Source organism: Castanea sativa, chromosome 5, assembly GCF_040712315.1.
Source record: "Castanea sativa cultivar Marrone di Chiusa Pesio chromosome 5, ASM4071231v1".
In the NCBI taxonomy this organism is placed as follows: domain Eukaryota; kingdom Viridiplantae; phylum Streptophyta; class Magnoliopsida; order Fagales; family Fagaceae; genus Castanea; species Castanea sativa.
Window position 1 is genome coordinate 49973228 of NC_134017.1, and position 72089 is coordinate 50045316.

Consider the following 72089-nt stretch of genomic DNA (forward strand, 5'->3'; position numbering starts at 1 on the left):
AAACTGTAGGTCTCGATACCTCCTCGACAGAAGCTCGATCTGTCGAGATTCATTAAAGCTCGACAGATGTCCCGATCGATCGGGCTTATGGGTTTCAGATTATAGCCAGCAACGTTTTTACTCTAAAAGGCTATTTGTCTATGGGTTTGTATAATTCTTATTGGATTAGGAAAGCCCAAGGTTTGTGTAAACCTATTTGGAATAGGAAAGCCCATTAAGCTCCTATTTAAAGGAGGTGAAAAAAGAAAAACCTAACCCTAGAGAACTTCATAAGGTTTTCTTTTTGAAACCCTAGCCTCCTCCTACAGAAGAAAGAGTTTTTGTTGCGTTTCTTGTACACCTTTAGGTTCTGTAACCAAGCAAAGTCTCTTGCACCAACATTGAAGATCTTATTGGTCTTTCTATGTGAAGCTACTGCAAATCAACTACAACAATCAAAGGGTTGTTGCGGAGTTAATCACGTACTGGAATTCGTGCAAAGGAGTAAGCCGTGTACTGGGATCTGCGCATCAAATTGGTTAGTCACGTACTGGGAGCCATGCATCAAAAGGAGAGATTGTCACTACAGAACAAATCCAATTGGGTATTAGGGTAAGGGTTCAACTGTAGGTTGGTAAGGTACTTGAGATTCCTTTACTTGTAACCGTTTGTTGTGATAATAGTGGAATTTCAGGAGTGGTGACCTTAAAATCACCCAGTGGTGTTTTTGCCATGTAGATTTTCCCCATTCGTAAACAAATCACCGTGTATTTTATTTTCTGCTGCATACTTTAGTTTATTGGTAATTTGTTTGTGTTACCACGCGTTTGCATGTTAATTTGATTAATTAATAACTTGGCTAATTAATCAACTTAATTCATCACAAGGTGTCAATACGTTTTTGGCCTATCATATATTATATATATATATATGAGGACCAAATTGAAAATAGACCCTAAATATGAGGATAAAAAAATATTTTTTGCATTTTCAGGTTTTACTTGAAAAATAATTATAGTCCTTCTGGTGATTGTAGAATTCTTATTATTGGTTATCCTTTGTTCAATGTTGTTTCCATTTTGGGACACATACACAGTAGAATTAGCAATAACAACTTTATTGGAAGAATGCCTGACTTTTGTCAAAATTGGAAACAGCTTCAAAGATTGTATGTGTGACACCTCATAATTTTGATACCAATTTAATTATCACACGTAAATTATAAAGGAGGCCTACAATTAAATGGATTAAATTGATTTGGGCCTAAGATATTAAAAATGAGATATATGCTACGGGAAATAAAGCCCAAGTAAGGTGGCATAAGTAAAAATATGGGCCTTGATAACCCTAGCCTTTTACCCTTTTAAGTTACACGTGTATGCACATAAGAAAGTTCTTTTTGTTTCAGCCGCAACACACGATTGAGTTTTTTTTTTTTTCTCCTCTACGACTGTGCATTAGAATTTTTAGGTATGGCTGTCTTGCTCTAAATTTAAGAAGTTTGAATAGTCATAGCTAGAAATTGTTATGAACCTAGAGTATCTTTATACTAATAGAAAAGGGCTCTTATAATTGTATTATATTAGATAAGGATGGTCAATATGTCACAAGACTTTGAAATTGAATCAAATAGAGTAGTAGATTTGGACGTTGTCACCATGTTAAAGGGAAAAGGGTGCAGCCTCCTTTGTTGACCGAATCAACCATCACCCTTTTATTATTGTCCAAAACTAGTCCAATGGCATTAAAGGGGCAATAGACAACTAGATTGATAGTAAGCTAGTACGTGGCTTCCTATATTTGATTGAACATATATAATAATAATTTTGCTATGAAGATTTAAAGCTTCTAAAAGGAGTTTGGCTTCTCTAGCCGACCATGATGATTACAATGTTATAATAGGTATATATAGCCGTATGGTCCTCCATAGGCTTCAAGATTGATTTGTCAGAAGCATAATATGTGGCTTCTCTGATTAATACATTTAACTATTAGGTTGATCAGATAGGTTTATATATCATGTGACTTCTAAGGAATTGTAGAATATATAATGGCTAGACCTATAGTGAAATGTTAGAGTTTTATAAAGTTGCAGTACAATCATGCTTATTAATAGATAGTAAAAATAGGTGAAATAGAACAATTAGATTAAAGCTGAAAGTGAATTGGAGAGTTACGTAAATAAATGCAAAACTTTGGAAATATCAGTGTTGTCTAAGATTATATTGTCTAAGTATGAAAACAGATTTTAGTGGGAAATTCGTGTATTGATGGACCTATTTTTGGTGTTGCTAGACTCTAATTCTATTGATTCATTGTGACTCAAGGGTGATTGATTCCTTTTATTTTTGCAACTAAGAGGTAAGTGATGTTTGCTAATTTTGGGGGTTTTCCCAAACAGTGTTGATTAATTAAACTATTTTACATCAAAGGAATATGTTGTTATTCTATATATATATAAATTGATATTTTATAATTGCTTGATGTGCACATTAATTATTCATTTTATGAAAAACTTGTGGGACAACCTAAATTTATTTAAATGTGTATGTGTGAATATATCCTAATATTTTTTAGAATTATGAACGGATTATTTTTGTGAGCATCTTGAATGGATTATTTATGTGAGCATCTTGAATATGTTTTGAAAACCTATGGCAAGTCGTGATTAAAAGCTCAGTATTGTATTAGTCATTAGTAAGGGACAATCATACTGCAGCTAGTCCTTAGTAAGGGACGGTCCCAGAAAAGGGGACAGTGCACATTTGATAGCTCCTTAGCAAGGGAGTATACTATTGAGGATCCAAAAAGGAAGCTCCTTAGCAAGGAAGTGCACCTTTAGGTTCCAAATGAACCATCCTTAAGAAAGGGGATGAAAAGGAGATTCTAGTCTCAAAAAGGGGGACAGCACAACCTTGTCAACGGGGCGTAAACGTTGACCACGAGAAAAGCCTAGGAAATTGTTTATTTGATGGTATTGATATATGTGTTATGATGGCTCACAATATAAGGATATTTCTTTTATATGAAATATTTGATGATAAATATTGATGAGGTACTAGTTATGAATTTGTTGTAAGAATTATGTTTTGAAAGATTGTGTCCGCACCCCAATGTTAGTGAATTCCACTTATTGAGTTATCTCACCCCCCTTCCCCCTTTATTTCCCCTTACAGATACATTAGAGGGATTATTGGAGTAGAGATTACTGGGAGTCAACAGTTACGAAGTATTTTGTGGGACTGAAGATTTTATTATTATTTTTATGGTATTAAATATTGTAATGGAGAATTATTTTAAGGATGTTTTATTTTGGTGGATTAGAGCTCTGACATTTGTGATGAAATTTTAGGTTGCTAGTTTCTTTTATTTAATATTTTTATGGATTTTTCAGATTAAATAGACTTTTATTAGTTATGATTTTGGGGCGTTACAATTGAGATTGTGATGTCCTAACTTGATTGATTGTGTGATGTGTGTGGGTGTGTGATGAGTCCTACATCGGGTATTTACTGGGTAGATCTGAGCTTTATTAACAACTACAAGGAGCCTCAATTGTGATTAGTCCTTTTGAGGTATAGCGTAGATGTGGCTAGCGCTTTTCCTTGGGTCATTACATATGGTATCAGAGCTGGCCTGATAACCTCGTGTGGGCTCAGAGACACTAACCCACAAAGTGGGTCCTAATGAGGACATTAGGGATTTAAGTGGGGGAGATTGTGATGTTCCAATTTGATTGATTGTGTGATGTGTGTGGGTGTGTGATAAGTCCTACATCGGGTATTTACTGAGTAAATTTGAGCTTTATTAAAAACTACAAGGAGCCTCAATTGTGACTAGTCCTTTTGAGGTATAGCGCAGATGTGGCTAGCGCTTTTCCTTAGGTCATTACAGTAAAGCTTTCAGGTGTGATCTAAATCCATTTGAATTGTGCTGTTAACAGAGAGATCCAAGCTACTGGTTTTGAGGGGCCAATTCCTTCTAGCATTTCTATCTTGAGTAATTTAACAAAGCTGTGAGATCTGCCATTTAAGTCAACGTACAGTTCTTGAAAAAAGAGTCAACAGTTCATGAGCTGCATAATCTCTAGAATACGTTAATGTCATGTGATTTTTAAATTACTGTTTTTTTTTCTTTTTCTTTTTGGAGTTTCTCTAAAGATCACTAACATTTATTGATGGTGCAACTCTATGGAGAAGGATTAGTGACTTAGTGGGAGAGGGTTTAAAATTTCCAAACTTAAGTAGCATGAAAGGCATGAAAAGATTGTAAGTCATTCTTTTGTTGTAAATTGCTATGGATTGTAATTCTAACAAAATTTACAGCAGTTTTACTAACAAGAAGTTTATTTACATTGCAGGATGTTGAAGGGCCGTAATATCTCTAGACCAATTCCTACACATATATCAAACATGACACAATTTTTAACTTTGTAATCCTCCTGTTTTTTTTAAATAATTTATTTTATATATCCTTTTTCCTCGTAGTTTTTTTCTTCTCTAAATGGAAAATGAGTGTACTGTAGTCCCCGAATTATTGGATAGACAGCAGTCAATCATAAATGAAACCAAAATGAGAAATCCAGCAAATCATACTTCAATTTGTCTAATCAGGCATTCCTCTTTGGTAACTTCCTTCCGAAATGAACAAAAGAGTTTAGTTAAATATTTCATCTTGTACAAGACAATACATTAATTAGTTAACAATAAAATGGAAATTTCATTGGTGTTCTATTATGTCTGCTTGTATTTGATTTAGTGCTGCTTCTATGTAGATTGGTATTCAGTGCATATAAATTGTGGTGGGAAAGCAACCACAATTGTAAACATTAAGTATGAAGCAGATGTTGACCCAGCTGGTGCAGCGAAATATGTTCATGTGAGGAGAATTGGGGATTTAGTAGCTCTGAAAGATTTTGGGGTATTAACACTAGCGCAAATGACTGTATAGCAAATAATGTGTATCCAAACTCATAATGAATGAGTCTGAACTATACACAAGTGCACGTCTTTCTCCTCTTTCAATCACATACTATGCTTGCTGTTTAGCAAACGAACCTTATAAAGTGAAACTTCACTTTGCAAATATAGTAATCAGAGACAATAGATCTTTTTCCAATGCTGCAAGACGGAAATTGATATTCATGTTCATGCATTCTATCAAATTTATTTTTATCTCTATATTACTATAGAGGAGTTAAATGAATTAATTTGCTGCAGGAAAACTGGGTGCCTAAAAATTTTGATACTAAAAATTCTGCACAAGGGGTTGATAAAGAAGTTTTTGAGGAATTTGAAGCAAATGTAACGTAGAAAGTTTTGATGATTTGATTTTATTAGGTAGGGAAAGGAACAACAACTGCCCCAAAGAGAGGACTATATGGTCCCCTCATATCAGCTATCTCTATGGAACCTGGTAATTGTATTGGAGATTGAGAATCTTGTTTTAATCCAATTTCTTCCACGCTCAGATTAGATTGATGAACCATGGAATCATAGGAATTTAGTGGATGTAAACCTCCATATGTATCTGCATTTAGATAGAAGACTCAAGACGATGTTAAAGTGCATTTAGATGGAAGACAACAAAAGCTTTATCATCATCTTCATCATTTTATAACCTCCTATGCCAATTTGTCTTTGAACTATCTGTTTCTATCCTACTTTGGATTTTCTGTATGGTGCTAAATATATTTCAGAATGCAATCTTAAAATTGCTGCCCTTAGTAATCTTTATTTTCTGTAGATTTCAGTCTCCCTGATGATGGCAAGATGAAGATATCCATTGTGGTCGGGCCTGTACTGGTGGAAAGGCTGTTTGGGAGGGTGGATATCACAGGAAAATGGTAATCTGTGCAAATCTTTTGTGGAAATTAGAAAAGACAGCATTCATTATCTCCATCTGTAGTAGGAAGTTGGAACAATTTATAGAAAATAATTTTATTTTTCTTTATTTTTCCCTAGATGATCAGCATTCCAAATTACACCTTCAAAAGAAACTGCATGAATTTAGGGCTCATAGCATATGAACTTTTATTTGGGATAATGCATGATGGTTCAGGTCATTGAGTTCCAATTTTGATGATAATGAGCCCATTGAATCATGGAATATATATATATATATATATATATATATATATATATATTATCATTGCTTCTTCTTCTTTTTTAAAGTCTGCATAAAATAATTTTTTCAAATGAATAATGCATGGTTGACTTTATTTCATTGTAGTTGAGTGATGTCTAAAGATTTGCATAAACCAAGTTTCTGATATAGCAAAGATTATAAATTTTGAATGAATTCACTTTGAACTTGTGCTCAATGTCACATGAAATTTGGTTTGCTTGTTTAATATTTTTATTTTAGTTGCAAAATGATCTTGTGACAAGTGTCAGACAAAATGATCTTGTGACAGGTGTCACACTTATTTGTGCCCTTAATAACTTCAATGTTGCCAACAAGATTGGGGATGGTGGTTTTGGATCAGTTTACAAGGTATTCGATAGCTCTTTTTATATTCTAGAATGAATTATTTTTTGCATCCTTTCCTTTTATTCTCCTTACTGATCCTTGGCGTTAGGAGAGAGAGAGAGAGAGAGAGAGAGAGAGAGAGAGAGAGAGAGAGAGAGAGAGAAGATGAAATACATAGCTAAAGAATGCATTTTTTTTCTATTCTTGATGCAGGGTATTCTATTTGATGGTACTATAATTGCAATTAAGTAACTTTCATCAAAATCAAAGCAAGGAAGTCATGAATTTGTGAATGAAATAGGCATAGTATATGGTTTACAACATCCTAACCTTGTTAGATTGTATGGATGTTATATTGAAGGAAAACAATTTTTAAGACAGATGTGAATCATGTTAGGCACATATGTCAATATAGACTTGGCTAATCCTTTGACAAAATGCACTTTACTTGTAATTAGGTAGTTTTAGGATGTGTTTAATACTTCAAGGAACAAGGTTTCAAGTTCAAGTGTTAAAGCCATGCAAGTCTGTCCAAAAATCAAGTAAAGAAGTGCTGGATTTTAAAACTCGACAGCTAGCTTGACAGATAGAATCTATCTAGGTTTAAAAAGCAGCTTTATCCCATTGCTTGATAGTTGCTTGATAGATAAGCTATCTATCGAGATTTATGAAAATCAGATTTTCAATTCTGATATCACTCCAATCTGTGAGTACATGTTTAGGCTTTCTTTTCTCACAACCCTAAATATATATAAAGATTATTTTAAGGGCCGTCAAAGGTTGCACAGTTGTGCGAGTGTGAAGCAAAGTTTTGTTCATGCAAATTGTGACCGGAGACAGAATTTTCCCTAGTTCATCTTTCTCATGAAGAAGTTGTTGTGTTTGTACGCCGTTGGGTTTTGTGACCAAGGAGCTTCGTGATCTTCATTGTGTTGATGGAATGAAGAACTTTGCAGCTAATATCTTTCTCAGGTTGGTGATTAAGTCACGTACTGGGATCCGCGCATCTATTGGTTAGTCACGTACTAGGAGCCGTGCATTGAAAATGAGAGATTGTCACTACAAAACAAGTCCAATTGGGTATTGGGTTAAGGGTTCAACTGTAGGTTGGTATAAGGTACTGAGATTCATTTACTTGTAACTGCTTGTTTTGATAATAGTGGATTCTCAGGAGTGGTGACCTTAAATTCACCCGGTGGAGTTTTACCTTAGTAGTTTTCCCCATTCGTAAACAAATCACCTGTGTCAAATTTAATTTCAGCTGCTTTTAGTTATTTAGTGATTTGTTTGTGCTACCATGCATTTTGCATGTTAATTAGATTAATTAATTAACTTGGCTAAATAATCAATTAATTTATCACAATGGGTCAATATATTCTTGGCCTATCAAGTGGTATCAGAGCAGGCACACTCTGATTAGAGTAATATTTGTTGTGTGATCCATTGACCCCTGATGTCATGGATAGAGGATAGTCCCTTATTGTACTTCCTTTCTATGATGGCACTAACTATGCATACTGGAAATTATGCATGAGAACTTTCTTGCACCCTTTAGATGAGAAAGTGTGGAAAACTGTGGAGATAGGCTGGTACAAGCCGAAGGAAGCGCTAGCCAATTGGGATGATGCTAAGATCAAGGCAGCAAACTTCAACAATAGGCATTGAATGCTTTATTCAGTACGGTCACGAATGAGGAATTCAAGAAGATATCCTCTACAGAAACTGCGAAGGAAGCATGGACCATCCTTTAGACAACATATGAAGGAACCAAGGCTGTCAAGAATTCGAAACTTTAGAGGCTCATTACAAGCTTCGAAGAAATCAAAATGAAGGAGGATGAGTTATTTCATGAGTTCTATGCCAAGCTCATGGACATAGTGAACTCAGCCTTTAATCTTGGGGAAACCATTCCCAAAACCCAAGATTGTTAGAAAGGTTCTCAAATCTCTACTCGAGAGATTTCATGCCAAGATCATCGTAATTGAGGAATCAAAGGATATTGATAAAATTTATTTGGAAAAGCTGGTTGGCAATCTGCAGACCTATGAGTTGGGTTTGTCTAGGATCTAGAAACAAGAGCAAGAGCAATACTCAAAAGCCTAAACAAAAGAGGCAGCATCTCTTCCATCACTGTGGAGCAACTGGACATACTCGACCTAATTGTTATAAGTGGCTAGCAACTCAATAGAGCAACAATATGATCTCATTGGGAAACTAGAATAAGTTTCCATCCCCTCTTGCTCCTCTTGGAGATCTACTCAGAGCCCTCGTGTTCCTTTCGAACTTGAACGGTTGCAATTCTTCCCCCACTTTGCTGGTTTAAGGGTTTACTAAAAGGAAAGGTTCTTCCAAGGTGTGAAAGGAAAAAGGCTCAAAGTGATTTTGTCACCTCTCTCTCTCTCCCTCCCTCCCTCTATTTTTGCTTGCATTACTTGTGTGTTTTTGCTTTCTTGTTTTTGAGTCAGTCTAGTTTTATGCATTGATTTGTTTAACATGTTTTTGTTTGTTTGATTTTAATTTTTCTTTATTTTGTATTTCATTAAAAAAATAAAAATAAAAATAGAAAAAATAGAAAAATTAGAAAAATACAAAAAACAGTGTGTTCATGTACATTGGTACTTGTGTACCTTGAATGGCCATTGAAACAAAGTTTTCCAAACTTTGTATCTCTTGTAGTTTAGATGAGCATCTCTATGCACAACTAAGTAAGTGAGCTTTGTGGCTCATGTTTGTGATGAGTAAGATTAAGTAATCTTTTGTACTTAACACTCATATCACTCTTTTTGACGAGTAAGACTAGAAAATCCTAAGAGAAAGACATAAATAACCATCTCACCATTGTTGCTCGCCAATCATGAACTGACATATGCTTCGATATAGCAAAAGTGCAATGTCAAAAGCTAAACATAATTGGGTATTTCTTTTCTCTCTCTTATATGCCCATGCATGATATGCTTAAAAGAAAATATGCAAGGAAAATTAAAAGCAAAAAGATTCAAAATGTTTTATATATATATATATATATATATATATATATGATTGCAAGCATGTTTTCTAGGAGATGTGGGAGTTATAGGATGTGCCTCGAAGGTGATAGTCCCTATCAAGCAGTTATGATCGTGTGTGAATTAAATGGATTTGCTCATATCTCAAATCGTCATAACATGTAGACACTTATGCAATCTTGCAATGTTTTTTACACACAACACTCAATATTCTTTGCTACTTTTGATACATGTGCAGGTACAATGTGATTTGGCCATCACAAGGAATATATGTGTTAATGTATGCCCACTAAACTTCCTTGACTTGTTTTTTAAATATAAAATTAGTTAGACTTATTTAGTGTGTGTGTGTGTTTTGGATCTAAATGCATGACATTTTTCTTCTTGTGAGATGTTTTTGAGAGCTTAAAATGTTGTTTAGATCTTTGGTTGAGTAGTATGTTTGATTGCATTCATTTCTGTGTTTTTTTCTTCTTTGAAAAACTATTTTAAAGCAATCTCAATAGCTTCTCAATACCTCGACAGCTAGGCTATCTATCAAGCCTCTTAATCTTCCTTTCTCGACAGTTGCTATTGCAATTTCGATCCATCGAAGTTTTTAAGACTTTGTCTCGATAGCTGCTCGAGCATCTATTGAGAAAGTTTTCGTCTCCTCAATAGATGCTCAATAGCTTCTCGATCCATTGAGGTCACTTTATTGTGGACAACTCTCGATAGCTTTTCGCCAGATTCTTTTGACCATTTTAATTCTCGATAGCTCTCGACACCTCTCAATCCATCGAGAAACTAGGATTTCTATATATAGGGTCAGCGCAATTTCCATTTCATTTTTCTCGATATCTCTCAATCCTTATTAACTTCTCACCTTCCCAAACACTTCTCTCTCACTCCAAACCTCATTCCCAGGAGCTTTTTGGCCTAGATCAAGCTTTCCTTCTCTAATAAGGGTCTTTAATCCTTCATTCTTCATGCATTTCATGCATTAGACCTAGGTCTTTGGGTTTTTGAAAATTTTTTGGGGTTTTTCAAAATTGATGAGGTTTTTGCAAAATTTTGGGGTGGGTTTTGTGTAAATGATCCTAAATGTTCATGCATTGCATCACATATGCATTTTTAACAATATTCATGCATTTTAGATGTGTGGTTACTATGTGAAAATTTTGTGTGCTGGTAGGATTAGATTGGGCTAAGCCCATGATGTCTTTAATGTTGCATGTCACATGTTCATGCATTTTTCATGCATACGTACCTTCATTTCTTTATATTTTGATATTGAACTATTTGGTAATTTTTTGTTTGTCCCTCCCTCTTTCTCTTTCTTTCGTTAGCTACTCTTTGGCACCTAAACGAAAATCTGTTCCGTCTCGGAACCCTCTTCATTCCGGGACATCTTCATTTGATTTACTCCTTCTCATCTTCAGTTCCGTGATGAGAAAGCCGTAAGGACTTCTCAGAGAACTTTTCTCGACGAGGCATTCATTCAAAACACTAAGTCATCTTATTGGATTTCTTCGATACTAACCTTCCCACTATCATCCATAGTAGGGGTTGGGAGTCATTGTGTGGCGTCTTGGTCACTTTCCATTCTGTGATCATACAAGAGTTTTACTCCAACATGCACAGATTTGATTATTTAGTACCTCTTTTTGTCACTCGCGTTCGAGTTACGCGCATAGTGGTCACTTCGGATATTGTATCCAAGGTGCTCCACGTCCCGAGGGTAGCGCATTCGGACTACCCCAGCTGTGATCATCAAAACACCCATTGCTCGGCCTTTGCTAAAGGTTCGAGATTCCTTAACATGGTGATGACATTCATTCTCCATCCATTGTCTCACTATAACATGCAATAAGTGTGGCAGCCTAAACAAATTACCAAATAACTAAAAATGCATTGAAAATTAAATGACACAGTGATTTGTTTATGAATGGGAAAAACTTACACGACAAAAACCTCACCTGGTGATTTTAAGGTCACCACTCCCGAGAATCCATTATTATCAAAATAAACGGTTACAAGTAAAGAAATCCTAGTATCTTATACCAATCTAGAGTTGAAACCTTACCTCAATACCCAATTGGACTTGTTCTGTAGTGACAATCTCTCATTGTATTGCATGGCTCCCAGTACGTGACTAACTAATAGATGCGCAGATCCCAGTACGCAACTTAATCACCTATTTGAGAAGGATGTTGACTACAAAGTTCTTTTGTTCTTCAACTAATGAAGATCACGAAGTTACTTGGTCACAAAACCCTACGATGTACAAACACAGCAGCTTCTTCAAGAACTAGGGCAAAGTAGGTTTTTTTTTTGTCACACTTGAGGAATTATGATCTTGTGCAATTGTGCTCTTAGTTGTGCAACCTGATACGACCCTTAAAATAGTCTTTATATATGTTTAAGGTTCTGAGAAAAGAAAGCCCAAACACGTACTCACAGATTGGATGAAAAACAGTCCTGAAAAACTGAATTTCGTAAACCTCGATAGATAGCCATCTATCAAGTTAGCTGTCGAGCCACGGGTTTCAGCAGCTTTTAAACCTCGATAGATACTAGTTGTCAAGCTTTAAAATTCAGTAATTTCTCACTTAATTCTTGGATAGACTGGCATGGCTTTAACACTTGAACTCGAAACCTTGTTTCTTGAAGTATTAAATACATCCTAGATCTATCCAAATACAAGTAAAGTGCATTTTGTCAAAGGATTAGCCAATACATAAAATGTTGACATATGTTCCTAGCATCCAATCACATATGTCCTAACAATCTCCCCTTTTCGCAATCCATGACAAAACCACAACAAACAAATGAACATATGAGAGAAGTTATAAATCACTCAACTCATACTCACTTGTTAAGTACAATAAAATTTATCCTAACACAAACTCTTGAAAAACTTTGCAGGAAGAGAGTTCATGGCAAGGAAGACATTGACAACCTATATTTCTGAAACACTTAAACAAAACTCATCAAGGCATCTTTGTGTGAAACAGAAATAAAAGATTGCATAAAATAAATAAGAAACATGTGTATAAAGAGAGAAAAGAAACAACACATGTAGAGATAGGTGAAACAACTGTAATAACAACCTCAAATGTATATAAATCGATAAGTACAAGGTTTGCTATCACAATATGATCACAAGATCTAAGGTACATGAACAATGTATCTAAAATAGAAAGAAAAGAAAAAAAGATACATAAAAAACCTCACTACATCCCTCAAAATATGAACACTCAATAACACTCCCCCTATGAGTATGACTACTCTCGTCTCAAAACTACTCCCCCTTTTTGTCACGGGTGACAAAGGGATAAGTACATCAAGTAGACATCTCATCATCACTAAGTGAGCCAGCATCATTATCATCCTCACCAACATCATCACTGCCGGAGTCATCGTCACTCTCATCCTCAAACGCCGGTGGAGATGGAGAGGAAGCAACGGTGAAACCACCCATCACAGCTTGTCGTCATGCAATACGACCTATATGGGTGTTTACCCGACACAACCCATCACTAAGTGTTTCAAGGCGAGCATCCATGCGCACAAGCTATGCCATGATGGCCTCAAGAGTCACTCCACCTGCTGAAGACGAAGAAGCGGAGGTGGATGGAGTGGTAGAAGCTGGAGGAGCAGCCGTCTCGGTCTGAGTCTGCCTCGAGCGAAGCTATGCAAAACTCCACTTAATGGTAGCGGCATCAATGACACACATGAAAGTGAAGTGGGGAGACGCAGGATAGGAGACAGAAAAATGGCGAAGGAGCCATGTGATAGCTGAAGGGAAGATGAGCTTATCACGGGTCGCCGTATCCCTATAAACATCTATAAGGGAGAGTATGAAGTGAAAGGAGAAATCTATGGTAAGATCCTTAATGAGGGAGAGCAAAAAGTGAGCACGAGGCTCTGTGATATTGTTATAGTGAGAGAGAGGATGGAGAACAAAAGTCATAACCATGTTAAGAAATCTCGGACCTTTAGTAAAGGCCGAGCAACAGGTGAACTGACGATCACCCCAAAAAGAAGGTGTCTCACAGAAATGAGACGAGAGTTCATCTTTGGACACTATCCTCAGACGCTCACAACCAGGATAGGCAGGATGCGCTACCCTAGGAATGTATAGTACCTTGAATACAATACCCGGAGTAACTACCATGCATATACCCCGAACGCGAGTAACAAACTGGGGTATAGAAGTGTCAAATCCATGCATGTTGGAGTAGAACTCTTGAATGATCTCGGATGGACACGTGATCAGAATGCAATAAAGTGACTCCCAACCCCTACTATGAATAAAAGTGGGTAGATCAGTGTCAAAAAAGTTAGACAGAATGACTTAGCATTCCGAATGAATGCTTCGTCTAGAAAATTTCTCAAAGAAGTCTGATTTGGCCTTTTCATCACGGAACCGGGCGTGAAATGGAGTGGGGTCAGAAGAAGTGGATGCCTCGAAACGAAGAAGGTTCCGGGACGGGGTAGACTTACGTTTCGATGTCATGACGCAACTAACGTAAACAAAAGAGAGAGAGGGAGAAAGAGAAACACGCAGAAAAGCCCCAAATACAATCAATATATAAGAATATAGAGAATGTAAGGTATGTATGCATGAAAATGCATGAACATGTGAAATGCAATAGTAAAAACATCATGGGCTCAGCCCAATCCAAACCTACCAGCACACAATCAGTTCCACAATGTAAACACACATCTAGAATACATGAGGTAGTGTTATAATGTACATGTGATGCAATGCATGATGTTTTAAGATCAAACATACAAAATTCATCCCAAATTTTTTCATAAACTCATCAATTTTGAAAAACCCCCAAAATTTTTTCAAAACTCAAAACTTAGGTCAGAAAAGAGTGAAATGCATGATTAATGAGTGAGAAAGAATCATACCAGATGAAGAACACTTGATTTAGGCTGAAGATCAAGTGAGGAATGTGAGGGGTTTAAGTTTGAAGAGGTTTGGAGTGAGAAAAGAGAGAAACTATTGAGAGAGATCGAGGAAATGAGTGCAGAAATCGTGATGGCTCCTTATATAGAATCTTCATAAAGCTCGATCAATCGAGAGTTATTGAACTTTAAAGAGGCACTTTTTAGCTGTCGAACTAGTTATTGAGGATCAAACGAGAGGTTTCTCAACAAAGAAGCTTGATGGATCGAGGTAGCTATCGAGAAGCTATCGAGGAGACAAAAAGTTTCTCGATTGATCGAGATAGCTATTGAGAGCTATCGAGATTGCAATAAAGAAAAGTTGAAGGGTCTTGATAGATAGCCTAGCTATCGAGAGCTATCGAGGAACTATCGAGATTGCTTAAAACAGTTTTCAAGGAAGAGAAAAACATAGATATAAATGCAATCAAATATGCTACTTAAACAAAGATCCAAAAAATATTTTAAGCTCTCAAAAACATCTCTCAATGAAGAAAAATGTCGGGCATTGTGGTCTTAAACACACACACACACACACACACCAAACAAGTCTAACCAATTTTATATTTCAAAAACAAGTTAAGACAGTTTAGTGAGCATACATTAGCGCATGTAAACCTTATGATGGCCAAATCACATTGTATCTGCACATGTATCAAACGTAGCAAAGAATATTGTGTGTTGTATGTGATAAACATCGCAAGATTGCATAAGTATGATGATTTGAGATATGAGAAAATCACTTTAACTCACACACAATCATAACTGTTTGATGGGGACTATCACCTTTGAAGTACATCCTATAACTCCCACATCTCCTAGAATACACGCTTACAATCATATATAAAGCATTTTGATCTTTTTGCTTTTATTTTTCTTTGCATATTTTCTTTTATTAAGCATATCATACATGGGCATACAAGAAAGAGAAAAGAAATTCTCAATTATGTTAAGCTTTTTGACATTGCACTTTTTCTATGACGAAGTATACAGATGTCATTTCATGATTGGTGAGCAACAGTGATGAGATGGTTATTTATGTCTTTCTCTTAGGATTTTCTATTCCTTCCCATCAAAATGAGTGATACGAGTGTTAAGTAGAAGAGATAACTTAATCTTACTTATCACAAACACGAGCCACAAAGCTCACTTGCTTAGTTGTGCATAAAGATGCTCATCTAAGCTACAAAGTTTAGAAAACTTTGTTTCATTGGCCATTCAAGGTACACAAGTACCAATATACACAAACGCACACTGTTTCTATATTTTTCTGATTTTTCAATTTTTTTTATTATTTTTATGAAAGAAAAGAAATAAAAAAAAAATTGAAAAACAACCAAACAAAAAGATGTGAAATAAAGAAATGCATAAAAACTAGATTGTCTCAAAACAATAAAACAAAACACACAAGTAATGCAACCATAACAAAAAGAGGGAGAGAGAGAAAAGTGACTAAATCACTTAGAGTCTTTTTCCTTCCATACCTTGAAATAACATTTCCTTTGAGCAAATGCTTAAACCTATGGTGAAGGGGAAGAATTAAAACCGTTCAAGTTCGAAAGGAACATGAGGGCTTTGAGGAGATCTCCAAGAGGAGCAAGAAAGAATGAAAGTTGATTTTGGTTTCTCGACGAAATCATGCTGTTGCTCTATTGAGTGGCTAACCACTTATAGCAATTGGGTTGAGTATGTCTAGCTGCACCACAGTGATGATAGAGATACTACTTCTTCTCTTTAGACTTTTGAGCATTACTCTTTTTAGCCTTAGGGTTTTTGGTTTCTTTCTTAGCAAGCTTAGGGGGTGCTTTTAAGATAGATTTACTCTTGTCTATGTTCTCACTAGCTATCACAGTTTTAGCATCATTATTCTCAAAATCAATATTGTTAGTAGGAGAAACAAAAACAATAGTAGTAGAAGAAGCAATATTAGGAGAAAAAAAAAAATCATACCTTAAACCGGAACGGTTAGAGGTAGATTTTTGCATACTGAGCATCTCATCGAGTTTTTCACTTAAGGTCCTCTCCAACTGAGCTCTCACTTGGAACAGTTTCGCCTCAAGCTTCTTGGTTCTCTCAGCCAAAAATTGTACTCAAATCTCAGTGCTCCAATAGTCTGATTTGCTTCATCAAACTTTGTAGAGAGTTGTTCTCGATCAAGCTCCACATCTTCTACAATCCTTTTAGTAGAATTGACAGTGGTGGTAAAGGCATTCAGGATTCTGTCATCCTCCTTTTTGGAATCATCCTCAGGTTCAGTATCACTCAAGTTTGCAGCAAGTGCCTTACTTTTCCCAAAGATAGGTAGGGCACTCTTGTTTCATGTGACCGAAACCTTGATACTCGAAATGTAACACCCCGACCCAACTTTATAGTTAAACTATGTGTTTAAGTGGTTAATTATTATTTTAAGCCACTTTCTGTCTATAATTAATAAAAGAGTATTTAATAAATATATTATTTTATAATGCCTTTGAATAAGAAATGTAAAGAGTATAAATAATTGAAATGGCTATTTGTATTTTATATATATATATATATATATATATATATATATATATATACACTATGTATAAGTATGTACAAAACTATGTTGAGTGGTTAAATGACTATATTTAAGTGTTTTTTAACATGTCTAATGAGTGTATAAAAATCCCCATATGATAATAAGACTATTTGCAATCATTTTATAATTTTACAAGAAAATGTTTCAGAGCTGTCACTGTGACAGATTCTGTGTTTATGCATGGTAAATTATGTAATAAATCATATACAGTGAATTAGGGTGCTAGGAGTAGTTTTGATGAATGCTAAGACACATATGGTTTTTATGGAAGTGGTCTCACAGCCATTGGGTCAATATAAAAATAATGGTTTAATTTCTAAGTTGCATGAAATTTTGTCAGGACAGATTTGAGCATGTTGTCTTGTATGACTTTTAGTAAATTATGTTTTTATTCTTTGACTTCAAAATTGATATGATATTTACTAGACATCCAGAGGAGTTTCTCTGTAAAATTTCATGAAGTTTGGATGTGAATTGATAGCCCATTTTTTATTTTATAAGTGAAGTATATGCTGCTGGAATAAAATAATGAACAGTAAGGGACATGCCTAACGTTGAGGATTTAATTCTAAAGTTTGGGTGGATGATTTGAGTTATAATTTATTATGCTCATCATTTAGTATGTCTAGGCCATAGATAAATTTTTTATAACTTGGTTCAAGGTTTAGTACTCAAAGGAGGGGTTCTAAACCTTCCGATTGTTCATGTGAGTGTATATGGTTACATGACCATGTTTAAAGGATTTTATGTTTATACATGCTTTATTGCCCTAATCTTAAAGAACCTTTTGAAATGAAGTTGGCTCTTCTAGACATATGATATTAATGTGAGAATTTTGGTTTCTCTATAATTTGGTACATCATGTTGTTTGATGAATGTATTTTGTGTTTGTGGGAACCTCGTTGAGGTGAGATTATGATTTCCTTGATTTTAAGATATAGGTTTTGAGATGAATGCGTAAGTTTATGATAAGCAGTAAATTGATAGTAATAAGCTTTGATATTTGGTTTAGGTGTTACCAGTACCCAAGTTTAAGCTCATTCGACTGTAGGCTTTCGATTCCTCTGCTTTCAGGTAAGGGATAAGTTATATGAGCATTTGGTAAGTCATGAGGTTATTTTAAAGTATATGATGCATTAAAAAGTTTTTGATTAGAGATATGGCATATAATCATGTTTCAGACAAAGATGTGTACGTGAACTTTCGAAACCTTATGTATATGATTTAAGCATATTGATGTTGTTACTAATTCCACGAACATGATGTTTAAAGAAAACAATGGAAATACTTTTATTATGAAATTTTATCCAAACTATGAATTTCAGTATGATGTATAAGTAAGAAATGTTTTCGGGTTATGTTCTCTAATGATCTGAACTCTGCCAGTAGGGTTTAATTACTGGCTTTCTATGGAAAATGTTATCTGATTGGCCATTAAAATTGGGACTGGCTTTGTTGTACCCGTCCTTGTTGGTTAGGGCCAACTTGTGGAGGAAGTTAACCTACCCTTATGGTTGAAAGATATATATTATGATGTGATCCCGGAAATACCTAGCATTGTGGGGAATGTTGGATGCCTAGCACAATGGTGCTAGAAGCCTCCCAAATAAGTACAGATTTATCAGATATGGACTAACCAATATGGTATGAACAACTATATTATTTTAATGATCATGAGAGAATGATTTTGTTTAAATGCATTATGAAAAGTTAAAAGCTCTCATAAAAAGAAGTTTTTGATGAAAAGAAAAGTTGTTCTTTAAAGATAAAATTTTTTGAAGTTTTGTTGTGCTTTAAAGATAAAGAATCTGATAAAAAGGTTATAGCGTTCTATAAAGATAAAGCTTCTGATGAAAGTACAAGTTTACATTAAAAAAATTATCAGATATTTGCTCTTTATGAAACATTAAGTTTTATGACTCTGAAAGTTATAATATTTTATGAGAAGAAGTTTATAAAGAAAAGTCTTCTTATTTGTTAAAATGTTTCTAGTTTAAGACAAAGTTACCAATTATCTGATTTAAGTTAAAATAATTATTTTGTAACAAGAATATATATATATATATATATATATATATATATATATATATGTATGTATGTATGTATGTATGTATGTATATGATTTTTAACAATCAATATTATAGTTGGTGACTTCATAAGAAATGAAAGAAATTCAATCTGAAAGGTTTTGGTAATATTATTCTGATAAGAAAAAGGAGAACAATTATTTTTCTATGAAGAGCGTATAAGTTATTATTATAAATAGTATAAAATACTATGCATGAAAATAAGTTCTCCTATCTGAACATTTATAAAATGAAATGATTTGATTTACATGCATTTTTATTAAATTCTTATGTATCTTACCCTTACTGAGCTGTATAGCTCACCCCTTCCACCCTTTTAGTCAACAAGTTTTATTTTGGAGCAGAGGGAGCCTTAGTCGAGTTTTGGAAGGAGCTGGTTTTAGTTTTAGGAGTATAGATCCCAAACTAGCAATTTGATATTTAGTTTTACAGTATTGTATATTTTAGGATCTAATGAAAGTTGTGTACCTTAAAGAATTAAGAGATGTATCATGTGAAATTTGTAATTTAATTAACTGATGGATTATGTTATTCTTTGAGTATAGTGTACATGCTCTAAATGTGAAGTGAAAGGTTATATCACTTAAGTAAAGAAACAAGAATAAAAAGAAAGAGGAAAACTTTTGCAAAAGTTAAGTTGGTTCTTGTTAATACCAAGTTTAGGCTTGATATTAACATGCCAGTCATGGTCACAAATCCAGGTATTGGGTTTGGGTCGTGACACGAAACACTTAGGTCTTGAGGCAACAGTGTACTAACCGCCATCCCTAGCATCCTTTTTCCCTTTGTCTTGGCTCTTAAACTAAGAAGAGCTTGATTGCCTACGGTCCTTGTCAAAGCCCTTTGCATTGGCATTTTTCATGAACTTCTTGAATTGCTGGGTAAAATGCTATTGACAACTCATTTGTAATCCCTAAAATGTTTTTCATTAAGTGTAGAGTAAAGACAAATTCAAAAGAACCCAACTCATAGGTTTGCAGATTTCCAACTAGCTCTGTCAATGGAATCTTATCAATATCCTTTGACTCCTCAATCATAGTGATCTTAGCTATCGGGAAGAGATCTAAACACCTTTCTCATAATCTTGGGTTCGGGAATGGGTTCCCTAAGATTAAAGGCTGAGTTCACTATGTCCTTGACCTGACATAAAACTCATCAAATGACTCATCCTCCTCCATCTTGATTTCTTCGAAGCTAGTAGTGAGCCTTTGAAGTTTTGAATCCTTGACAGCCTTGGTTCCTCAATAGGTTGTTTGGAGAATGGTCTACGCCTCCTTTGCAATTTCAGTGGAGGAGATCTTCTTGAACTCCTCCTTTGTGACCGCACTGAATAAAGTATTCAATGCTCTGCTATTGAAATTAGCCGCCTTGATCTTTGTATCATCCTATTTAGCATGCACTTCCTTTGGCTTGGTCCAGCCTATCTCCACAGCTTGCCACACCTTCTCATCTAAGGACTGCAAGAAAGCTCTCATGCGTATTTTCCAGTATACATAGTTAGTTCCATCAAATAAAGGAGGTACAATGAGTGACTATCCTCTATCCATGACAAACAGGGGTCAATGGATCTCACAGTAAAGATTAAACCTTAATCAGAGTGTGCCTGCTCTGATACCACTTCAAAGGCCAAGAATGTATTTACCCCTTGTGATGAATTAACCAAGTAATTAGCCAAGTGAATTAATTAGGTTCAATTACATGAAATAAGCATTGCAGCACAAATAAATCACCAAATAACTAAAAATGCAGCAGAAATTAAATGATATAAGGATTTGTTTACAAATGGGGAAAATCTACACGACAAAAACCCCACCAGGTGATTTTAAGGTCACCACTCCCAAGAATTCACTATTATAAAAACAAGCGGTTATAAGTAAAGGAATTCTAGTACCTTATACCAACCAACAGTTGAACCCTTACCCCAATACCCAATTGGACTTGTTCTATAGTGACAATCTCTCCTTGTATTGCGCAGCTCCTAGTAAATGACTAACGAATAGATGCGCGGATCCTAGTACATGACTTGATCACCAACTTGAGAAGGATGTTGGCTGCAAAGTTCTTCTGTTCTTCAACCAATGAAGATCACGAAGTTACTTGGTCACAAAACCCTACGGTGTACAAACACAGCAGCTTCTTCAAGAACTAGGGCAAACTAGGTTTTTTTTTGTCACACTTGAGGAATTATGCTCTTGTGCAATTATGCTCTTGGATGTGCAACTTGATACAGCCTTTAAAATAATCCTTATATATGTTTAGGAATGTGAGAAAAGAAAGCCCAAACACATACTCATGGATTGGATGAAAAATAGTCCTGAAAAACTGAATTTCGTAAACCTCGATAGATAGCCATCTATCGAGCTAGTTGTCGAGCTACGGGCTTCAGCAGCTTTTAAATCTCGATAGATACTAGCTGTCGAGCTTTAAAATCTAGTACTTTCTCACTTGATTCTTGGACAGACTTGCATAGCTTTAACACTTGAACTTGAAACCTTGTTTCTTGAAGTATTAAACACATCCTAGATCTATCCAAATACAAGTAAAGTGCGTTTTGTCAAAGGATTAACCAATACATAAAATGTTGACATATGTTCCTAACATACAATCACATATGCACTAACAAACTCTATCACAGAGTCTTATGCTTGATTTTTGTTATCCCTCTTAGAGGACATTTCTATTGACTTCCCTTCTCACTTCATCCTATCCCTCATAGATGTCTATAAGGATAAGGTGACCTGTGATAAGCTCATTTTTCCTTTGGCTATCACACGGATCATTCACCATTTTTCTATCTCATATCTCGAGTCTAATCACTTCTTCGTCATGGGTGCCATTGACGCTGCTACTGTTAGGTGAAGTGATGCCCAGCTTCGCTCGAGGCAGACACAGACCGAGACTGCGGCTCCTCCGGCTTCTTCAGCTCCATTCACATCTGGTCCTTCTTCTTCTGCTGGTGGAGTGACTTTCGAGGCCATCATGGCACAGCTTGTGTGCATGGATGCTTGCCTTAACACTCTCAGTGATGAGTTATATCAGGTGAACACCTGTGTTGGTCGTTTTGCATGACAACAAGCTGTCATGGGTGGTTTCACTACATCTTCTTCCCCATCTCCACAGGCTTCAGAGGATGAGAGTGATGATGGTTCCGGTAGTAATGATGCTAATGAGGATGCTGGTACTACTTGCCCTTTGTTATTCATGACAAAAAGGGAGAGTAGTTTTGGATATGAGAGTAGTCATATATTTAGGGGGAAAGCTAGCATAGGACATTTTTCATAGGGGAAGTGTTTATACTTTGAGGGATGTAGTGAGGACTTTTTGTATCTTTTCTTTTCTTTACTTTTTAGATACATTGTTCGTACTTTGTGATAGCAAACCTTGTACTTATTGTTGATATATATATATATATTGAGGTTGTTGTTACTTTCTTTCACCTATCTCTTCATGCGTTGTTACTTTTTTCTCTTTATGCACATGTTTCTTATTACTTGTATGTAATCTTTTAATTCTGTTTCACACTAAGATTCCGCAATGAGTTTTGTTTAAAATGTTTCAGAAATACAAGTTGTCAAAGTCTTCCTTGCCATGAACTCTCTTCTTGCAAAGTTTTCAAGAGTTTGTGTTATGATAGATTTTAATGTATTCAACAAGTAAGTATGAGTTGAGTAATTTATAACTTCTCTCATATGTTTATTTTTTTGTTGTGGTTTTGTCATGGATTGCTAAAGGGAGAGATTGTTAGGACATATGTGAATCATGTTAGGCACATATGTCTATATAATTGGCTAATCCTTTGACAAAATGCACTTTACTTGTAATTGGGTAGTTCTAGAATGTGTTTAATACTTCAAGGAATAAGATTTCAAGTTCAATTGTTAAAGCCATGCAGTTATGTTCAAGAATCAAGTAAAGAAGTACTGGATTTTAAAAGTAGACAGCTATTTCGATAGATAGAATCTATCGAGGTTAAAAGGTAGTTTTAGCCCGTTGCTTGACAGCTGCTCGATAGATAAGCTATCATCGAGATTTACGAAAATCAAATTTTCATTTTTGATTTCACTCCAATTTGCGAGTACAAGTTTAGGCTTTCTTTTCTCACAACCCTAAACATATATAAGGATTATTTTAAGGATCGTCAAAGGTTGCACAGTTGCGCGAGTGTGAAGCAAGGTTTTTTCATGCAAATTGTGACCGAACACGAAATTCGCCCTAGTTCATGTTTCTCTTAAAGAAGTTGCTGCATTTGTACATCGTTGGGTTTTGTGACCAGGGAGCTTCGTGATCTTCATTGTCTTGATGAACTGAAGAAATTTGCAGCCAACATCTTTCTCAAGTTGGTGATTAAGTCGTGTACTGAGATTCGCACATCTATTGGTTAGTCACATACTGAGAGCTGTGCATTGAAAATGAGATATTGTCACTACAGAACAAGTCCAATTGGGTATTGGGATAAGGGTTCAACTATAGGTTGGTATAAGGTACTGGGATTCCTTTACTTATAACTGCTTGTTTTGATAATAGTGGATTCTTGGGAGTGGTGACCTTAAATTCACCTGTTGGGGTTTTGACTCAGTGATTTTTCCCATTTGTAAACAAATCACCCGTGTCAAATTTAATTTCCGCTGCATTTAGTTATTTGGTGATTTTTTTGTGCTACTACGTGTTTTGCATGTTAATTTGATTAATCAATTAACTTGGCTAATTAATTAATTAATTTATCACAACGGGTCAATATATTCTTAGCCTAGCACTTTTTATATTCTAGAATGATTTTTTTTCCATCCTTTCTTTTTATTCTCCTTATTGATCCTTGGCGTTAGGAGAGAGAGAGAGAGAGAGAGAGAGAGAGAGAGAGAGAAGATGAAATACATAGCTAAAGATTGCATTTTTTTTTCTATTCTTGATGTAGGGTATTATATTTAATGGTACTGTAATTGCAATTAAGCAACTTTCATCAAAATCAAAGCAAGGAAGCCATGAATTTGTGAATGAAATAGGTATAATATCTGGTTTGCAACATCCTAACCTTGTTAGATTGTATAAATGTTATATTGAAGGAAAACAACTATTCAGGGATGGAACTAAAATTTACTTTTGGCTCTAAAAATTTCCTATATTAGCATAAAAAATTTACTTTTGGCTCTAAAATTAATATATACTCGGCACCCCTCTCCCAAAAAATTTACAAGCTGACCCATGAAATCAAAAATGAAAAAAACTTATCAAATCATCCCTTGTTTGGTTCTCCCAAGAATATCAAGAAAAATATTTAGCTAAACATTTGGACAATTTACAAACCCGGACAACAAGGAAAATCTAAAAAAAAATTCACATATTCAAATAATAAAAAGAATCTTTGTACAAGGTCTAAGTAAAAAAAAAAAAAAAATTATAACAAATCAATTATAAATTCTTAAAAAAGAAAATCACTAAAACTCAATAATCTTTACCTAATTTCTACCTTTCATTTGAGAGCTTTTTGTCCCTCTCAAATGACTCCGCCCCATAGTCACAGAGACAACTCCTATGTTGCTAATTAGTCCATCACACATCAATTAATGGCACCAACAATTTGGATTAGTTGGTGTCTTTAACTCAACCCATGAAAAAAAATTATTTTTTTAAAGAGCTGCTGCTCTTGAACACAACCAATGGAAAATTTTAGTTTTTAAATGATAGAATTTTATTAATTTTTAATGTTTATTAACTTTAGGACACACTTGGCAATTTTTAAAGGAAAAGATCTGATAAGGGTATTTTTGGCATGACACAACAAGGAAGCTGACGCCCCTCAAGACCTGACTTGTTCGTATTAGCAGACGGGGCAAAGGCAACATCTTGTGAACATGACAGATGGCCCTACGATGTTTGACAAACATCTCTATGAAGCTGATGGGAGGTCTTGGACAAGGGTAGTGACCGACGGGATGAGGAGGTCAACGAGTCCAGCGTGGCTTCGCGTGATCCCCGTGAATGGACTATACATGGAAATAGCTTGTGTCCCACGATGAATCCCAATCAAAGGAAACCCTTCAAGGAAAGAATCCTGTAAAATACGTGTATTAAATAAGGATCTTCCCTACAAGGAAAGACCCTCTCCGCCAAGAAACAAATGTTAGCTCTACACTATTATAAAAACCTCAAAACCCTCACAAACCAAGGTATGCATAATTTATCCCAGCTCTGACACTCTAGAGTTGTAAAAATTCTCTAACTTAACCTTTGGAGGGTATTTTTCCGGTACCACACTAGTACTCTCTGCAAGGTCTTCTTCTTCTTTATTTCGTAAATTTTGCCGAGAGCACATGAGGACAGTGTGACTTACTAACGATTCTTTGTTGGCATCATCGGTTGGCGCCATCTATGGGAAACGCGTAGCAACAACTTTGTTGTAGTAGAAGTTGTACTGCCACTTCCCGGACAAAGAGTTGTATGGTACTCACTCGCTCGATGGCTACCACCAACAACCAAGAAGAAAAACCACGCACTACCGCCCTTAAAAGACAGGTACAAACTCTCGCCGCAGTCGTGGAAGCCTCACCAAGCAAAACCACGACCTAGAAGAACAACTATGCCAAAGGAATGTAGAACCCAACAATCATGGGGACGAGCAAGAGGGTACCAACGCTAAAAGAAGGAACTAAGAAGGACCCGAAGGCCACAACGCCCTAAGCAGACAAGAGCAACAAGAAACTAGCCGACCATCCATAGCAGATACGGCTCCACTATACATGGTTACCGAGATGCAAATGATAAAGGAACTGATGGATTTCATGATGATCGCCCTTAGAGGATGGGTGTCAAGCGACCTCAACAAGCTGGTTCATCGAACAGACTCACCCTTTACTACAACTATCACTTCGTTCCCCCTTCTGCCGAAGCTCCGTGGCCTTTTGCTTAATGAGGGTTGGACATCATGGGCCCATTCCTAATAGCAATAAGTCCACTGAAGTTCTTAGTGGTCGACATAGATTACTTTACCAAATGGGTGGAAGACGAAGCCCTGGCCACTATCATAGAGAAGAACGTACGAAGCTTCATCTGGAGAAACATCATCTGTACGTATGAAATCCCTAGAGTCTAGGTCTCAGATAACGAAAAACAGTTTGACAAGGACTTGTTCAGGAATTTTTACTCACAACTAGGGATCAAGAATCACTTTTCCTCCCGCACCCACCCTCAGGCCAATGGACAAGTTGAGGTCACGAACTGATCCTTGCTCAAAACTATCCAGACTAGGCTCGAGGGGGCAAAGGGTATATGGCCAGAAGAGCTGCCAAGCATACTATGGGCGTATCGGACGACAGCCAAAACTCCTACAGGAGAAACGTTGTTTTGCCTAGCATACGGGAGCGAGACTGTTGGCCTAGCTGAGGTCGAACTCATAAGCTACAGGATGGAAAATCATGATAAAAGCAGGAATGACAAAGCCATGCACCTATAGCTTGATCTAGTAGATGAGGTTAAGGCAACAGATGAACAAAGGCTAGAAAGATACCAAGACCTCATGGCCAAGTACTACAACTCCAGAGTCAGAAGTAGAGATTTCCAAGTTAGTGACCTCGTCCTAAGAAAGGTCACGGGTGCCATGAGAGATCCCTCCTAAGGAAAGCTAGGACCTAATTGGGAAGGACCCTACAAAATCACTTCATGGCAGAGGAAAGGCACCTACCACCTGGAGATGCTAGACGGACAAAAGTTGCCCTATCCATGGAACATTGAGCACCTGAAGAGATACTTTCAATAGACGATGGCATGAACAACACCACTCCTCATTTCCATTTTACTTCTTTTTAGCTAATCTTTACTATCTACAATACTTTCTAGGCCCAAAGGGCGACTTTTTATTCTTTTCATAGAACAATTTTTTACTTATGCAAGTATTTATCACAATAAGAGGAGTTATTAGATATGACATGTGTATGAATATGTCTCTACAAAACTACATCTAATATCAAGTCCATAAGTGGATGGGTTCATCCTAAGGGATGCCATTGAATTATTAAGTCCACAAGTTGATGGATTCATCCCAAGAGATGCCTTCAAATTAACAGATCCATAAGTGGACGAGTTCATCATAACAGATGACATTAAATTATTAAGTCCACAAGTGGACGGGTTCATCCCAAGGGATGCCTTAAAATTACCAAGTCCTAAAGTGGACGAGTTCATTATTAAGTCCATAAGTGGAGGGGTTCATCCTAAGGGATGCCTTAAAATTACCAAGTCTTAAAGTGGACGAGTTCATTATTAAGTCCATAAGTGGATAGGTTCATCCCAAGGTATGCCTGAAAGTTACCGAGTCTTGAAGTGGACGGTTTCATTATTAAGTCCATAAGTGGACGGGTTCGTCCCAAAGGATGCCTTAAAATTATCAAGCCCATGAGTAGACAAGCTCATTATTAAACCCATAAGTGGACGGTTTCACTGCTGAGTCCTCAAGGGGACAAGTATACCTAACTGGACGGTTCATCCCCAAAAATATTTTCACCAAGTCCTCAAGGGGACAGGCACGCCCAAGTGGATGGGTTCACCTCGAAAATTCACTAAGTCCTTAAGGGGACAAGTGCATCCTAACACAAATACTAGTCCCAAGGTGGACAGACAAACACATATCTCAAGACAAGAGACCATCACATGGCAAAAAAGTATACTAGAAATAATAAGACTGAAAGCAATGGATGCAATAACAAAATATAAATAAAGGAAAAATGTTTACAATAAAGCCCAAAAATAAGAGGGCACCTACTATTGTTTGAAAATTAAATAGGGTACATGAAAAGTTAAAAATTAAGGAAACTAATCTAGGGGGGCATCTTGAGTAGGCGGGTTTTGGGCACCTTGAGTAGACGGGTCTTCAACAGACGAGACCGAGGGAGCGACGGCGCCATTAGGAATAGGTTGAGCAATGACCACACCTTCGTCTTTATGAACTTGCTCCTTTGCATAAGTGGAATCATTGGACTCCATACTGACGGTGTCACCACCCATAGGAGTCGGCGGCATTGGATTGTCCATGGAGATCTTGGACTGGTCAAGGTTTGGGTAGACGGACCTAACTTGCTTCAGGCAATCATCAAACCCATCGCTGTAGTAGACAACGCATGCATTAATAAAGGACTGAGAAGCCTTGAACTCTACCACGGCGTCGGCCTTAGCCTATTTCGTCTGCTCATGAAGGATCGTCAACTCTATCTCCAAACCTGCCTTAGCTTTTTACGCTTCCTCTCGGAGACGAGATTCCTTCTTCAGCTTCTCCTTGATAGCCGTCAGCTCCTCGTTGAGGGTACAGATGACCTCCTTGTACTGAGCCAGCTCCTTGATCTCGATTTACTGGCGCTTCTTAAATTGACGGATCACCCCCTTTTGGGCAACGCACTTGTTTTGAAGCGCCTTTATGCGCACCAACGCCTGAAACCAAAACAACCATCAACAAAAGAATAAACAAAAGAGTTAAACAAAGTCTAAGGAAAGAAGCATACACTAGACAGATGGAAGAGACCCGACACCCCTAAGTCCTTAGTTGCCTACTTAGCACAGGGATTTAGATCTGTCTCCTTGATGATTGTTTCAACCATCTCGACGGCATGATCATTGTGCGTAAGCAAATGACGAATAGCTCCCTAAGCGACGGGACCCTTCACTGTCATCAACTCTTTGTTGACTCCATGACTTGGCTTAGAAGGTGACAACTTCTTGTCAACAACAGGAGTGCCTGGTCCTTTCTTGTTCAAATGTTCGTCCTTCCATTCGTTCTTCCATTTGGACATCCCCTTGACGACGACCTTGGAAGCCAACGTCGAGGCCCCCTCTTTCTGTTGCTGTTTGTGTGCTGCAGCTAACTACCTCACCAAAGCCCTCTGCCTTCCAGCTTCCATTTCTACAAAGGACAAATGACTGACATTAGAAGGGTAGACATTAGTACAAGTGAGAACGGACGGAAGGAAATAGGCATTTACACCGATGAGAGTAAGCGTTCAATTTATGAGCCGTAGGGGTTGGCTCAGGACCACCACAATAGGCGTGGAGTGTGCCTAAAGTAACGAGGTCCTTCCACTTTCGTTCACCAAAGAGGATCTCTAGCACGCGAGGGATGAAAGCCTCCTGCTTGTCAATTATTTATGGATGGACGCTACCTAAAACAGAGAAAGTAACAAATGACGTTAAACATACAACAAATGAATGAATAAAGGAAAGAATGCTGACTGTACTAAACCTGAATCTTTCATAAAATCCCAAGTATTGTCAAAACCATGGGGCATAGTGTCCCACTCCTCCTAATGGCACGCCCAGTCCACCCCTTGGACAAAGAAGTACCTATTCTTCCAATTCCTATTTGAGTCAAGCATGTCTAACACCAACCTGAGCGACATCTTCCTTGCTGCAAAGTGATAAATCCCATTGGACGAGGATATGTGTTGAGGCCTATAGCAATAAAAGAACTCGTTGAGAAAAAGCCGACGGTTCCCACCACTAAGACAACCCCAAAGTACTTCTACCCCTATAAAAATTCTCCAAGAATTGGGAGCTATCAAACTGATGAACAAACCTAAATAATTAGCCAGCTAACGGTGTAGTTTCGTCAGTTGTAATCTCAATCCCGCTGCAAACATGGAGTCATACATGCCAACGTCTGTGGTCTTCCCAGAATAGCAACGTTCAAACTTCTTGGGCAGATGAATGGGGATATTCTTGGGGATTTGATAATGATCATAAAGTTCCTTGAATATTTTGGTTGTCATCTTTAGGTAAAAGTCATTGACAGTCCAAATCGCAGGAAAAATGAAGGGACGGGTTCCATCGTCCTCTTGACTTCCTGAACCTCCCTCAGAGGATGTTCCCCCGTCCTCATCATCCTCTTCCTTACCCTCCTCTTCGTCCACCTCTTTCATTCCATCACCTTCTCCCTCGTCATATTCATCCTCATCTCCCTCATCCTCTTCCTCATTCTCATCACTCAAGGATTGGGTAGACGGCTCCCTCTCTAGGGACTTAGGGGAATCTTCCTCAGGATGACGCCCTGACAAAAAGACTTCATAGTAGCTCGCACCCTCACAGACTAATGACTACAGTTCACTCATCGCTTCGCTATCTGGCATCTATCCACCTACAAGCGACGGAGGTATTATCTAAGAACCTATCTTGACGAGGTCTCAAAACAAAAGGGGGGATAGGATACAAATATATAAATCAAGACAGAGAGAAGAAAACTTACAATAATAATCAAACGGGTTGAAAGTAATGACCCCTTCGGAGGTTGACGACAGTAAGGCGAGGGTGACGTAGGTGACGAGATAATAGCTCTCTCTCTCTCTCTCTCTCTCTCTCACAAAGATGAAATAAGGAAAAATAGGAGGAGGTGATGAACTATTTATAGGATGAAGGAACGCGAAAAACAAAGCGACGCTTTTATTCAGAAACGAGGCCAACCAGCTTGTGCCACGTGTTCTAGCATTAATTGAAGTTGCTTAGGAGCCATTAACGATACCCCTTTTTCTAAATAAATAAATAATAAAAAAGCTACTAATTGCACTCTATGACCCGTTAGCTAAAGCCGACAAAACCATAGAGTAAGGGGCAGCTGATAAGGGTATTTTTGGCATTACACAACAAGGAAGCTAACGCCCCTTAGGACCAGACGGGTTCGTATTAGCAGACGGGGCAAAGGCAACATCTAGCGAACATGGCAGACGGCCTTACGACGTCTAGAGAACATCTCCTTGAAGCTGACCGGAGGTCTTGGACAAGGCTAGTGACCGACGAGATGAAAAGGCCGACTGGTCCAGCATGGCTTGGGGTGATCCCCATGAATGACTATACATGGAAATAGCTTGTGTCCCACAATGAACCCCAATCAAAGGAAACCCTACAAGGAAAGGATCCTGCAAAATACGTGTATTAAATAAGGATATTCTCTTCAAGGAAAGACCCTCTCTGCTAAGAAACAAATGTCAGCTCTACGCTACCATAAAAACCCCAAAACCCTCACAAACCAAGGTACGCATAATTTATCCTAGCTCTAGCAGTTTAAAGTTCTAAAAGTTCTCTAACTTAACCTTCGGAGGGTATTTGGCCGGTACCACACTGGTACTCTCTACAAGGTCTTCTTCTTCTTCTTTATTTCGCAGGTTTTACCTAGAGCATGTGAGGATTGTGCGACTTACTAAAGATTCTTTGGCATCATCAAGATCTCACATCTTTATGCTACCTCAACCTTAACCAAGTAATTATAAGAAAAAAATCCTTAACCAAGACACCAATAATTATCTCACCCTTTTTTTTGCTGAGTATTTGTGCATGATGTTGATTAACCATTATTTTAGTTGTTTTATTAATGTAATACTAGAAACGGATTTGAATTGTTAACTATAGTTTTTTATTTTTATTTTTTGAATCCTTTATATATAGCATTACGAAGTTATTAGGTATAGAATTATGCAAAAAGAATAAATAGATTTAAAAAAAAAATTTATAGTGTGGATAAAATAAAGAATTGGTCCAATCTCAGTCAAACCTTAAAAATATCAAGACGTGCCAATTAACTTATAGAACTCTTGATTATAAATATCTATTATTGATTTTTTTTAAAAAATACAAAAAAAAATTAAAAAAATAATGCTAATAATGCATCGTAGTCAACCTCTGGTATTAATATTCCAACTTTTTCAAATTCTTGAACAAAGAACTTTGCCCCCCCCCCCCCCCCCACCCCCCCAAATTTGAATCCTAGTTCCATCCTTGCAACTATTGTTGGTATATGCGTACATAGAAAACAATAGCTTGGCACATGCTTTGTTTGGTAAGCTAGTTTTCCATACCTTACCATGCTGGTCCATGCATTTTATGTTGATAATAGAAGAATGAGGGTGAAACATAAATGGGTTCTAAACATCAATTTTAGGTCCTGTAGATGGCCAATTAAAATTGGATTGGCTAGCAAGGCAAAAAATATGCGTCGGCATAGCGAGAGATCTAGGTTTCTTTCATGAGGAATCAACAATTAAAATTGTTCATAGAGATATCAAATCCACTAATGTGTTGCTTGGCCAAGACCTCAACTCTAAGATCTCTAACTTTGGTTTGGCCAAGCTAGACGAAGAGGAGAACATTGACATTAGCACTAGTACTGCTGGAATGATGTGAGCTACCTTCCTTTATTGTTCCTACTTTATGCTTCCTTCTGCAGTCTATTTTTTCCCTCTTTTTCGTTTCATCACCTTCGCAAATCTTGATTATGAGGTATTGTGGATAGATTATGATATTATAAGATAGTAGTGTTGTGTTGTGTTGCTGTCCTAAAACTATACCAGAATATGGTAGCAATGAAATCTCTACACTAAAACAAATATAGAATGTTGGGAATATACATGATTTTGCAGATCTGTGAGAGGCGAAAGGAAGAAAGAAAAATATCAAACACAAAGGCAATTGCACACACAAGAAATTTCATGATTTGACAATTTGTCTATTTTCACGAAATTGTAGTGATTTCACTATTTTTAGGGAAAATATACAAGATGATGCAGTATAGTTTTCTCTCTAAACAACATAACAAACCCTAATCTGAAGCAACGGTATTTATATCCCATATAATGGATTCACAATAGGCTAAAAATGGATCAAAAGATTTTTTGGAGGCATAAAAACTCCCATTAAAAGCTGTTATCTCTCTATTACTCAAGAAATGATCCACTTTGCCACTTAGAAAACTTAATCTCTCTAGTAATTATCAATCTTGCTTGTGTTGTTTTGTTATTGCTTCTAGTTTAATAAGACTAATCTCACTTATATGGTGGCCATATTAATTACATTATCAAATGTGTAATGGTTGATCTAACAATTTGGTAGTTTGAAATGGACTGATGCTGACCTTGTTAGATTTAAAAGTTCATAAGATCATACTAGTGAACTTAATATCATAGTAAATGTATGTCTTGAAGAGGCTACATGGCGCCAGAATATGCATTATGGGGCTATTTAACCTACAAACCCGACGTTTAGTTTTGGAGTTGTTGCATTGGAAATTGTTGCAAGGAAGAACAACATGAAATATCGACCAAATGAGAACTTTGAATCCCTTCTAGATTGGGTAAAAAATTTCCTTCTCATTTTGTTTTGAAAGCTACAACCAAAAGTTCTACATGAACCTATATATTTTTTAGTGAATAGTATGAACTTGAGTAGCTTCTTTAGAACTACTCCATTTGACTAGGTCAATTTTATGTTCACTAGGCTCAAGTTGGAAAATGTTAGGTTTTAAAGATTTAGGTTTAGATGTTTATAATCATATTTTTATTGTGTTGACAAACTGAGAATAAAACATGTCTACTGTAGGTGTTAGGCAATGCATAAAAGTGGTGGTTTCAAGGTTCAAGTCCAGCTGACTGTAGAAAAATGAAGATAGTTTCTACCTTGTTTGACCAATCGAGAAATTAGGCTTAACTGATCGAAAATTGCAGAAACAGAAATTCTACAAAATTTTAAATAAGAACCAAGTCCTTGAAAATGTTTAGGGTTTTATTCCAACTTCTCTACATATAAAAGGGAAACCCTAGCTACGTTTTTTAGACTTTTGGAAGACTTGTGTGTTACTCTTTGTGAGATTTGATAGGTTTTATACCTTCTGACTATATAAGAATCTACCGGAGCAAGATCTACAATTAAGCGTTGGTAGAACATAGGTGCTGCATTAAGGTCATTACTGATGGTAATCTAAAACCTTTGAGTGGGATCTCAAAGTCACAAGCAAGGGTGTTTGTGTCGATGTAAATCCAAGAAGAGAAGGAATTCATGGATTCAGAGTTTGTACGTGGTCGTTTCAGGAAGTTACTATTGGAGGTAGTAATAGATTTAGGGTTAAATCTGATTGTAAAAACTTCAATTCTCTTATAGTGGATTTACTTTACCTTGAGGATAGTTAGGTAAAATCCTCCATAGGTTTTTACCTTAAAAACATTAATTTTATTTGTTTTCCTAGGTCATCATATCGTGATGTTATTTATTTTCCACTGCTTTGCATTATATGATTTAATTGTGTTTAACCTAGATCTGAATCATTAATCTAAGTAATCACTTGGTTAATATACTAGGTTAAACAATCTGGTTTAAAGGGTCTAAACAGAACAACTAGAAAATAAACATGTAATTGAGGCAGAGTTTGGCCAATTGTGTAGGTTTTTTTCCTCGCATCTCCATGATTCAAGTTGCATAAGTAATTTTTCTTCATTGGAATCAAAATGATGTGTTAATGAAATCTTAACATTTTGTAGTTGAGTAATATTGTCTGATTCTCTCCATGAGGAGAACTTGGGTAGGTTCAAATCTCCTATCCTCCATTTGTTTTAAGCACAAAAAGAAAAAAATCACGTTAAATTTTTTTGAAATGTCGAAAAAATCAATTTTATTTGGAAAATAAATCAAAGGCATGATTTTTCAAAAAGAATGCTTTTGTTGATTGCAATGTATTTATAATTAAAAATGAAACTCTTTTTATTAATTTACTAACTGTTTTTTTTTTTCATCATTTAAATTGGTATTCTATTGTTTTCTTACGTTTTTTTTATTTTTTATTTTATTTATGAATTACCTTTTTTTTTTACAACCTTTTCACTTCCATTAACTCTCTTCATTTGTCACCCTAGGCTATTGTTTTACAACGGAAAGGGAATTTGATGGAGTTGGTAGATCCAGAATTGGGGTTGGAGTTCAATAAGGAAGAGGTACTTAGAATGATTAAAGTAACTTTGTTATGCACTAATCCATCATCAGCGCTTATGCCAACTATGACTTCCATAGTGAGCATGCTTGAAGGCAAAACAGTTGTTGATGAATTGGCTAGGAATCCAAGTATTTATGGTCATGAATGGAGTTTGGGAGCCTTCAGAGACCAATTTGGTCAGAACCCACGACCAAGCTCAATGGAAACTCATAGCCTAATTCAGTTATCAAATGCAACATGGAATAGCTCTTCTTCTACATTAGCCCAGGATCTCTATTCTATCAATCTTGACACTGGGTAATATATATAAGCAACTAAGCCTCCAACTTATGTGACAAGCACTATGCAAGTTTCATGATAAGAAGCTATGAGCTTTGTGGATTTACTTCCAAGACAATGCTTTGAATGGAAAAATATTTTATTTAAGATGAAGCTAAAGGTATTTTCTAAAATTGTTGCCTCTCGATGATTGAAAATTTTACATTAGACAGTCTAAAACTGCTTACAATTAGGTTCACTTGGTTGAGGATATTGAAAAGTAGGAGAATAGAAAATTGAGAAAAGATGAAAAAGTGGGCAATAGAAAAGATGTTAGTTTTTGTCTCGTGGTGTTTGGTCGAATGTAGAAAAATAGAAGGACGGAAAACTTATTTGTTTGGTTAAGAAGAAAAATGAAAGGATAAAAATTTTAGTTTGTTTAAATTTACTAGCATGCCCTTATTAAATAAAAAATTACAAATTAGCAAAAAAAATGATGAAGCAAAAAAACCAAAAAAAAAAAAAAAACAACAACAACAACAAATGAACATAAAAAAATTTAAAAAATCCGGATGAAAAGTACCAAGAAAAGACAAAATCCAAATAAGAAAACCAAAGAAAAAGAAAAAAAAATGAAACAGATTCAGAAAAGGACAAAGAAAGAAGGTAGATAGCGAGAAGAAAACAACAAAACCCAAACATGTGCTTTTTGGTCTACGCATACACAAACAAGAGTTTTGTGTTTACTTTCCAATTTTCTTTGTGATTTGGTAAAAAAAAATGGTAAGTTTGAGGAGAAAACATTCGAGCCTTGCCAATTTTATCTCCTAAAATTATTCGACTTGAATACTTGAAAAAAAAAAAAAAAAAATTATCTCCACTTTTCTCCTCTCCTTTTTTCATCTCTCCATTTTTTGTTTAGTTGAGAAAAAAAAAAAAGAGGGTGAAAAATATATTTTGTTTAAATTTATTCTCATATCTCTATTAAATAAAAAAATAACAAATTAACAATAAAAAAAATGATGAACCACAAAAACCAAAATGGAAACAAAAAATTAAAAATCCAGTTGAGAAGTTCCAGAAAAATACAAAATCCAAAGAAGAAAGCCAAAGGAAAAGGAAAAAAAAATACAGGTGGGTAACAGAAACAAATATAAATAAATAAATAAATAAATGAAAACGACAAAACCCAAACATGTGCTTTTTGGTCTACGCCACGCATAGAGAAACAAGAGTTTCATGCTTACTTTTCAATATTCCATTTGATTTGGAGAAAAAAAAAATGGTGGGTCCGAGGGGAATATTTGGTAGGTCTGAGTAGAAAATTTGGCGTGACTTGTCATATTTCGTATGACAACATTGACAAGTATTTTATTATTATTTTTTATTTATAATTTTTCGCATGCCAAGTCTGGTTTGCCATGTAGCCGACGTTATGATATAATTGAAGCCAAATCAGTCAGGTGGCCTTTTTTAATTTTATTTTGTATAACATCTATAATTTAATAAATAAATAACTTGATTTCAACGTCACAAAAAAAAAAAAAAAAACACACACACAAATACGTAAAATATTATAATTTTTTTATATTAACAAAAACAAGAAGAAAAAAAAAGTACTGATAAGAGATAAAATCGAAGTTAACATACTAAAATGAGAGTAATAAAGTGAGAGAAAGTATAAAATGATAATAAAGAAGAGAAAAATTGAGATTGAGAGAGAGAGAGAGAGGGGGATGATATATTCAACAATTATGAACTGAGTAGCTAAAGAGAGCAAAATTGTTGCGAGAGCAAAGCGGCAAATTGCTAGCATTGCCATAGAGAAATGATGACTACAATATTTCTCTTGATAACATTTTTTAAGAAAAAAAAAGTTAAAGAATATTTTTATGTAATGGGTTGAACGAATTACAAATTTGAGTGATTAGAATTTTTTTTCTTTTCTTAATAAGTTTTTTGTTGAATAATTTGTTTACTTGTTGTTTGGTCTAGTCATGTTTTTGTTTAGGTTATTTTGTTGTTATTTGGACTATTTTCTATTATTGTTACTTAAACCTTTTGTTTTTAATTTTTAAGGGGTTAAAGATTATGTTTGGGAAGTTATAATTATTTTTGTAATATTGTTTCGTTCACAATATTTTTACAACAAATCTTATGCGAAAAATTGTTATTGACGGGTAAAAAATTGATGTCAATATTAGTCTCAAATTAGAATCAGTAATAACTTACCACATATAATTTGTTGTGAAATTATTTTGTTCTGAATGTAGTATTACTATTAAAACTTAAAAATTTGTGACTCTCGGGCCAAAGTATTTAACATTTTTATTAGGGTGGTCAAAATAATTAATTTACTATATGATTTTTTTAAGTACAAATATATATATTACAATAATTTTGACATTAACTAGTGAATTCAATAGAGGTTTAAAAAGAAATCCTAATCAACTCATCCAAGTAGTTAGTTGGTTTTTTTTTTTGGTAAATAGGCATGGATGTTGGGCATTGTAAAATAGGAAACTTCCAAGAAATTATATATATTTTTATTTAAACGGTAGAATTTTTTATTATAACAATGAAAAAGGTGAGACATTTCAGGTCTTTTCAATGACTTATGACTTGGAATGTGTGGTCATCTCTAAAAAGCAAATAAAACACGTCCCCTTACTTTGCTGAGAGTCTGAAACGCCATTTCTAGTTCACTTCTCAAAGAGCTTCTCAGCTGGGTTCTAGTGGAGTCTTTGCAAAGACATGGGTTCCAAGAGGAAACATACATAAAAGATAAATCTCATTACTGTGAGCTTCTCTTGATATGTTTTTTTTCTTTTGTTTTTTTTTTTCCCTTGATTTTTTTTTTTTTTTTTCACATGAAACTCATTTCGGCGGTATCCATAATTTCGGCCGGTATTGTCCGAAATCACCCGAAACCGCCGGAACACCCCGAAATGACCCGGAATTTATTCCGAGGTGGAACAAGGGGTTTACCATTCCAGTTTACATGCTGGAACGGAACAAAATTAATAACTTTGCATTTAACAAGTTTATCTATATGTCAGACTTTCTGCACTTTTTGCAAGCAGAGCTCGTGGAATAGCTAGTCGGCAGAGCAAACAATAATGGCGAGGCTTATTCTTCCTCACACTAGCTTTATAGTGTTGTTGTTACTTATGTGCATGGCAGCACAACCTGGAAGAGGCCGGAAAACTCATAGTGATGAAGGTCAGGACATTCTTGGCTCTGCTATCGATCTATATAATATTTCTGTATATTTTTACTTCATATATAGGATCAAATAGGTTCTTTCAAACTGGACATCTATACATTCATCTGTGTTCAACAAAAATCGTCAACATTAGAAGCTAGGAGTAGGCGAAAACAGTATATAGTTCATATCCAATATATTGCTCCGATTTATTATTGTTATTTGATTACTTTAGTTCTATATAGATGTATCATGTGTGACAGTGTACGTGTGTTTGTTTCTTATTTGAAAAAAAAAAAAAAAAAAGTTCTATAAGGAAGTTTAGAAAACCTCTAATAAATTTTTGTTACATCAAATTTTTAAAAAAAAAAGTTAAAGCAACGCACAATTTTAATCTAAAACAAAAAATTATTATTATTATTATTAAAAACCTTACAAACTCACCGAAATTTGGTTGGCCAAGGAATTGGTCATGGATATGAGAAAGACAGTTATATGAAAAAAAATATATACATATATATATATATATATATATATGGACTTTTGTCTTTTTCAATCGTGATATATCATTCACAGTCACAGGTCTCCTAGCGGGATTGAGGCTCAGGAGATGCAATAATTTTTTAATGATTGAGAGTATCAAAGTTTAATTTTAATTTTTAATTACTGTGATTAACCCAACCAAAAACCCACTAGTAGATCGCCCAAAGTTACAACAACACTATTGGCACCCAACCAAAAATCAATGTGATCAACCCAACCAAAAACCCAAACTCAGTCAACCATAGTGGCCAAAAACCTCAAATAAAAACTCATGCATCATCTTTAGAAAATAAAGGCCTACATAGAATATTTTAAAATTTTCAAATATATGATCATATTGTAGATAAATACTTCTAAGTTAATTTATTTTTAATTTTACTTTTTAAATATTCAGGTAATTTGTGTGAATATCTTATATTTATATGAATCTTTGAAGTTTGAACTTCATAAGTGAATGACTATATATTGATTATATTTTTTACTTGTTCGATATATCTATTTATAGTGAGCTTAAATTATGAATGAATATCTTAAGCATATACTAAATCTAAACCAGGCATGAAAAAATCAATTGAAACCAACCATGGGAAAACAAATTATAGGTTACATTTATCTTATATTTACTATTTTAATATTTTTTCCATTTAATAAATTAAGTCATTTTTTTCTTATACTAATAATAAAATTTAGAATTAATTTTTTCCTCAATATTATGTTTTAATCTTTCATCCCTAAACATCTAAATTAGAATCACTATAAGTTATTAGGTGAGATTCAAGCCTCTCAACCTATTATGTTCAAATTAAGGCATTAACAAACTCAGTGCCACCTCATCAGCCCAACCATTTTGGTACTTTACATAGATAGATAGGGTACCCATAGTCTATTGGCGCAATGAAAGAGCCCAATTGCTGATTTAGTTTCTCATAGCTCAAAAGAAAATGTGGGAGAAGAAAAGACCTTGAGAAAACTTTGAAGATTTTGATCCTAATTCTTTTAATTTAATTGAGGCAGCTCATGTCTTATACATTAATGAGGCATTACAATTGGATTTTTTTTTTCCTTAAAATTTTTAAGGTGCATCTCAAGGTTCAATTGTTACGGTTATAAGTTTTTATGGTTCTATTTTTTTTTGTTGAGAATCCATGGTTCTTATTTGAATTCACAGCTTAAATTATTTTTTTGTCAACCCATAAAGGCTAATAATAACCTGCCATTTTAAGATTTATTGTGAAAGTGTTGTGAAAATGTTGTGGACATAGCATTTTTCAATTAAACTTTAATTAAAAATTTTATGATCATAATATTACATTATTTGAATTTATTACTTGGTTAAGGAATTTGAATGCTATTGACTATATTAAATCTAAAGCCAACAAAAAAGGTAAAACGTTAAAAGGAAATTGATTGAGTCTTGTTTGTTTGTTTAAACCCCGTAAACTAGATTGCTTAACTTAATATATTAGCCAAGTGATTACTTTGGTTAATTATTCAAATCTAAGTTAAATAATAATAAATCATATCATGCAAAACAATAAAAAATAAATAATACCGTGATATGATGACCTAAACAAAACCGATGAAATGAACCGTTTCAAAGTAAAAACCTGGGAAGGATTTGACCTGACAATCCTCAAGGTAAAACAAATCTACTATAAGATAATTGAAACTTTTACAATTAGATTTAACCCTAAATCTATTGCTACCTCAAGTAGTAACTTATTGAAACGATCATGTGTAAGCTCCGAATCCACGAACCCTTCTCTTCTTGGTCTTACTGCAACACAAGTACTCACACTTGTGATTTTGAGATCCCACTCAAAGGTTTCAGATCACCTTCAGTTGTTGATCTTTGTAGTAGTAATTAGGTTCTACCAATGCTTGATTATAGATCTTGCTCCAGTAGACGCTTGTGTAGTTAGAAGGTACAATACCTCTCAGATCTCACAAAGAGTAACACATAAGTCTTCCAAAAATCTCCAAAACGTAGCTAGGATTTCTCTTTTATATGTGGACAAGTTAGATTAAAACCCTAAACATTTTCGTGGATTTGGGCCTTGTTTAAAATTCTGTAGAATCTGATTTCTACAATTTTCGATCAGTCGAACCTAATTTTTTATCCATCGAGCTTGGCAGATTTTGACTCTTCTTTTCTGCAGTCAGCTCGAATTTGAAGCTTGAAACATATACCTTTGAGCAATGCCTAACACATAGACTAGATGTGTTTGTTCTCGATTTGCCAACACATACAAAATATAATTCTAAACACTTAATTCTAAATCTTTAGAACCTATCAAGTTTGATTTATCATGCAGTGAAAGCCCTTCGTGAAATAGCTGAACAATTGGGAAAGAAAGACTGGAATTTCAATGTGGACCCATGCATAAATGACTCAAGTTGGTCAACACCAAAATTTGATTTGAGGCCAGTACTGTACTACAATTCTCTCATTTGCGATTGCTCCCACCCTGATAATGTATGCCGCGTCATTGCATTGTAAGTAAAATTTGAACTTTTATTTTGCTAATCAACCAAAAGAACAAACTGCATAGTGTGAAAAATATTTAGATATTGGAAGAAGTGGCAGCTGGTTTAGCTTATTGGGGTTTACCATAGCTTCTTCCTTCTTTTAATTTTTATGTATTAAACTTTAAATTTTTGATGGGTACGTACTTGGGCATCCAGTTGTCTTCCCTACTAATACTTATTTAATTGAATTACCCATTTGGGTCTTGTTCTTTTAACTCAAATATTCAATTGGGTTAGGTCAAGACTTACCCAAATTAAGTGGGTCGTGGGTGAGTTAATAGGTTTAGGTAAAAATTACCACCCCTACTATATACAGGTCCTATTGTATTGCTTGAGAAATTATACAATATGTAGAGTTTGTTTTATTAAATTGAAATTAAAGTCACGATTTTCAAATTTGGACTTATTTCCATTGCTTTTGGAGCATGTGTAAAAGTGTGTAAAACAGCTTATGAGTAATAAATACTATTCTTTAAAGTTTTAGGAAAATGATCCCTTTACTCCAATTGAATCTTCAGTTTTCTCAAATTTTTAGCTGGATGTACAACACATAGTATTTATTTAATTTAAAAAAAAAAAAAAAAAAAGAAGGAAATAGAGCATTAATAAGAGATATTATCCCAAAATCTATATATATTAATAGGTAAAATTGAGAAAAAATCCGATTAGATTTCAAATTGAAATTCAATTAGAGTTTAGTTTTGCGTCATGTGTCCCATCTAATCTAAATTTTTAAATTTTTGTGCCAAGTTAATTAATTCAGTGTAAAAATTGGATTTTAATTAGAGTTCAATTTTACAACATATGTCTCATCTAATACAAGTTTTTTTAAAAAAACTTTTTGTGCCAAATGAGTTAATTTAGTGTAGAAAGTGAGCAGTCCAATATAAATAAATCATAAAAAAACATAATCATATATCTAACACTATATGATTTTATATTTATGAACCTTTTTTTTGTATAACTTAAAACAATTCAAATTTATAACTCATTTATATAATATACAATGATTATGTACAATCCATTATTAACTAGGTAATATGTATGTGTGCGCACGCGCGTGCTTTTTAAAACCAAAGTTTAGAGAAAATTAAATAAATATCAAAATTAGATTTTTCTTTTGTTAGCTTTCCATACAAATTAAATTGTTTAGATTTTTTGTATTATTTTTTCTCTGAACTAATGAGTATATTTTTTTATACTGTTTCTATTCAGATATTTTGTATGCAAAGATATTGAACGTAACAAACTATAATTGAGCTGAATGATCTCATACACCTATCTCCATTCAATTTAGGAGATACTATTTGACCAATTTATTATTTTATTTTGTGTTATATTTAGTAGAATTTCACATATAATAATTGTGAATTAATATTGTATATATAATATCCAATAGTAATTTTCAAAATTATATACGTAATAATAAAGTAATGAGAAACTTGGTGTAACCAATATCATGAAAATTACAAAAAAAGACTATTTTAGTACCTTCAAATGTCCTAGTCGAACTATGTCATATATATTTAATAACCCAAATTAACATCAATAGTGCCACTACAATTTACACATGGGTTACATGCTAGTTTTATTAATACTTCTCTCTTTCTCTCTCTCTCTGTCTCCCTCTTTATTCCAAACAATTCAAAATATCCTTGTCACATAGATATCTTAAAGGACAGGATCTTGCCGGTGTGCTTCCACGATCTATGGTGAAGCTACCGTACCTGAAGTCCCTGTAAGAAGAGTACCCATTATTTGTTTTACTAATTACAACTTCCATAATTGATTTAACCACATAATTGCACAATTTCTTCTTCATTGTAGTGATCTCAGTCGTAACTTCTTGAGTGGTAACATACCCCACGAATGGGCTTCTGCAAAGTTGGAATCTTTGTAAGTGATATTCTTCAGTTCATGTCCAAGAAAGGCCATTAAAGGCTCATTCTTATTTAATTAAATGAATTTGCTACAGGTCCCTCACTGTGAACAATTTATCAGGACCAATTCCAAGCTTCTTGGGAGACATTACCACACTTGCATATATGCATGCTCTTGATGTATCATCCTTTCTCACCAATCATATATGGGAAAATGCTTGAGTTACTACCAGTTCAACAACATAATGCTTACAAACTGATGTGGCAATAAAAGTGATCAGTGAACTTCAATCACCTAATGAATGAATGATTGAATTGTTTATTGGTGATTGGTGACACATCGGATTGTAAGCTCTATGCAGAAAAATTTGTAGTATTTCTATCATCACTCGTTATATAGACAATAATTTGGTCTAACCGGCTTTAATATTTAAGAATATATTATACATTCAGGAGTATAGAGAACAATCTTTTTTCAGGAAAGTTGGTTAACATGAAGAATCTGTGAGTTTCTTTGTGTGTTTTGCCCTTAATTTTTCAAATAAATTTTGATTTGTCATTTCTAAATTGTCACTAAGTTGCTTAATCCTGAACCCATGAAATGACCTCAACTTTAATTTTGGTGATTGTAGCATTCTTAGTGCTAACAATCTCTCAGGAGAGTTGCCAGTTGCGCTAACTAATTTGACCAAATTAAAAGAACTGTAAGTGATTGAAACCTTTTCCGTGGCTGCTAGTACTTCAAGATTTTCCTTCAAAAAAATCTTAGTCATTTTGGTGACTGTAGCATTCTTCTTGTTTGTGTTTTGCTCAATAATGTTTCTGCTTTGGGATACATGCAGTAGAATTAGTAGTAACGACTTCACTGGAAGAATGCCTGACTTTTTCCGAAGTTGGAAACAACTTGAGAAATTGTATGTGCTTTTTCTTACATCCTTATCTAAATCTCTTTAAAGTAAAAGGTTTTAGGTGTGATCTGAATCCATTTGAATTGTGTTGTTAACAGAGAGATCCAAGCTAGTGGTTTTGAGGGACCAATTCCTTCTAGCAATTCTATCTTGAGTAACTTAACTGAGTTGTGAGTTCTCCCTTTCAAGATAACAATTCTTAACTTAAGCTCTAGGATATGCTCATGTGATGTTTTAATTAATGAAATTTAATGCTGAAGAGCTAACAGTTATTGATGGTGCAACTCTATGTAGAAGGATCAGTGACTTAGTGGGAGACAGTTCAAAATTTCCAAACTAAAGTAGCATGAAAGGCATGAAAAGATTGTAAGTCATTATTTTGTTGTAAATTGCTATGAATTGGAATGCTAACAAAATTTACAGCAGTTTTGCTAACAAGAAGTTTATTTACATTGCAGGATGTTGAAGGGCTGTAACATCTCTGGACCAATTCCTTCATATATATCAGACATGACACATCTTTTAACTTTGTAGTGCTCCTGTTTCTTTTTTGTTGATTTTTTATATCCTTTTTCCTCTTAATTTTTTTCTTCTCTAACTGGAAAATGAGTGTACTGCAGCCCTCGGATGATTAGACAGACAACAGTCAATCATAAATGAAACCAAAATGAGAAATCCAGCAAATCAAACATCAGCAACAGTGGTTAATATATACACACACACACACACACACACACATATATATATACACACACATATATAAGACAAAACCAGAAATAAAATCCAAAAAAACCCAATAATCAAGTTAAACACTTAGCCTAGAGAGTGTGTACAATGAGTGTATAAGGAGTGTGAGAGAAGAATTTCCATATATATATATATATATATATATATATATATTATAGATATTTACATATGAAGGTTTAATTTTTTTTTTTTTGGTAATATAACTACATTTGTTTTTCTCAATTTGATAATTATAATAGGAGAGTGTGAAGTTAAACCCTGAATGGTTTCGTATGGAAACGTTAAGAAATGTCAGTTAAATTACAACGCTCTTAAAATATAATAACTAGATATTAATATATGGAAATTTATTGATTAAACTTTGGGTCATACTTTATTATCTAGAACTTAAAGCACATATTTATTACAATAAAAATTAGAATAGAAACTTAAGCTAAAATGGGTACATTGAGGGAGATGGTGGTATCAGAGCTCATAATTATCTCGACTGATTAATGAGTTTCTAAATCAATTAGTTGTTATAATATATTGTGTTCTTAATTTTAAGTTGCATTCTTTTTAGTAGTTGACATTTTGTGTCATAACTCTTTCTACATTCAATTCAGATTTATAGTTATAAACCCTTTTTTTTTTCTTGCAGAGATCTCAGCTTTAACAGATTGGATGGAATAATTCCATACTTTGGTGGTCTAACAAAATTGACATACTTGTAATCTTCGCAACAAAACCCTTAACCTAGTTCAATTGTAGAGTAAATTCAAATAAACAATTAGGCCTGTAAATCGCATAAGCATATATGTAGCAAGGTTTGGCTTTTGGCCAACATCCATGGGTGAATCTGCAATGAACTTCACTATGTATACACCTAAAACTAGAACACACTCCATTTCTTTTAGCATAGGTTAAAAGGTGCACTATATTAGGGTCAAACACAACATTTTTGAGTTCAATTGTCTTTGGAAAACATAACAGTTTTTTTTCTTTATTGGTTAGTGCAACTATGACTCTTTGAGCTTATATACACTGTGTCTGTTTGGCATCCTCTTAGTTTTGCCAAAATATTTGCTTAAATCCATTTTTTGTCCCATCTTTTACCAAATAAACTTTTTTTCTTTTTGGTAATAAGCTAACATATTCTTTCCCACCTTTTAGCAAATAAGCTACTGAAAATTATAGGATGCCAAACTTAGTCATGCTATATTTGTTTAGTTGGTGATATTGTTTTTCTTCTCTTTTTGCTAAATAGGTGTCTGACCAGCAACTTGCTTACTGGGTCTGTTCCGAACTGGATCATGAGCAGAGATAGTAGATAGTATGAGTTTTCATCTTAAATTCTACTTCAATTTTTCATTGACTTGTGAGTCAAGGGAAAGATATTTTTAAAGTTATTAGTTTGTTACACTGATACTACATACATAACCTTGGACACTCAGATTTGGTAATTCAGGTGGTGGACTTGAACTGTTTTCTGGTTTCTAGAGTAGAGAATTCTAAACTAATATACGCCTACGAAAGGTTTTGGTCTCTTGGACCATAATATATTAACACTTTTCACTGTGAATAGTTTAAAGTTTTAACAATTTTAGCAAATACTCTTAAAAAAATACTTTGTTGTTCTTGTCTGGAGTTATAGTGAAGTACAATATAATAATCATGCTTTTTGTGCAGCCAAATAGATCTTTCTTACAATAATTTGGTAGAGCACTCTGCCCCAACCTGTCCAGATAACATGTAAGTCTGCCTTCTCGAGGTTTACACACTTTGCTCTTCATAACCTTTTCTGAAACTAACTTTTTCCTTGCATCAGAACTTTCTTTAGAAGCTTTTCTGGAATGGACAAGTTGTAAGCTTCAAACTTGTAAAGTTTACGAAGAACCACTGCTTTTTTTTTTTTCAATTTATTTGGGATAACTGACATTCTTTATCTACTTCACTAATTAAGAACACTTCATGAGTGCCTGGATGAATATCCATGTTCAAAAGGTAATCATGAACATATCCATTCGAATCAAATTATGATGAGGTATATGCTTCAATTGTCTAGTCAGGCATTCCTCTTTTGTAATTTCCTTCCAAAATGAAGAAAAGTGTTTAGTTAAATATTTCATCTTGTACAAGACAAATACATAAATTAGTTAACAATAAAATGGAAATTTCATTGTTGTTTTATTATGTCTGCTTGTATTTGATTTGGTGGTGCTTCTATGTAGATTGCTATTCAGTGCATATAAATTGTGGTGGGAAAGCAAGTACTGTTGGAAACATAAAGTATGAAGCGGATGATGACCCAGCTTTAGCAGGAAAATTTTTTCATGTGAGGGAGAATTGGGGATTCAGTAGCTCTGGAAAATTTTGGGATTTAAACACTACGGCAAATGACCATGTAGCAAATAATGTATCCTTACTCAAAATGAATGAGTCTAAACTATACAGAAGTGCACGACTGTCTCCTCTTTCAATCACATACTATGCCCTCTGCCTAGCAAACGGACGTTATAAATTGACACTTCACTTTGCGGAGATAGTAATCAGAGACAATAGATCTTTTTACAGTCTTGGAAGGCGGATATTTGACATTTATGTGCAAGTATTCTGTCAAATTTATTTCTATCTGTATAATATAGTAGAGGAGTTAATTGAGTTAATTTGCTGCAGGAAAAACTGGTGTTGAAAGATTTTGATATTGAAAATGCTGCACAAGGGGTTGATAACGCAGTTGTTAGTGAATATAAAGTAAATGTAACAAATAAAGTTTTGCTGATTCGCTTTTTTTGGGCTGGGAAAGGAACAACAACTGCCCCAACGAGAGGAACATATGGTCCCCTCATATCAGCTATCTCTGTGGAAGCTGGTAATTGCATTGGAGATTGAGAACCTTGTTATTGTCCAATTTCTTCCATACTCAGATTAGATTGATGAACTGTGGAATCATAGGGATTTAGTGGATCTAGAACTCCATATGTATCTGCATTTAGATGAAAGACTCAAATCCACGTTAAAGTACATTTAGATGGAAGACTACAGCAAACTTTATTTGTCTTTTAACCATCTGTTGCTATCTTGCTTTGGATTTTCTGTATGGTGATAAATATTTCAGAATGCAGTCTTAAAATTACTGTCCTTAGTTATTGTTATTTTCTGTAGATTTCAGTCTCCTTGATGATGGCAAGATGAAGATATCCATTGTGGTCGGAGCTGTAGTTGTAGTACTACTCCTCATTTTTATGATTTTGGGCATTCTTTGGTGGAAAGGTTGTTTGGGAGGGAGGAAATCAAGGGAAAATGGTAATTTGTGCAAATCTTATGCGAAAATTATAGAGGACAGTATTCACTATCTCCTACTATGGCAGGAAGTTGGAACAATGTATAGAAAATGAAAAATTTTATTTTTCTTTATCTTTCCCTAGATGATCAGCATTCCAAGGTACATTTTAAAAAGAAACTGTAGGATTTCTGGGCTCAAAGCGTATGATCTTTTCTTTGGGATGATGCATGATGATTTGGGTCATTTAGTTCCAATTTTGATGATATTAAAGCCTTTATCATTGCTTCTTCTTCTTCTTTTTTCTTTTTTAAATCTGCATAAAGTAATTTTTCAAATGAATAATGCGTTTTTGGCTTAAGTTCTCTATAGTCGAGTGATGTCTAAAGATTTTCATAAACCAAGTTTTGATAGAGAAAATATTATTTTGAAAGATTTCACCCTCAACTTGTCCTCAAAGTCACAAGAAATTTGGTTCGTTTGTTTAATATTCTTATTTTTGTTGCAAAATGATCTTGTGACAAGTGTCAAGCCATCTCATTCTATGATAAATGAATGGAATATTTCACATTTTCATTTAGTTTTTTGATTCCCAATAAAGTACTTGTAATTGAGAAAAAGGAAAAAGACAAAATCTAAAAACTTAGGGTTTCCTGTACTTGTTCATACTTCTTATATTTCTCCTTCACCCCCCCCTGCTGCTTCCCCCCTCACAGCTTCTGCTACAATTTAGTGCCATTCAAAAGCCTTTTATTTTCTTATCCTCTTTAAGATTCATCTAACTAGTCAAGAGGCATGCATTTTTTTTGGGTTAAACATTGGTCTTGTTATACTATAAGATTCATGCTGACATCTTAGTTGATGCATTTGACAGAGATAAAAGGATTAGACCTGCAAACTGGTTTTTTTACATATAGACAAAAAAAAGCTGCCACTAATAACTTCAATGCTACAAACAAGCTGGGGGAGGGTGGTTTTGGATCAGTTTATAAGGTACCTGACAACTCTTTTTCTATTCTGGAATGATTTTTCTTTTCATCCATTTATTCTTATTCTCCTATTTGATGCTTGACATTTGAAGAGTTACATGATAAGATACATACCTACAAATGTATATTTTTCTATTCTTGATGCAGGGTATACTATCTAACGGTACTATAATTGCGGTTAAGCAACTTTCATCAAAATCAAGGCAAGGAAGCTGTGAATTTGTGAATGAAATAGGCATGATTTCTGGTTTACAACATCCAAATCTTGTTAGACTGTATGGATGTTGTATTGAAGGAAAACAATTATTGTTGGTATATGAGTACATGGAAAACAATAGCCTTGCATGTGCTTTGTTTGGTAAGTTAATGTTTTATACCTTACCAAGCATTTTATGTTGATAATAGAAGAATGAGGACAAACACTATCATGAATTTCATTGATTGGGTTCTGGACATCAATTGCAGGTCCAGCAGATGGCTGGTTAAAATTGGACTGGCCTACAAGACAGAAAATATGTGTTGGTATACCAAAAGGTCTGGCTTTCTTGCATGTGGAATCAACGCTGCAAATTGTTCATAGAGACATAAAATCTACTAACGTGTTGCTTGACAGAGACCTTAACCCTAAGATTGCTGACTTTGGTTTGGCCAAGCTCGATGAAGAGGAGAACACACACATTAGCACCAAAATTGCTGGAACAGTGTGAGCTGACTTTCTTTCTTTTACCCCCTCTGTACTTCCTTTTGGAGTCTATTTTCTCCCTCTCTTCTACTTCATTACCTCTACAGATCTTGATTATGAGGTATTGTGAATTGATGCCAATCTTATACGTTGGTAATTTGAGTTGTGCCCTGAAAGTGCACCAGAATATGTCCGGAATGAAATCTCTGCACTAACACAAGAATATAAAATATTGTCAGAAGAGTATTGACCAAAGTACTTGACTGGATCTTATATCTATTTGGCATTAACATGTAATAGGGTTCATGCTTTTCAAACTGAATTCTAATGCTACATTTCCTTTTCTAATGAATAAGCAAATATTATCAACCAAAATGACACAATTACAGCTTAAACAACACAAAATACATGCTGCCATGCTGCAGACACTAGGTTGTCAAATCAACCTCTTACAATACCCTCAGATGCACATAAACCCTTGCCCAAAACCCCCAAGCAACAACACAACTCACCTAACACAGAGCAGCTGATTTGCAATTACTAAAACCAGCAGCTATATAAGCACCTGGGACAATTGATGAACCTCCGAAACCCCCAGACACATTGTCAACCCCTGCCAGTAGCCAGCCACAAACAACAAGAAGCTGGACAACAAATCTGGTAGCACAAAACAGAGCCCATTTGCAACTGAATTCTCAGCATAGAGCAGAGTGCTTGACCACTGATTGAAGGTTTGGAAGGAAGAAAAGCCTCAGGCCTCCATCCCACATCATTCAAGATATTCTTCACCATGTGATTCTTGGAAATCAATGGGCCCTAATGCAGTATCTGATTTCTCAACCTCAAAATGTGATATACTGTTGCTGCCACAACAACTTTACTAACCACTTGAGAACACCCGCATTGCATCAAACTCCAACTAGTCACAGGGGACACTCCTGCCAAGACATCACCAACTCACTTACAAACAGTTTGATAGAAGGGACTCGAATGGCAATCCACCTCACCACAACAGTATTCCACACCAATTTCCACCAATCCACCTCACCACTCCTAACTCTTATGGCTTCCCAAGTAGAATGGCAAGAAGAACAACACTAGTTGTAAGAGTCCACCTCACCTTATTTTCATCATGCAACTGATCCAGTAAGCATTCTAACTAGACTGCACTAACAACTTCACTTCTAGGTTGTTTCCATTGCCATTCTCCATTCAAAGTAACACTAGACACTCTTGAAACTGCCATCAGCACCAATCACGATCAATCAAGTCCAACAAAATCAATTATCATTATAGGTCAAATTTTATGGCCAAACCATAATGTCCCCACCTTCTTACATAAACAGCAGACTGGATGTACAGAATAATTCCTTCCCCCCCCCCCCTCCTCCACCCAAAAAAAAAAAAAATCTTTCAGTGCAACTACTCATTAACTTTGATCCACTTTGCCACTTTTAGAAAACATAATATCTCTATTTTAATCTACTTATTACTCTTGCTTTAGTAGTTTTATTATTGCTTCCAGCTCAATGAAGCTAAACTCACTTGTGGTGGCCTTATTAATTGCAAGATTGCTTACATAACAATTGATTGATAATCTGATGGTTGGTTATTGACCGATGTTGGCCCTTTTGGATTTAGAAGTTCATAAGATCATATTAGTGAACCAAATATCATGATAAATTTATGTGCTGCAGAGGCTATATGGCGTCAGAATATGCATTATGGGGTTATCTAACCTACAAAGCGGACGTTTATAGTTTTGGAGTTGTTGCATTAGAAATTGTTGCTGGGAAGAACAACATGAAATATCGCCCAAATTAGAACTTCGTATGCCTTTTAGATTGGGTAAGATACATCATTCTCATGTTGTTTTGAAACTTACAACTAAAAGAATATAATGAACCAAGGTCTTTTTTTAGTAGAAATAGGAACCCCAGTTTCTTCTTTTAGAACTACTCCATTTGACTAGGTCACCCTGCTTTATGTTTCACTGGGTTCAAGTTGGAAAATAAACATGATTTAGTTGAAAACATACATGTGAGAGAGTTAGACAAATTATGTAGGGTTTTTTTTTTTTTTTTTTCATCTTCTTTTTCGTTGTATCTTCGAGGCTGAAGTTGCATAAGGAGCTATAAACGAGTCGAGTCAAGCCAAGTATTCAAATTTCAGGGCTTGTGCATTTAATTTCATTTTTGATGTAGGACACAGTTTACTATTTAATTATTGTAATTTATTATTTTTAGTATTTTTATATAAAAAACGTTATTTTAGGTTTAGGTTATATATTTTCTTATTTTTAGATGCATTTAATGCTTTTTAGGTCAAATTTGGTTATGGTTAGGTATTAATTAGGAGTTATTTAGAATATATTTATTGTCTGTCAAGTTTTACGAAGCCCATAAATAGATCCCTAATTCTGTACAAGTTTTTTTTTTTTTTTTTTTTTTTTACAATTATTCACTCAATAAAATTTAGACTTTTGTTTTTCTATTCTTTGGTGGATTCCAAACCATTTCTCCTCGTAGATTTAAGGAACCCTCGTGGATTCAAAGTTATTTTCAGAAGCAAACGTGTTTTGTTTCTTGTTTTCTAGAAGTAGACATGTTTAGCTTCTTGACGCTTCCGCATCCAACATTAGTTGATATCAGATCCTTGTACTTGCCCTAGTCTAATGGCTACTAAATGTGACGGTAGCATTTTTAGTAATTGAAAGGTTAAGACAGAAGTTCTTAGGAACATATTCCTTCAACTTCAACATGATGTCCAGCAAGTATTATGTGAACTACAGCCAGCAGTCACTACCCCTCTTGCTAGGAAATCCTCCCACAACAACATCAATAGACGCACTCTAAGAAAATTTCATTCTTTGATGGAGAGATGTGTAAGTTGGATTTATTGATTGGCTTCTTGATTTGGAAGAGTATTTTGATTATTGGGAAATTTGTGATGAAGAAAGAGTACAGCTTGCATTCAATAAATTGGATGGTGAAGCAGAGGAATGGTGGAAAGACATACAAATTGATAGAAAGCATTGAGGTAAGCATCCAATTCGCTCTTGGCAAATAATGAAAAAGGTGTTGGTTGATTTATGGTTTCCTCATGATTATTATGATATACTTGATTATACAAGTGTTAATTATAGATCTGCATATTCATATGATTCAAGAAAAGAAAAATGTTTTAAGGGTCAAAAAGATGAAGCCAATTTCTAAAGAAAATCAAGTTTTATTATCACAAGTTGAAAATTTTTGTGAAGATAACTTGCATGAAAATTATTTTGAAGCCAATGAGGAAAAGATAGATGTTCTTAATACAGTTGCTGAAAATTACTTTGAAGTAGATGATTGTGATGTAAAAAGTTGTAGAGAACATTGTCCAAGATCTTGATAAACCCAAATCAGGTGATTGCAAGTCCGACACTTGTGTTATGTCTATGGTAGGCGATACACCAAAGCTTATTGATTTTGTTGGTGTTGAAAGATTTGATTCAATTATCAAGTCTCATTTGGTGAATATTGTCAATTGCAAGAAGGCTAAGGAAAGGGAATCTCAAGTTAATTTGTTTCCTCAATCGATGAGTTACAGGTATAGAAAAAAGATCAAAGGGCTCAGGCATTCAAAGTATTTGTTTATTGAGAGTGGATGGTTTCAGATTTCAAAGATGAACTCCCGAACGAGTTTATTTCAAGTGGAGGAGTTTGATGTAGGACACAGTTTACTATTTAATCATTGTGATTTATTATTTTGGTGTTTTTATGTAAAAAACATTATTTTAGGTTTAAGTGATTTATTTCCTTGTTTTTAGGTGCATTTAATGCTTTTTAGGTCAAATTTGGTTCCTGTTATGGTTAGGTATTAATTAGGAGTTATTTTAGAATATATTTACTTTTCTGTCAAGTTTTACGAAACCCTTAAATAGGCCCCTAAGTCTGTACACGTTTTTTTTAACAATTATTCAATCAATAAAATTTAGACTTTTGTCTTTCTACTCTCTAGTGGATTCCAGACCCTTTCTTCATGTGGATTTGAAGTTATCTTTAGAAGTCGATGTGTATAGCTTCTTGATGCTTCCACATCCCGCATTAATTTCAAACACGAGTTGAGCTCAAGCTCATCACCAAACAAAATTAATGTTCAAGCTTAGTTCATTTTCTTGTCGAACAAGCATGAGCTTGTTCGCGAAACACTTGATCAACTTATTATTTTCCCATATATAATAAAATCATGACTAAATTTTTTACCCCTTCACAAATCTATGAATTTTTACTACTAATGCACTCTATACTATCAATAACATATAATAACTAATTTGATATTATATGAACCTATTCACAAACCTACATAATCCATTCTATATAAATATAATTTTAGAAAAGTATACATATAAAACTATAACACTATATATTGTCAAATCAAACTTTCATGTTCACAAGCTTATTCATGAACACATTATTATGTTTTAGTTTGTCTAGTCTAATATTCAAGCCCAAAACTTGGGCATGAGTTGACTTGTTTGCTAAAAAACAAACATAAATAGCTTTTGAAGCCATTAAATCCAGGTGGGTTTATAGGGATGCAAATCTTGCTACTCATATGTTAGCTAAGTGGTCTCGACATAGTTCTATCTGTAGTTGTTTTGATTTGGAATTTAGCCCCCCTCCGTAGCAAGTTTTGTTAATGTTATCTTGGGAGAGGCTGCCCAATATTCTTCATAATGTTTTTCTTTGTTTTGGTTAATAATATTTCATTCAGCAAAATTTTTTTTTAAAAAAACCCATAAAAAAAAAACATTTTTTCAAGCCGAGCTCGAGTTGCTCATAAATAGTTTTTGTTCACTTACAAGCATAACTAATTTTTATATATTGGAATCAAAGTGATGTGCTGATGAGTGATGTTGTCTTAACATCATATAATCTAATAACACTGTCCATGGGTTCTAATTATCGGAAGGAAAAAAATGTCCATGAGTTCTTTCCGTGAGAAAAACTAGGATTTGATCTCCAAACCTCTACTTCTTTTAAGAACAAATAGACAGACACCAAAAAAAAAAAACTCATTGAATTTACAAAACAGATGTTGATATTAATTGCTTTTATATTATAATGAAAAATTCATTCCTTTATTTGTTATTAACTGTTAATTTTCTTTCATATTTTAATTAGAGTAATGTTTATTTAACACATTATTACATGCATAGTACACACACACCAAAAAAAAAAGAAGGAAAAACGTGACTTGAAGTCTTGATTTCGAAGTTTGAAATCGTAACTTCAACTTCCAAATTGTGACTTCAAGTCATATTCCCTTATTTTTTTTGAGTGTGTACTACGTGCATGATAGTATTTTCCCATTTAATTAACATGGTAGCCTATTGATAGTACTTGGGGAACATCATTGATAGAAAAAAGTAGAATTGAATTGTTTTTATTTATTAATAATTTACAAACTCTTTTCATTTGTCATTTTAGGCCATCGTGTTACAGCAGAGAGGGGATTTGATGGAGTTGGTAGATCTAGAATTGGGGTCTGATTTCAGCAAGGAAGAGGCACTTAGAATGATTGAAGTAGCTTTATTATGCACTATTCCATCACCAGTAGTACTAAACATGCTTGAAGGCCGGATAGTCATTGATAAATTGACCAGAGGTCCAAGTATTTATGGTGATGAATGGGGGTTTGAAGCCTTAAGAGATCAATATGGTGAGAGCTCACGACCAAACTCAATAGAAAGTCAGAGCCTTGTTCAATCATCAAATGCAACATGGATTGGTTCTTCTTCTACATCTGCCGACAATATCTTCCACTAATCAAAATGAATGAGGAGTGGATGGCAATAAATGTGGGATTTTCAGTAAAATTAGTTAACATAGTTACATAGGTATGTAATAATTCTACAAACATGGTTAATAGTGTTTTGCTCACTGTTAGATCTAATGATAATCTACGGTTTGAAAATAATGTATATATACCTTGAACCTATGTCATATATATATATATATATATATATATGATGTGCAAAAGTTGTCAGTGAATTGTATGCCCTAAATTACTCCAATAGATACCTGTGGAATAAGAACAATAGGACTGAACAGAAGGCACCGGTGTGATACCGGCCAAGAACCCTTCGAAGGTCAACTCAGTGAATGAGAAATCTCTAAGAACTCTACAGTGAGAGAGCTAGGGATTTTTCTGCGTACTTGAGAAAAGTGGAAGCCTAGTGCTTATGTAGTAGTGAGTGGTGAATCGAAATCCCTTCAAAGTAGGGATCTTTCCTTGCTAAAAGGATTTGGCACTTAGGGCTTCCAAGATTTTAGGGTGTCTTTATATATGAGAGAGATATGGGTGAGTGATGGGTTTTATTTTGCGTGTCATGCAAGATGTTCCCTTGTATAGGTATTCGTGGGGACCAAACCAAGCCACACTGGACCTGTCAACCTCTTCATCCCGTTAGCCCTTTGCCCTGTCTGTGGGTTTCCCGTCAGCTTATAGGGACCTGTTGGGAATTATTGTGGTGTTGTTGGTCACGCTGCCATCGGCCTAGGTTGTTCGTCCATGTTCGTAAATGTGATAGACCTGTAGGCACTGTTAGCTTTCTTGCGTGGTGTCGCTGGGACTTGTTGATCCTTAGCCAAAATTACCCCTCTTAGCTGCCCCCTACTTCATGGTACCGTCGGCTTTGGCTAACGGACCGCGGAGTGCACGAGCATTCATGACTATTAATTAGGTGCTTTATTGGAGAGATTGTTATTAAATGGCATAGGCAACCCTAAGTTTAAATGGTAGGTGACACGTGGCACTCTCTAGTTGGTCTCGTTTCTAATCAGAAGCGTCGCTTCGTATGTCGTGCCCCTTCTCTTTATAAATAGTACTCCTACTTTCCTTTAATTGTTTTCTTTACTTCATTTTCACTCCCTAAGATCTTTGAGACCAAAGCACCAGCGTTAGCCCGTCGTCTTCTATGTTCACTCTTACACCCTCAAAGCAACTGTCGCTCCTAGAAACTGTCCGCTTTTGCTGTAAGTTCCCTCTCCTTTTTCCTTCTCTTTTACATGTTCATTTCTCTAGCTAGTTGTCACCTATGTAAAGACCTATCGAATAGGTTCTTAGAATACCTCTATCGCTTGTAGGTGAATAGATGTCAAGTGATAGAGAAGCGATAAGTGAACAATCATTGTTAGTCTATGAAGGTGCAAGCTATGATGAAGTTTATCCGTCAGGTTGTGGGCTTGAGGAGGGCTTAACCTGGTCCCTAGAAAGGGAACTATCGGATCATTCTCTTAACGTGAAGGAGGAGGAAGAGTATGAAGGGGAGGAAGGAAAATATGACGGGGGAGAAGAAGAAGAGTATGAGGAAGGAGAGGAACAAAAAGTTAAGGAGGAAGAAGAGAATGAGGTAGGGAGTTAAGAGAGGAGTGACGGGCTGGTAGGTAAGGTGAAGGGTAATGGAAGTATGCCCTTCGTTCTTCCTAAGATATGTCGCATAAGGTTTTCAACACCCTCCATGACTGCCACCAACCTGACAGCATTCCCATCCGTCTGCCCGGGAAATTTTAGAGTTGTTATTCGAGGAAGACAGCAGACGTTGGTACATACAATTCCATGTTTACTACTAGGCTAAGGCTACCATTGACGAAGTTGCACCGTCAACTTGCCAATAACCTTGGTTTGTTCGTTAGCCAAATTGCTTTGAATGCATGGAGGGTTTTCATTGGTGCCGAAGTGATATGGGGTCAGTTGAGCGGGGGGGAGTCGTTGGCTCACACTTGATGAGTTTTTCTACTATTACAAGCCCCAACAGATCTCTTCGTCCAAGGCCATCTACCACTTCTTGGCCAAAAAGTCGTCGCTCAGACTAGTATCTGATATGCCATACTCCAACAAGAATTGGAAAAATAGATACTTCTTTGTTAAGGGGTCAGAGTGGGTGTTCAGGCTCGAGGAGTGGGCTAGCATGCCCAACTGGTTTGACAACACTTGAGGAATCGTCAGGGAGTCTGGGGAGTCGTTGGTGTCTTATTCTGTAACCTCGTCAGCTTTTGTTTCGTATTTAACACTTTATTTCTTTGTTTTTCAGCTCAAGTTCGTCTCGAGGTAACCGACGAGTAGGAGGACTTCCTTAGGAAGGTTTGGGCGATCACTTTGGAAGAGAGGAAATGGAAGGACCTAGTCACCCTTGATACCCTCCACTCGTTCTGTGGTGGCCTTGAGCCGACGACTGCTCTTCACGACATTGTAAGTTCCCTTGTCCGTTAAGGGTTTTTGTCATATTTTTCTTATCCTGCCCGTCTGTCTTCTAACTCATTTTGTCATTTTTTTTTTCTTTTTTCTTTTCAGAGATGGATATAGGCAGGCAAAGGGAGCTGATAAGGAAATCAGCTGCTGTACGCAAGCAGTAGGGGCAAGCCTCAGGGTTGACATCTAAGGTAGCCCTTAAGGTCACCCTAAAGAGAAACAATGATGACAAGGATGATCATCCGCCCAAGAAAGCGATGGGATAGTTTGCTGGGGAAAAATAGAAGTCCCCCTCACCCCCTCCTGCCCCTGGTCATGGGGTGAGGAAAGGACAGATGACGAGTAAGGCACCTGTTGTCCCCGACCTCGTATAGAGGTTGGTGACTCACAAGGATTACGTTGTCAAGATGGTCAACTCGATCATCAAAGAGACAGACTTGGATCCGTGTGGCGAGCAAAGCTCTGAGGATTTAGAGGATTTCGGCCTCTACGACCTGTCAAGGGTATGCCTTCGTTACTTTTAACACTTAAGTAATCTTTTATATTTGTTTTAACCATCGTCTTTATTTCAGGCATTGGTGCAAATGAAAGCTCTTCAGGACAAGTGCGTAGTCGACAATGGGGTTATCCGTTGGTTCCGCAAGCGTAAGGAAATAGAGAACAAAGAGAGGGAACAGTACAAGGAGGCCGTTTGTACTCTTAACAATGAACTGACGAACACAATTGCCAAGGTGCAGGAGGAGACCCGTCTTAGGCAAGAGGCAAAGAAGGCGAAGAACAATTTAACGACGGAGTTGGCTGCTCTCTATAATCAAATGGTTAAAGCCAAAGCTGAAGTTGTGGCAGAGTTTCGAGTTTCCCAACCCTTTTTTTATGCATGCAGTGTCTACTACAATGACGGGTTTGATGATTGCTTAAAACAAGTTGGAGCCACCTACCCCAATCTGGACTTGTCCTAGATCATCATAGATGACACCCTCTCTCCAACCCCAAGTGGAGAGGACGCCGTCAACGACGACCCTGTTCACACGGTTGAGCAGGAGGTGAAGGATACTGACAGCATGGCCGTTGCTTAGCGTGCCCTGTGGGTCCTAATACTCCTGTGGTCCCGTTAGCTGTGGATGGCTTGACTATTTCCAATGCTGCTATTGTCTCGACGACTGTGGATGGCCCGACCATTTCCGATGCCCCTCCATCTTGATTTATTTCTTATTCAAATTTCATTTTTATAAATTTATTTGTAAGAAAATGATTAATGCCCCCTTCTTTTGGGCTCTAATGTAAAAACATATCCCCTTTTGGGTTTATATCTACTATTTCTATCTGTTGCTTATACTTGTTTCATTTTTAGCCTCATTATAGTTATGTGTATGTTGTATTGGTGCCGTTGACATCCTACTTTTTCCTTCTAACCCGTAGGTAGGACTCAGGTACCCATTGGTATCCTCGATTACCCGTCCACCCCATAAGTAGGACTTTGTATAATTTTTGAAATCAGGTACCCGTTGGTATCCTTGGTCGTTCATCCACCCCGTAGATATGACTTAGTTCAATTTTTCGAGACCAAGTACCCGTTGGTATCCTTGGTCGTCCGTCCACCCCGTAGGTAGGACTTTGTATAATTTTTCAAAACCAGATACCCATCGGTATCCTCGGTCGTCTGTCCACCCCGTAGGGTAGGACTTAGTACAATTTTTCAAGACTAGGTACCTATCGGTATCCTTGGTCATCCGTCCACCCCATAAGTAGGACTCGGTACAATTTTTCGAAAACTAGTTACCCGTCGGTATCCTTGGTCGTTTGTCCACCCCGTGGGTAGAACTTAGTATAATTTTAGGGCGATTCATTGAATGGTCTATAGTAGGGCAATGTTTCTAATAATCCATCCAATCACATTAATAATAGAAGGGCTAAAAAGAAACTTAACATCCTTAAAATTTCAACTCAATATCCAAGTTTGATATAAAACGTAAAAGAAAGCGAAATAAGCTACATTAGACTATTATTGGCAGTATTTCCTCAGGTGTTCGGTATTCCATGGGTGGTGGAGCCTCTGTCCATCAAGGGTTTCCAGGTAGAAGGTCCCTTTTCTATAGCAATCAACGATCTTGTAGGGCCTTTCCTAATTGAGGCCCAGCTTACTTTGTGAGGGATCTCTAGTAGCTGTTTTCACCTTCCTTGGGACCAAGTCCCTGACCTAAAAACGACGAGGCCTAACCTTGGTGTTGTGGTGTTTTGCCATCAGATCCTGAAAATGAACCATCCTCTGTTTCGTCGTTACTCTGACTTCGTTAAGAAGATCTAACTGTAAGCGCATCCATTCTTCATTCTTTTCTTCATTATGGTGGGATACTCGACAGCTGGTCAGTCCAACTTCCACTGGGATGACGGCTTCGCTCCCGTACGCAAGGTGAAAAGGTGTCTCCCCTGTAGGTGTGTGAGTTGTAGTCTTATATGCCCACAAGATGTCGGGCAACTCATCCGGCCATATACCCTTTGCCCCCTTAAGCCGTGTCTTGATCATCTTGAGCAGGGATTGGTTTGTGACTTCAATTTGTTCGTTGGCCTGGGGGTGAGCGAGAGAAGAGTAATGGTTCTTGATTTCTAACTGTTGGCAAAAATTCCTAAATGCGTCATTGTCAAATTGTTTTCCGTTTTCAGAGACGAAGACCCTGGGGATTCTGAAGCAGAAAATGATGCTCTTCTAGATGAAGTTATGGACATTCTTCTCTGTGATAGTGGCTAATGGCTCTACCTCGACCCATTTGGTGAAGTAGTCGATCCCTATGACGAGGAACTTAAACTGTCGTTTGGCGATAGGAAAGGATCCCACTATGTCCAATCCTCATTGGGCGAAACAGGGGGTTCTCATTGGCGTAGGTTCCTTCGATGGCTATCGCACGATGTTGCTAAAGTGTTGGCATTTGTCACATGCCTTCACATAGGACTGGGCATCCTTCTGCATAGTAGGCCAGTAGTATCTAGCCCGTATCAACTTGTGAACTAGTGAGCGTGCCTCCGAGTAATTCCCGCATACTCCTTCGTGTACTTCTTTCATGACATAGTCTACTTCATCAGGGGTTAGGAACCTCAGATATAGATGGGAGAAACCTCTTTTGTAATGGACATCTCCAATTATGACGAAACGTGACAATTGTTCCTTCAGTCTACAGGAAACGTTGCGATCTTCTAGCAATATCCCATTTTTGAAGTAGGATACGATTGGTGTCGTCCAATTGATTCCTATGGGGATGGCCTGCACTTCTAATCTGTCAATGGCAGGGGCATATTGGACAAAGGATAATACCTGATTTGTGGTGTTCGTATACTCTGTAGATGTAGCTTTGGCCAAATAGTGAGCTTGCTTGTTTTCTTCCCTTGGGGTCTGCACAAACTTGGCTGAGAATCTCTCGCTCGCCTTGTTTTTTACCTTGCTGAAATATTTTTTCATCAATTCCCCTTTCGCCTTGTAATCAGCGTTGATGTGCCCGACCACATCCTGCGAATGGTAGTGTATGACTGCTGACACGGCCCCTGCTGCTTTTGCCAAGTCGAGGCTCGAAAGGACCGCTTCGTACTCTACCTCGTTGTTGGTCATTGAGAATTGGAGGTAGACCGCACACTCTATTGTATCTCCTTCTGGTGACCATAGCAGGACCCCAGCTCCTCCTGCCCATTAGTCTATCCATATCGTCCATGCCGTCGGTTCCTCCTCTTCATCCTCTCCTGTCGTGAACTCTGCAATGAAATCAACTAATGTCTACCTTCTGATTGCGATTTTGGGTCAGTATTGGACGTTAAACTTGCCGAGCTCTATTGCCCATAGAACTAGTCGTCCTGCTGCCTCTGGGTTGTTCATCGTCTTCCGTAGCAGCTTGTTTGTTTGGACCACTATAATGTGTGCTTGGAAGTATGGCCTGAGTTTCCGTGTAGCTGTGATCAGCGCGAAGGCCAACTTTTCCATTGAGGGATATTCCTTCAGCTCCCCGGAGCGCTTGTCAAATGTAGTAAACGAGTAATTACACTCAGTCTTCCTCTTGTATAAGAGTGAAATTGACAGCCGTTTAGGATATGGCTAAGTAAAGGGAGAGCTCTTCACCAGGTTTGGATAGGCTAAGCAACCGGGGGGGGGGGGACGCAAGGTATGTCTTCAGCTCTTTGAAAGCTTTCTAGCACTTGTCGGTCCACTTGAAAGCCTTCCGTAGTACCTTGAAGAAAGGTAGACACTTATCCGTTGCTCTTGAGACGAACCTGTTAAGGGCTGAAACTCTACTGTTCAGGCTTTGCACCTGCTTGATGTTCTTTGGAGGAGCCATCTCCATTGTCACCCGAACTTTGTTGGGATTGGCTTCTACACCACACTGTGATACCATAAAGCCTAGGAATTTTCCTAACACCACACTAAACACACATTTACTGGGGTTGAGCTTCATATCGTAGAGGCGAAGGGTATTGAATGTTTCTCGAAGGTCGTATAGATGGCTAACTGACCGTGTGCTTTTTATGAGCATGTCATCTACGTACACTTCTATGTTTCGCCCAATCTGCTTGGTAAACATCTTGTTTACAAGCCTTTGGTATGTTGCCCCTGCATTCTTCAATCCAAACGGCAAAACTTTGTAGCAAAAGAGTCCTTGGCTCGTGACAAATGAGGTTTTCTCTTGGTCTACTTCATCCAACCTGATCTGATTGTACCCTGAGAAGGTGTACATGAAACTTAGAAGCTGGTGGCCCGCCATAGAGTCTACAAGAAGGTTTATGTGCGGGAATGGGTAGCTGTCTTTGGGGCGTACTTTGTTTAGGTTGGTGAAATCTACACACATTCTCCATTTTCTGTTTTCCTTTTTGACCATGACCACGTTGGCCAACCATTTGGGGTAGTAGACTTCTCAAATGAAATCTGCCTTAAGAAATTTATGCACCTCTTCGGCTATGGCCTTGTCCCTTTCTTGGGCAAAGACCCTCTTCTTCTGTCAAACCGTGGGGAAGGATGGGCATATGTTGAGCTTGTGGACCATGGTATTCGGACTGATCCCCAGCATGTCCTCATGGCTCTAAGCGAAGACGCCCCGATTGCTTTTAAGGAAGAGGGCAAGCTTTTTGTGAACTGAAGGGCTAGCCTGCGTGTTGATACGAGTGATTTGGCCCGGGATGTTGTTGTCCAAGGAGACTTCTTCTAGGTCTTTTGTTGGCTTTACTGCAACTCTCATTTCCTCGATGTTCAAAGCTTGTAAGTGATCATCCATCTCTAGCATGGCTATGTAGCATTCGCGAGCGACCATCTGGTCCCCTTACGCTTCTCCTATCCCGTACTCCATTGAAAATTTTACCAGTAGGTCATAGGTAGATGTGACCGCCCTCTAGACATTAAGTGTAAGCCGGCCTATGATGGCGTTATAGGTGGAGAAGCAGTCAACTACCAGAAAATTGACTTTTCTAGTGAGCTGCTACAGATACACCCCAATGATTACTAGAAGGGTGATAGTTCCCATGGGGAAGACCTTGGTGCCACCGAATCCAACTAATGGTGTGTCCATGAGTACAAGATGTTCTTTGTCGATCCTCATCTACTAGAAGGCAAGGTAGTAAAGGATATTTGCTGAGCTTTTGTTATCTACTAGTACCCGTCAAGTATTGAAATTTGCAATAGACAAGCTGATTACCAAAGTGTCATCATAAGGGTGGTGTAATCGTCTAGCATTTTCTTTCATAAAGCTGATGGAAGGGTTGTCAAACTTGGTCACTTTAGGAGGTTGTCTGGAAATCTGGACGCTCTGCACCATACGTATGTCTTTCTTGCCCTTTTAGATGATCCTACTATAGTGTTTCCTCCTATGATTTTCCTTATCTCTTTGAGCGGGGCTCTTGGTCTTTCCTCTGTACACCGGTCGAGCTCAGGGTCCCGTGGCAGGTTCTCCCCACCCCTAACAAACCGCTGCAACTTCCCTTGCTTGATAAAGGTTTCGATCTACTGCTTGAGGTCGTAGCATTCGGAAGTGTCATGTCCATGGTCTTGGTGGAAGCGGCAATACTTGTTTCTAGACCTCTTATTCAAGTCACCCTTCAGTTTGTCTGGCCAAGTCAATGCCGCATCGTCCCTTATTTGCATAAGGACTTGATTTAGTAGGGTATTCAAAGGGGTGAAATTCATCGTCTTTCCCAATGGGGGTTTTGATCTCCTATCGTCCTTTTGGTCATTTGATCGAGCCAACTTTCTTCCTCTGTCCGGACGATGATCGTTCTGTCATTCCCTTTTTCTCAGTGTGTCCCCCCGGGCGATCATTGCATCTTCAGCATTCATGTATTTGGTGGCCTTATATAGTGCTTCGGCCATTGTCTTTGGGTCGTTCTTATAAATAGAGAAGAGAAACTCCCCTTTCTTCAACCTATTGGTGAAGGCAGTGACGAGGACTTTGCCATTAGCTTTATCAATCAAGAGAGTCTCCTTATTGAAACGAGTCACTTCGACCTTAAGCTTTCGTCTTCCTGCTGCTTAATGTTTAGTATGACTACGGAGGACATTTTATGCCTCTGACCTCTAATAAAGTGTGTGACAAAGTATCCACTCAACTCTTTGAAGGTGGGGACAGTGTTTAGGGTAAGCTTACTGAAACATACCCTCGCTGGCCCCTTTAGTGTAGTGGGGAAGACCCTGCACATATTTTCGTCTAGAACTCCTTACAGGTGCATGAGGGTCTTAAATGACTCTAGGTGGTTGAGCGGGTCCCTCGACCCATCATATGTCTCTACCTGTGGCATTTGAAACTTCGTTGGGAGAGGGAAGGATGTCACCCGAGCGGTGAATGCGGAGTCTGTCTGATGCACCAACTCGTCCAGATTGGTAGATACTTGTCCCCTTAGGGCATTCATCATCTTATCCATCTTCTTCTTCATCATCTGCATGTCTTGGGCCATACGCACAACACTGATTTCCATCTCGGACAAGTGACTGGTATCTTCCGGTCCATCCCTCTTGCTTGGGATGTTACTCTCTTCCTGGTCTTCCCTTTCCTGTCTATCTCCCGTCGGTAGGTGACTTTCGTTTTGTTCGTCGATCTCCCGTTCGTCGCATTTTTGTTCGTTCCTTTGGTTTAATTGTTGCTCCCACTCCTGGTTACGCTGCGTGAGTCATTCTACCACCACAACCAGGATTTGCACCTGCCTTTCCAAGGCACTGGAAGGGTTCCATGTATCCTGGTTAGTGGTAGCCATTGAACGCTTCTAGACCATGCAACTCTTTGTCTTAGAGTCAGTGACAAGGCTAATCATAACGTCCCCACAGGCAGCGCCAACTAATGATGTGTGAAAATCGTTAGTGAGTTGTAGGCCCCAAATTACTCCAATGGGTACCTGTGGAATAAAAACAATAGGATCGAATAGAAGACACCGGTGTGGTACCAGTAAAGAACCCTTCGAAGTTCAAGTCAGTGAATGAGAAATCTCTAAGAACTCTACATGAGAGAGCTAGGGGTTTTTCTGTGTACTTGACAAAAGTGGAGGCTTGATGCTTATATAGTGTTGAGTGGTGAATTGGAATCCCTTCAAAGTAGGGATCTTTCCTTGCTGGGAGGGTTTAGCACTTAGGATTTCCAAGATTTTAGGGTGTCTTTCCATATGAGAGAGATATGGGGGAGTAATGGGTTTTATTTTACGTGTCATGCAAGATGTTCCCTTGTATAGGTATTCGTGGGGACCAAACCGAATTACGCTGAACTTGTCGACATCTTCATCCCATCAGCCCTTTGCCCTGTTTGTGGGTTTCCCATCGGCTTATAAGGACCCTGTCAGGAATTATTGTGGCGTCGTCGCTCACACTGCCGTTGCCCTAGGTTATTCGCCAATGTTCGTAAAATCGACAGACCCGTGAGCACCGTTGACTTTCTCGTGTGGTGTCACTGGAACTTGTTGATCCTTAGCCAAAATTATCCCTATCAAGCCTCCAACTTATTTGACAAGCAATGTGCTTGTTTAATGCTAAGAAACTATGAGCTTTCTATGAGCTTTGTGGTTTTAATTCCAAGATAATACTTTGAATGGGATTTGGTTGGGAGAGAGACATTGCTCTGTGAAAGCCACACTCATTTATTTAGCTCGTTGTCAACTTATGGACCAGGATTTGCTCCATGATGAAGGCATGAAGCTAAACAGTATTTTTGAAAATAGTCTGAATTTGATAAGGACAGTGTTAAAACCTTTGTTTTACATCCTCCAATCATAGCATGTTATATCATCTTTTCACAACTTTTCACTATTTGAAGAATAGGACTAACCACACAAAATCATTCATCTTATTAAGAACCCTCTAATCAAAAAAAAAAAAAAAAATCCCATCCTCCTTCCCATGGAATCAAAGAATCACCAATGACCAAACCTCCACCTGCCAAATTGACGACCACCGGAGATGGTGTAGGAGTTTGAAAAGGAAATTTTTTTTGGGTCCCCTACACTTGGCTTTGTGTGTGGCAATGCTCAAGCACTTGCTTTTGACCATTTTGTTGCTGGGTTCTATTCATTCTTACTGTGCGAGCTCTCAAGCAAAAATCTGTCAAATGCATTTTTGAGTTTTGGTAAAGAATTTCTTTTTGGTTACCAACACTTAACTTTGTGTTTGACGGTGCCCAAGCTCTTGTGTTTGGCCTTTTTTTTTTCGGTGCTGGGTCCTCTTCAATCTTCCACTGTGCAAGCTCTCAATTAGTCTCAAATATTTAAAAATAAATAAATAAAATAGACCCAAGTGCGGATGAAAAAAAGCCGAGTGTTTGGTTGCCCAAATATAAAATTAGAATTCTGGTGTTGCCGTGTTGGTATCAAATAATATTGGAATCAGCATATTGTTTGTGTTGGTATCAAATAGCATTATTTCTAAGTTTCCGAGTGGTCATTGGATACCCCACTACAAAAAACACGGGCCTTAGCCACGTTTAATGAAAACGCAGCTACACCGCTAGATGTATAGCCCCGTTTACTAAATGTGACTATAAATCAACTCTGTAGCCACGTTTTTTGATGTTTCAGTTATGTTGATGTGGGTAGGGCTTATGTCGTGTTTTAAAAACGCGACTATGGACCCAGCCGAATTTTTTTTTTAAAAAATGTGTCATAAAGCCGCGTTTGAAAAACGCAGCCTAAGACAAACCTAAAGCCACATTTTTTAGAAACGCGGCTATGGTTTTGTCTGTAGCCACATGTTTCAATCGCGGCTTTAGGAATAACATTTTTTTTTTTTTGAAAAATTCGCTATAGCCGCATTTTAAAACCATGGCTATAGTCTTCCTACAGGTGCATTTCTTTAAACACGGCTTAAAGCATGTCTATAGCTGCGTTTTATCAAATGTGGCGATAGGTTTGGTATATATATAAAAAGGAAAAAACAAATCCCTCAATTCCACACAATTGAAAAAAAACCTAATTTTTTTTTAAAACCCTCAAATCACTCTCAAGTTAGCTCTCGATCCACGGCGCTGCCGTGCTCTGAGCCACGCCAATTGACTTTGCTAGCATCCCTAGATCTTCCCACACCACCCATTTCTCTTCTCCATCTCCACTCCACTGGCCACCGCCAACCCATTCAAACACACACTCACAAATCCAACCCCACCATACCCACTTCTCTCCGTGTCTCTCTTCCTAGCCGCACTCACCACAATTTCTTCCCTCAATCTCTCGGCTATTTCAGGTCTGTTTCTCTCAACATCAGGTTTTTCTATTGATTTTATTTGATTTTTTTGTGGGTTTGTTTGGGTTTCATTTGATTTGTTTGTGGGTTTTGTTTGATTTGTTTGTGCATCTTTTTTCATGGTATTTTCAATGATTTGTTTTGGGTTTGTGTTTGTTTCCTTTTTGTATTTTCATTTGTGGGTGTGGCTAAGGACTTGGGCGATAGTATTGGTTTTGTGGGTGGGAGTTTGTATGAGGTTTTGCCCATCTGGTTAAAAGAACCTAGAAGTGGCTGTGTAGTGCCTTTGGTGATGATATTAGCCTCTTCGATGGTGTCTCTTAGTCCGGCAAGGTTTGTGGTGGGAGACGGAGGAGTTGAGAAGGGAGATGAGATTTTAAGAACTCTTTTTTACATTGGTTTGAAAACGTGAAATAGAGTTTTTTTAAAAGATGTTATTATGTGTATTAGGATATATTGATTTTACAATAAGTCTTAAGTAAAAGACTGACATGGCATGTCCTTATTAACTGGTATAAACCAAAGGGTTTACACCGGTTCTTATTGAATTTATTCTCTAATGTAAAATTTATTCTGACCGTAAATTTTACATTAGAGAGTATAGTGATTTAAAAAAAAAAAATTAAAATAGAGTGATTTAAAAAAAAAATAGTCTCACTTCATAATTGAAGAACTAGTTTAATATAAAGGCTCCAAAAATAATTTAATTTTAGACAAAAAGAAAATCTTCAACATATCCTCATCAAATTCACGGATATAATTTTGACTAAACTACTCTTAAAAACTCTTCTAATAAAAAATAAAAAATAAAAAATTTGATCTTGGCCACAGAAAATACATCGTAACCGCACACAACTCCATCCCATCTGTGTCCAGATTTTGATCTAAAGCTTGAAAGAATTCCATGAAGTCCTGCTCGGTGCTCCACGCTATGTTTTTTTTCTACAGCTTTCTCATGCTCGTTAACCACACATTATATGCAGGATGCAGCTATGCAAGTCCAAAGGCAATGTATCATTGGTTCCCTCTCACCTTTACATAGCACATATTATGTTGATGCTCCAAATGAATTTGCAAAAAATAATTTCAGCTTATTAGCACCTGATAACCACCCGCCTTGGATTCCTGTCTGTTGTTGTAGCTGCAAATACTTTTAACAGTGTATTCCCCAGAGCCATTTGGCATGATATAATTAAGCCTTTCTCCCATGCATAGCTAAGGATCGTCGAGGAAGGCTCAAAATCTGATCAACTAGGGGAGTAGCAAACACAGATCGAAGCCTTGCATTGGTTCATTCCGCTTCCACATTCTCCCTGGCCCCTGCTGCAATTCAAGTCAGCGGTCAGCCATATGCCATTTATGCGTCTAATCGGTACAATCTGTAGCCTGTAGGATAAAATTGCCTCCAGGCCTGCCCAAAGTTTAGGCCAAAGGCCCAGCTCCATTATAAAAAGGCCCAAATATTTTATTATGATAATTGACTTTTTAAAATACAATAAAAATTGGGGTACTATTCCTTAGCTAACATATTGAGGCTTTAAAACATTAGCTACTTAATCTTTCTCATGATCACATACCAAATAATTCCTACCTCTCTTAACACTAAGTTCAAACTTGAAAATTAGATTACAACTTTACTTAATCGTGCATCGTTTTATATTCAAGATAATGTAAACATCTCTTAAAAACAAAACAAAACAACAACAACAAAAAAAATCATTTCTTTTTGTTAAATTTTATACTTGAACTAAACTATTCGATTCTCTATATATGAAATTAACATTGTTTTAGATTCATTTTTTTGTTTAATTTATTTTAAAATATAAAAGATCATGCTTTAATCTATCACCTTAGGCCTTAAACTATACCAGCTAACCCTGATTGTCTTCTTGGCAACTATAAATCTGTTCATACCTTTGCCTGCATCCCATTACCCAAACTCCATTTGGGACCCAAGTCTAGCAACTCTGTAGCCATAAGGATGCTTTTTCAAGCATAAGATAATCTCAAGCTTAGACTGAACTCTAGAAATGAGCCGTGGAAGAAATACTTAGCCTTACAAACTCTTATCCTTTGTTTGGTTGGAGGTGTTTTAGGGAGAATGGAAAATAGGGGATAGGAAAGAGGAGATAAAGTATGAGAGAAAATTGCCTGAGAGAAAACATGAAGATAAAACTTGAGGGAGATGGAGACAAAACATGTCACAAAGTGGAGGTTTCAGTGTTTGCTACTTTGACATGTTGCTTATGACCATGGATGTAGTCTTGTGTTTGGTTCAACTGAAATTGATTTTTTGAAAATATTTTTGCATTTACGAGTGTTTGGAGTGACTGAAAATGTTGGTTAATTGAAAATTTTTTTTCTGACCGACCGTAAAATTATGAGTATTTGAAGTGACTGAAAATGTTTGTTAAGTGGAAATTATTTTCTGGTCAACCATAAAATAAGGGCGCTTATGGTGAAAATTGGTTTATGATTTCATTTTCTAAAAACCATTTTCCACCCACAATTTGCCACCCAACCACCCCCTCCCCCACTAGCATCCTTGTTATCTATTGGCTAACCATCGCCGATCCTCGATCACAATTTTTTTTATTTTTTTTATTTAAAATTGTACTTTTTTATCATATATGTGCTTGAGAGATGAGAAATTTGGGAAAACAGTATAAAAAAAAAATGTTTTTCATAGCATTTTCAAGAGCACAACTAAATACTTGAAAATATTTTCTTTTTTAGAAAATATTTTACGGTCTGAAAATATTTTCGGCCGAATTAACACAGGGGATTGTTAAATAGCGACTAGACCAAAACTAAGTGGCATGATGGTGAAGGGATGACTATTTGGTTAGATATTGTGTTGCGTTTGTATTCATTGCCAACCAGTTAGGTAACTTTTTGGGTGTTGCAATATAAATATGTGTACATTATATTACTGGAGATCAAAGCATGGTTTTGAGTTATTAGACTCAAAAGCGTTAGAGATTTTTAATCAAATGTGGCCAAATGAATCGGTGCATAACAAGATACTTAAGGATGTTGCTATGGTGATCTTTAGCTAAGATCTGGAATAGTGCTATGAAATCTTTTCTATAGGTGTGCTCCATGGTCGCACAACCTATTAACCAATATGAACAAAGAGGATAATGGAATGAGAGATTTAATTACCAAAATGAGGAATTTAAATAAAACCAAAATACATAATGTTACTAACAAATGTGATGTAATTACCATCATAAAGATATTTTTACTATCCAATATAACATTGGTACTATTAAACGTGACCATGTGAGGATTGAAAATAAATAAATAAATGACACTACAAATAAATTTTATAGTAGTTATCCATTTATCATCATATGATATGTTGTTGCTATCCATAATAATTATATAAGAATTTAAACAAAAATAAAAAGTGGTATTTTTTTTTCATTTTTTGAGATATCATAATTTGATGTAATATTATTGTCCAAGAGGGAGTTTCACACACATATACACTTAGATTAGGCTAAAGTAGAAATTCTATCTTGTATATATAAAATAAAAAAAATAAAAAAATAAAAAACTATTAGAGATATCATACCCAAAATAAAGTGCCGTTACTGTAAAATTTTTCAATCAATAAAGATAAATAGAAATAAAGGCTAGATTGGTAGCATTCTTATCCATCTTGGTGGAATGTTTCAATCAATAAAGATAAATAGAAATAAAGGGTAGTTTAGCGTTTATTTCTATCTTGGTGGAAAATAATATATACAGATTAATACTAAAGGGTAGTTTAGCAATCCTGATGTGAGTGTTCTAAGAAACTATATATTTGCTTCACTAACTCCAAAAGTTAAAAAGATCAGCTATGTGATTAAGTCTCGTGGTTCGCCAAAGGCCTCGTAGCTAAATTGGCATCTTCCCATGCATAAAGTGCTTGGGGGTCTAGGGGGGAAACGGTTCAAACTGCAGGGTTAGCAGCATATTGTAATTATTTCTATAAAAAAAAAGTCTCGTGGTTCATTAGCCTCAAGATTCTCATCATGAAATCTTGAGTTTAGCTCCCTCCATTTGGAATACAACCGTCTCCTTGTCTCCTTCCAGTTACCTTAGAAATCTATTTATGAATGTGAGCGAGACTGAAGGATTGCCCATGCCTTAGGGATTAGTTAGGTTTTAAAAAGATATGGATACATCCAAAAAGAATTTTTTAAAAAAGAAAAGAAAAGAAAAAAAGATCAGCTATGTGTTTTCAATTTTCAACTCCAAAATTTGTAAGAGGATATCGAATATATTTTTCACAAACTAAAGAATTGTTTCGTCCCAATGACTACATGTGACCTTAGATATCTATAGTCTTAAGCTTCCAATAAATTTAGAGATGTATATAGTTTTCTTGTACATCTGCCCAAAATCTCTAGGGGTG

The 72089-nt window shown here is 36.2% G+C and overlaps 2 pseudogenes; both read left to right on the plus strand.

The window, feature by feature from the left end:
* The first annotated feature begins 4482 nt into the window (after nucleotides 1-4482).
* LOC142635352 (putative LRR receptor-like serine/threonine-protein kinase At1g07650) lies at nucleotides 4483-35068 on the plus strand (annotated as a pseudogene).
* A 5438-nt stretch (nucleotides 35069-40506) lies between these two features.
* On the plus strand, nucleotides 40507-55593 carry LOC142635353 (putative leucine-rich repeat receptor-like serine/threonine-protein kinase At3g14840; annotated as a pseudogene).
* Nucleotides 55594-72089: the final 16496 nt, after the last annotated feature.